Source organism: Lampetra planeri, chromosome 82 (assembly GCF_965212315.1).
Source record: "Lampetra planeri chromosome 82, kcLamPlan1.2.h2, whole genome shotgun sequence".
Taxonomy (NCBI): domain Eukaryota; kingdom Metazoa; phylum Chordata; class Hyperoartia; order Petromyzontiformes; family Petromyzontidae; genus Lampetra; species Lampetra planeri.
Window position 1 is genome coordinate 629,103 of NC_136186.1, and position 51,174 is coordinate 680,276.

At 47.3% G+C, this 51,174-nt stretch overlaps 1 protein-coding gene across 1 annotated transcript; it reads left to right on the forward strand.

The window, feature by feature from the left end:
• The first annotated feature begins 253 nt into the window (after positions 1–253).
• LOC144738376 (dual specificity tyrosine-phosphorylation-regulated kinase 2-like) lies at positions 254–33,945 on the forward strand. The gene is made up of 10 exons (XM_078621415.1): positions 254–397; positions 2,629–2,765; positions 4,186–4,332; positions 5,098–5,236; positions 6,445–6,526; positions 6,767–6,939; positions 7,400–7,460; positions 7,879–7,996; positions 9,772–9,868; positions 33,883–33,945. The coding sequence occupies exons 1-10, from the start codon at positions 254–256 to the stop codon at positions 33,943–33,945; spliced, it is 1,161 nt and encodes a 386-aa protein (XP_078477541.1).
• Positions 33,946–51,174: the final 17,229 nt, after the last annotated feature.

A 51,174-nucleotide genomic window follows, 5' to 3' on the forward strand; every position in this document is an offset into this window, starting at 1 on the left:
GCCACTGGAGCTATACACTTTTAAATAATCTAGATTGAAAACTACTTTCTTTAGAACTTTTCATGTTTAGAATAAATTTCCTTCCCCCGCGTATCCATTTGGCACCATTGCCTACGTACGGTGCAAAAGAAGTTCAACATACATACAGACATAACTGGTATTGGCCAAAACATCCCAATCCTGTAATATTTTCCTACAAATTGCTCAACTTTGGGATCACACAGATGTTGTTATTCTCATGTCTGCAGAAATCATGGCTCTCTTTGGCCCTCACTTGACCCACCGTGAGAAGCTAGAACTCGCAGCCATGCAGGAAGTGTGGTACTTTGCACTCTACAACAAATCTGAGGGATGCAACAATGATGGATACGACGACCAAGAACGAAATTACATTCTGGTGAGGCTCGCAACAAAACACTGGCTGTGGGGGCGGTCACAGGGCCCATTGGTAGCGGGGTTTGTGGCTTCTTGTCATTGCACCTGAAGTACCAACCAAGGCTATCACACACACCAATGCACTTCAGAATCAGGATTTTTTTTTTATCGCGAGTAAATCCCATTGAGCTAAGACGCTCTATTTTGAAGGGTGACTCAGCCAGCAGACATCAGAACATTCCACAATGACAGATTTAAATAAAGGATTTAAAAACAAAGATTTTTCACTATAAATCCTTTATATGCATGGCATCGGTTTTATTTTATTATTCATTTCTGTTTTTCTTGAGTAAGAGTTTCATTTTTATGACATTGGTATTTTAAATTAAATAAGAAAAAAAAAATTCCCTAAAAAGTGGAACATTTTAGAAAAAAAATTTCACGAATATAAATTGTCACGCACAACGAGTCTGTGTGCAACATGTCAGCTCGATTGGATCACGGCAAGTGGGTTAAAATACGACCGAAAGATTTGCATGGTCGTAAGCGCGCAAGCAAGCAAGCAAGTGAACTTAATATAAAGGATTAAAAAAACGTAATCATTACAGAAAATATATTAGAAAATTACATTCTCACTTAAATCTTGACTTAAAGCTTTCGTGACTGCAAGAATTAATATTTTTTGGGTCTTTCGGTAAAGTCAAGTAGATGGGTTCAAAGAAAATAACAAAAACTAAAACTACAACGTTTCATCTTCTTGGTTCTTTCGGTAAAGTCACGTAGAATGTAAACAATAAAAATAATAAAATAAAACATAATAAAAGAATTCTCAAGACGTTTCGGCTACAACGCAATCAGCCATCTTGCGTTGTAGCCGAAACGTGAGAAGAATTTTTTTATGTTTTATTTTATTATTTTTATTGTTTCCATTCTACGTAACTTTACCGAAAGAACCAAAAAGATGAATACCTGCAGTCACGAAAGCTTTAAATCGAAATACGTTTCAATCGCAACAAAATCGGTCGTCTTCAGGAAAAGGGGGGTTAGCTTCCAAAGGCAAACTGTTTATTAGGGTTTGAAATGGGCATAGCCCAAATGTCAGTAGCCAATATTAATGCAAGTGGTAGGCAGCCAACCCGACAGTTTCAGATCTGCCTTATGTTCGTGAACATAAGGCAGATCCGAAACTAGGTAGGATCTGAAACACGGTAGGACCAATACCTCAGCCGTGGCTGATCATTGTTTTAATGCGGTGGGCTCACACGAAATTTATTTCTCTAAGACGAAGGTACTTTGCAAACCCACTTGTCTATCAACAAAGATTAATTCATGAAGCCATCCATTTTTATCGACACAGACACAATTTAAACCGAGAAGATGGGTACAAACTGAGTAATCATTGGAAGGACGTTATCAACCAGTTTAAGTCATAACTGGCTATGATCTTCCCATCCTACCACCTTCTGATGATAGTCGTGCTTTATGCCCATTTCAAACTTGCGCTTTCACACTAACACAGCCACTTTGCGTGCCGACCCCTCGGTTGCGGCTATGCAATACCGTACCACGTCGTCGTCCACTCATTGACATGCAAATTTTTTCTCTGCCCCCTCCCTCTCTCCGCCCCCGCCCCCTCTCTATATTTAAGGCCTCGTCACAGAGACGATCCCTCTCTCTTTGTGCTGATACGTGTTCTCTCTCTGTGTGTCTGTGTGATGTCTGTCTGCTTATATGTCTGTCTATAGTTTTCTGGTTAGATTTTTGTTGCTATTTCTTTTATACCTGATGATGATTGCTTGTGTTGCAATCGAAACGTCGTAGTATGCTATTATTTAATTTATTATTTTATCTTTATACATGACTTTACCGAAAGAAGCAAAGAATACTAATCTGTCAATAACATGATAATTTTCACCCGGAAACCCTTTGATTGTTTTTAGTTTTTTGTTATTTTCTTTCAATCTATGTACGTGTAGAAAGGAAATTATAAAATAAAAATAAAACATAATAAAATAATTCTCACGACGTTTCGGCCACAATGCAAGCAGCCGTCCTCAGGTGAAGAACAGGTCTGTCGGGGAGACAGCGTCTGAATGAACACCACCACGCTTGGCAGCGTATATTTAAGCTGGGTTGGAGGGGGAAGATCGCCTTGACAAAGGAATTTGCATATCCCAAAGAATATACATTCTCACTTCTTAAACTTTGTGATTTTAATTATATTCACTTTAAATGATTGTACCTTTTGTGCAGTTCCGGCATGAGCACCTCCGCTATCGCTATGAGGTGCTGAAGAAGATTGGAGAAGGAAGTCAAGGCCAGGTGATCCAATGCCTTGATCACAAAAGGAACATCCTGGTGGCCATCAAGATCCTGGTGTCACCATCGAGGTAAGACTTCAGAGCCGCGCCGTCACGAGGCAGATGTTGTTGTTCAGTCCGTTGCCACGGGCAGCCGTGCGATGCAGTGATGACATTATTCTTTGGTTCTTTCGGTTAAGTGACGTATGAAGATAAAATAATAAATTAAATAATAGCATACTACGACGTTTCGATTGCAACCCAAGCAATCGTCATCAGGTATAAAAGAAATAGCAACAAAAATCTAACCAGAAAACTGTAGACAGACACACAAGCAGACCGACATCACAAAGACACACAGAGAGAGAGAACACGTATCGGCAGAAAGAAAGAGGTCGTCTCTGTGACGAGGCCTTAAATATAGAGAGGGGGCGGAGAGAGGGAGGGGGCAGAGAAAAAATTAGCATGTCAATGATAATTAGAAGATAGGCACACTAAAATTAAATAACCTAGTAAAATATCGAAATGTAATGTATTATTTTTATTATTTTATCTTTATACGTGACTTAACCGAAAGAACCATAGAATAATTCCTGCAGTCACAAAAGCTCCAAAATTAGCAGTGATGACACTCGTGCATCAAAGCGAGAAGGGGGGCCTGGGTTCGACTCCTGATTCGGGTGCCCTCCTGTATGGAGTTTGCATGTTCTACCCCTGTTCTGCATCAGTTCCTTCTGGGTTCTCAGATTTTTCCTCTCTAAAGCTTAAAATACACACACACAGTGTAAACTAATATTGGGGCAAACATCCCATTGCTGAAAGATTACCTGCACATTACGGTAATTTCTCATTTAATGCTGTAGATACATTCCTGAAAAGTTCCGCGTTCAGTAAAAAAGTATTGAGCGAAAATAATTTTCCCATAAATAATGTAATAATAATGTTTGTCGGGATACAATGCACTCATACACCTTGAGATGACGAGACCAATAACTGAGGGTATGCCGTCACGTTACTTTATCATTGCGAGTAATGTATCATTGCAGCTCAAGAAAGTAGTTTGTTGTCGACTACTCACAGATCGTGTAATAACGGGCGGGTTCCGTGCTTTAACAGGCGTGTTCTACGTTATAACGAGTGGTGTTCCGTGTTGCAATGGGCGCGTTCGTGTTATTACGGGCACATTCCGTGTTATGCGAAGTGTGCCCGAATGGAAGAGGCACATTGAAGTGAGAATGCGTTGTGTTAACATGCGTTTGCATTTAGATTTCTCAAATTACCAATCCGATTTGAATGGTTCTTCACTTTCAAATCCTATTGGGTGCCCTACGCCGGCTCCTGCTCCCTCTGTGGGAGCTCCTCACCAATGTTAGTCGAGTGTGCTACTGGAACTCCTGGTGCTGTTAGACCTGGTGAATTCATATTTAATTATTTTATTGTGAGTATAATTTGGCTCTGGATATCCCTTAAGCAAATGTAGGCTCTTCATTTGTGGACTTCCTCTGTGCAGCTCCAAGCAAGAAATATACCAGAAGATGGAGCTCCAGATAGTTCTGGAACTTCAGGGCGAGGGCAGTGATGAAGATTTCAACGTCATCAAAGTCCTGAACATATTTCATTTCAGAGGACACTACTGCATCGTCATGGAGCTGTTGAAGTATGTACTGCATGCCGCCCCCCCCCCCCTCCGCCAATAACGTGGTTAACTAACTTAACAAACTTTCGTTATTTTTTAGTAGCGACCATACCACTAATAAAAGCTTAACAAAGTAGCATTTTGATTATAAATGTGGAGGGGAAAACCAGTGGACTCACAGAAAAATCCACGTGCCCACGGGGAGAACTTGCAAACTCCAAATGTACAGGCATCACGGTCGGGATCAAACCTACGACCTCCTCCATACCAGGCGTGGGAGATGTCATCTCGCCACCGCGGCAAGCTGTTAATGTTGAGATGCCCACGCCACCACCCATGCATTGTAATCCTGTGGAGCTGCCATGTGCCACGGGTGCATTGGAGGCCACTTCTCTTTTCTCCATTAGCCCTGCGACTTTCACCAACCCACGCCTCCACTCAATCAGCAGGGTGGCTGCATGGCAGTGGTGATGCTCGTGCCTCTCGGCGAAAATCCCGAGCTTCTGTTCTGTGTTGAGTTTTTATCTTCTCCCAATGGATAACCCTCCACTACCCGGCAACAAAGCCAATGAAATCAAGTTGTCAAGTGGGCAGATATGCCAACTGATTTGGTTTATCGGCAAATTGACGACCTCAACCCACATGGAACTATAACTCTTAATATTGGTCATAAACGTACACGTGAACGTACAATATGAACATGATTATCGTTATCAGAATCAGTGCAGCATTGTAGGGGATGGTACTGATGCTGTGTTTTTGTTGCTGCTTCTGCCTCTCTCACAGGGAGAGCCTTCATGAAGTGATTAGAAATACAGGGCTCCGGCGGTTGGACATGGCGATGGTGAAAACCTACACCAGGGGTATCCTCAAGTTCTTGCGCCACATCAATTCCAGGAAAATCGTCCACGCGGACATCAAGCCAGTGAGTGGACACAGCGTTCAGCTTTAACTTTGGTGCAGAGGTGTATCTTTATTGGGGACTCGTTCCACAGAGAAAACCGGCCATGTTGGTCACAGAGTCGATATGTAAGCTCTGCCCATCTCACTGAAAGGAGGCAGGGCCATGCTCCTCTGGTGAATGTGATCTGGTATGAATTAAACTATCGTGTAGAGTCGTGTCGCTCTTGGGGACTCACCAGAGAGAAAACCGGCAACGTTGATCAGCGTTGCCCCAAACCCTGGGAGACATGAAACAGAGTAAAAAATATTTTTTTTTTAAAACGTGCGAAATGTGCATTTTGGCCTGACAACTGCTCGTTATCGAATTCCAATCTGCAAATTGAAAACGTCCAAAGACAAAGGTGCAGTGGAAAGCGTCACGGAATCCGTGCACTCTCTTGTGCGTGGCTTTTTGTCTCTAACTCGTTAACGGGCACTCATCGAGCTGTGAGCTCCATGCAGCTCTCCTGTTGGAGCAACGGCAATCGGTTGTCAATAGAGCCACCCCCCTTCACTTTGATGGTGCCTGAGAGTGCTTTGAACGTGACACGCCTCTACTCACATCTACAATTTTGACACATCTTCTTGGTTCTTTCGGTAAAGTCACGTAGAAGGGAAGTAATAAAATAATAAAAATAAAACTTAATAAAAGATAAAAAAACATAATAAAAATAAAACATAATAAAATGATCGTATTGTTTTTCGATTTAGAGCTTTCGCGACTGCAGGGATTCATCTTCTTGGTTCTTTCGGTAAAGTCACGTAGAAGGGAAGTAATAAAATAATAAAAATAAAACAATTCTCACGACGTTTCGGCCACAACGCAAGCAGCCGTCCTCAGTTGACCTGGTTTTCACCTTTTTTTTCATTATGTTTTTTATTATGTTTTATTTTTATTATTGTATTACTTCCCTTCTACGTGATGACTTTACCGAAAGAACCAAGAAGATGAATCCCTGCAGTCACGAAAACTTTAAATCGAAATTTAATTTTGACACATTTGAAAGGGGCACCGCCGAGTGACAGCTGTCAGAAAACAACGAATATTGCACTTGACTGACGCTTGTCGACAGCGCTATGCCTCATCTAGTTCCCCTGTTTAGCGTGTGTCGTGGTATGTGATTGATCCACTGCTGGCTGAATGATATCGGCATAACCTCTGAGTTTGAATTCATTCTACCCCTCCTCCAGGAAAATGTTCTCGTCAAAGACACCGTGACTGGCACCGTGAGGATCACGGACTTTGGCACGAGCTTTTTCGTGGAAAGTCAACGTGAGTGACCTCACCTGGGTGTGTGAGTGTCTGCGTGTGGGTGTCTGTATGGCTGTCTTTATGCATGGGTCTCTCTGCGTCTGTGTGAGTGTCTATATGTCAGTGTCTGTCTGAGTGTGTCTGTGTGTGAGTATCTGAGTGTCTGTACATGTGACTGTTTATGTGCATGATGATGATGCTGTTTAAGACACAGTGTGTACACACGCACATATGTTTGTTGTCCTTGTGATTTTTGTACAGCTATGAATGTTGGTGGCACCCTAGAATACTTGGCTCCGGAGCTGTTGCTGGGCTATAGCTTGACATGTGGAGTGGATATGTGGGCGCTGGGCTGCACGGTGGCGGAGTTGGCGACGGGCAGGGAATTATTCCGGTCCAACAGCCACGAAGATCACCTCCCGCGCTGCATAGAGGTATTTCCCACACGGCGTCTGTCCGCTCGTGATCCCCCTCTCTTTCTTTGGAGTCGTGGGCTATGGGGGTGGCAGGAGGGGGGGTGGCCACTTGGTGATCTGTGAATAACGGCCGTCGTATGTTGCCTGTACACGTGTGTCTTGTTTGTGTGGGGGAGCGGTAGTGTAGCGGTCAGCCTGCTGTGCTAGAAACTGAGTTTGATTTCAGCTCATGGGCAACACCAGTGACGATTGTCTGAACTGGTCCTGGGCCTCCTCTAGTTCGAGACAGCCTCAACTGAGTACCTGGTGGAGTGTGTAAAGTACCTGGGTCAATGTGGCCCGCCACTCCTGTCTCTGTGTGCCACAGTGCTGGCCCTCAACAAACGCTGCAAATTTTGCTACTCGATCTGACAGCACTTGTCCCTACAGTGTGCCGAAGCTATACGGTGACCTTTGTCTTCATGTCAACCATGTGCAGATTCTGGGGATGCCTCCAAGGTACATGGTGAATGGAGCACCCGACAGAACGCAGTTCTTTGGTGAGTTGAAGCGTGGGGTGAATGACAGACCGGATTCAGTTTTAGGGAGTGGCCTCAGGCTGTTGTTATTTTGTTTTGGAGGGGGCGTCTTTGTATTTTACATTACTTGGGTGTGTGGGTGGGTAAATGGGTGTGTGGGCAAGTGGATGGGTATGTGGGTGAGTAGGCGAGTAGGTTGGTGGGTAATTGGGCGAATGGGTGAGTGGGTGGGTGAGCGGGTCAGTGAGAGGGTGGGTGGGTGGGTAGATGAGCGGGTGGGTGAGTGGGTAAGTGGATAGGTGAGTGAGCGATTGGGTAGGTGGAAGAGTGTTTGGGTGGGTAGGTGGATGAGTGGGTTGATGAATCGGTCAGTAAGTGGGTAGATGGGCGATGTGGTGGTTGGTGACTTCGTCTCTTCCGCTGTGCATGGCTCCTGCAGACCATCGGGGGAAGATGTTCTGCCCAGGCAAGAAAAGGGTTCCGGGAAGCTTCCCACTTCACAAGGTGCTCAAAAGCGATGACCCGGAGTTTGTCGAATTCATCAGCTCCTGTTTGCGGTAAGAACCACCCACCACTCCCACCTCCTCCCCTCCCCACGAGGATTCCCCCCTCCAATTGATCGGTGAACGCTCTCCACCGATCACCAGGAAGATGTGGTGCTGAGTGGACCTGCCAATAAGCGGTACCACTGGCCCTCTGTGGAGTTAGCCCTCTGTGGAGGAGTGGGACGTCTGTCCAAGCCGCTGCTGGTCATCAGAGGACTGCCACTGCTACTGTGGCTTCCGCTGCTGCTGTGCGTTCCTGGACCTCGTGGGAGAAGGGAAGGAACATCAGAGCTCTCACCATGCCTCTCTCACCACGTGGCCGCGTGTGTCCCCCGTGCGTCTCTCAACAGATGGGATCCGAATTGTCGTATGACGCCAGCGCAGGCGCTGGCTCATAACTGACTCCGGACCGCGGCCACCAGCACCACCACGGCCAGCAAAGCCACCACCACCACCGTTGCTGCTCCTGGCAGTGTGAAGCGCTCTGGAGCTGCTGAGCGACGGTAAGCCACCATCTGCTTGTCCAGTGGTCAAGGTAGTCTATAGGGGGGTGCGGGGCCTGGGGCAAGTTACACGGTGTGGGCTTTCGAATCGTGGAGAAATCCTCCTCTTTCAGTCTTAAATAGAGCGATAAATGTGATGTCATCACTTGTGAGCCAATCCGGAGCGATAGCCTACGTGTTAAACGGAAGTATTACGTCTGACACCGTGACATCGAAGCGCAGGGCCCCCCAAAGCGCGGGGCCCGGGGTGGTCACCCCCCATACACCGTACCCAGGGGACGACTCTGCTCCTGTGTGTGTGTGTGTGTGTTTAATATCGATTTATCTTCATTGCTACTACTTCTACGCTTATTTAGCCAGCATGAGCCTCACTCAGTCTCAAGACTTTGTTTCAGGAGGGTCCTGCCAAGTTTTTTGCAGTACAGAACAAATGTACTGCTCTTACAACACTGGTGGAGATGTCCATCCAACACTGGTTGCACGGCGTGTTTGTGAGGGTTCAGTTGCCAAACCCAGAGGAATGGAAGTTACATTTTAATGTGCAATTTTATTGAAGGATCGTGTTGTCTTGGTGTGGTGTGAGGCTGTTTTTGTTGCTGTTTCGCTGCGTTGCCCAAGCTTGCATTTAGTGTTGAAAAACTGACAGGATTTTATTTACTTATGCCATTTGTATTTATACGCTTTATTTGTTTTTGTATACTTTGTACTCCTTTTGTTTTGTTTGTTATTGTAACCTGCTGACCCTGTGACTTGACTGGACATCTGTGAAAGAAGAGCTTCATAGCTCATCAGACTCCTCTTCATCCAGTTTAAATAAAGATTCTGATTCTGGAAACCCATGCAGGGGGGGGCGGGAGGGGGGGGCGGGCATGGTAGGGTGGTTGGTAGAACACACTCCACACTCCACACAGAGAAAGTGGCCCACGTATGGGACTCAAACCCAGGTCCTCTCTGGCTGTGCGTTCCAGCCAAAGAGAACGTGTAGATTCGGTTATATACGGATTTATTTTTCTATAATTGGTTTCTGGGTGAGGACAGATAATGAAGCGGCAACATCTTTCCCAAGTTCCCCTTCATCCACTAAGACACCGCCAGACTAATGCCCATTTCGTAACCAGACTCACGGTGGGCAAAGGTACGCTGCATTATTGCGGCACTGTTAATTAGCTGGGTTAATCTTCTGCGGCACACAGTTAGTCCACCCATAGACGATGGGGGGGATGGGGGGGACTGATTTCTGCTGGAGCAGGAAGTTGTAACGGTGTCGTGCGCATCTCTTCACAGAGTGGAGCCGGCACAGCGCCCATCCTCCTTGCTCGCCCAGGCCTCTAAAGAGAAGTTGAAGGTTGTGGAGGAAGAGATCATGGTGGAGGAGCTGGTGGTGCTGGAGGAAGAGGAGACTCTCGTGGAGGAGTTGGTGGTACAGGAGGAGGAGGATACTCTGGTGGAGGAGTTGTTGGTACTTGAGGAGACCCTGGTGGAGGAGTTGGTGGTACAGGAGGAGACGCTGGTGGAGGAGTTGGTGGTACAGGAGACTCTGGTGGAGGAGTTGGTGGTACTTGAGGAGACGCTGGTGGAGGAGTTGGTGGTACAGGAGACTCTGGTGGAGGAGTTGGTGGTACTTGAGGAGACCCTGGTGGAGGAGTTGGTGGTACAGGAGACCCTGGTGGAGGAGTTGGTGGTACAGGAGACCCTTGTGGAGGAGTTTGTGGTACAGGAGACTCTGGTGGAGGAGTTGGTGGTACAGGAGACCCTGGTGGAGGAGTTGGTGGTACAGGAGACCCTGGTGGAGGAGTTGGTGGTACAGGAGACCCTGGTGGAGGAGTTGGTGGTACAGGAGACCCTGGTGGAGGAGTTGGTGGTACAGGAGACGCTGGTGGAGGAGTTGGTGGTACAGCAGAAGAGGAAGCAAGGGAGCCTGGCCCGCATAGGGAGAGCCATCCGCTCACTCCTCCGACGCCTGCTGCTTTGTGGTGGCCGGTCCACTGCACAGTAGGGGTGGTAGAGGTGGTGGATTGGTGTGAACCCTGACCACTTTGACCACACTCACCACACTCACCCTGCACCCACCCACCCTGTGATACCCTCCACCCACCACCCAAACCTTGCACCCACCCAGTCCTTGATACCCCGCACCCACCACACACACCCTGCACCCACCACACACACCCTGCACCCACCACACACACCCTGCATCCACCCACCCTGTGATACCCTCCACCCACCACACACACCCTGCATCCACCACACACACCCTGAACCCACCACACACACCCTGCACCCACCACACACATCCTGCACCCACCCAGTCCGTGATACCCTCCACCCACCACACACACCCTGCACCCACCACACACACCCTGCACCCACCACCCACACCCTGCACCCACACACGCTGTGATACCCTCCACCCACCACACACATCCTGCACCCACCACCCACCCACACCCTGCACCCACCACACACACCCTGCACCCACCACACACACCCTGCACCCACCACACACACCCTGCACCCACCCACCCTGTGATACCCTGCACCCACCACACACACCCTGCACCCACCACACACACCCTGCACCCACAACACACACCCTGCACCCACCACCCACACCCTGCACCCACCACACACACCCTGCACCCACCACACACACCCTGCACCCACCACACACACCCTGCACCCACCACACACACCCTGCATCCACCCACCCTGTGATACCCTGCACCCACCACACACACCCTGCACCCACAACACACACCCTGCACCCACCACCCACACCCTGCACCCACCCACCCTGTGATACCCTCCACCCACCACACACACCCTGCACCCACCACACACACCCTGCAACCCACCACACACACCCTGCACCCACCACACACACCCTGCACCCACCACACACACCCTGCACCCACCCACCCTGTGATACCCTCCACCCACCACACACACCCTGCACCCACCCACAGCGTGATACCCACTACCCAACATACTCCACACAGAGGGTTAGTGGTTTAAGAGGGTTAGGGGTATAGGGATTTAGGGGTATAGGGGTTTAGAGGGTGATGGGTTTAGAGGGTTGGAAGTTTAGAGGGTTCGATATTTATTGGACTAAGAGTTTATGGGTTGACAGGTTTAGAGGATGATGGGTTTAAGGGTTTAGAGGGAGGGTTTTAAAGGGTAAGGGGTTTAGAGGGTTAGGTGTTTAGATGGCTATTGTTTTAGGTGTTTAGGGACTTAAATGGTTAGGGGTTTAGAGGGTTAGGGTTTTAGAAGGTTAGGGTTTAGAATATTATGGGTTAAGAGATTTAGATAGTTAGGTGTTTAGAGGTTTAGAGGCTTTATGGGTTTCGATATGTAGTGGTTTAGAGGGTTAGAAGTTTATAAGGTTATAGATTTTAGAGTTTAGGGGGTTTTTAGGGGTTTAGTTTAGGGGTTCAGAGGTTTAGGGTTTTTGGTATAGGTGCTTAGAGGGTGAGGGGTTTAGAGGGTTAGGAGTTCATTGGGTTAGGGTTTAGAAGATTATGAGTTTAGAGAGTTAGGTGTTTAAGAAGTTTAGAGAGTTTATGGGTTTTGATTGTTAGATGTTTATTGGTTTGGAGGGTTTGGATTTTAGAAGGTTATAAGTTTAGGGGTTTAGATGTTTGGGGTTTAGGAGATTTGGGTTTTCGAAGTTTAGAGGTTTTGAGGGTTAGAGATTTATAGGGTCATGAGGTTTAGGGGTTAGGAGTGTAGAGGATTTAACACCTAGACTTTCACAACTAATATTATCCATAACAAAGGTTTTTTTGGGTTAGTCTCCAACACACCGGTGTGCTAAAGGAGAAACGAATTGGCACGTTTTGTTCATGTGACGAACTTTACTAATTGGTTTTTGGTTCTTTTGGTAAAGTCACGTAGTTAGAAATAAAACAAATCACGACGTTTCGATCGCAACACACGCGGTCGTCATCAAGCAAAGGGGTCAGCCTTTGAAGGCAAACAGTTTATAAGGGTTTGGGATGGGCATAGCCCAAGTTTATCAATAGCACCAGGAGCATGGGCGGTGCACGAGTGACAATGCAGCAACAATGCCAATGCAGCAACAATGCTCATGCAGCAACAATGCTCATGCAGCAACAATGCCAATGGAGTGGGCGAGAGAGCTGCTATGGCAAGAGGTTATATTGGTAAGAAAGAGGAGAGGAGCAGGGGGGGGAGAGAGCGGGGGGATGGGGGCATGAGGGGGCGCTGCGTGAGCACTAAGGGGAGAGAGGACGTGAAGCTGGGGGGGAAGTGGGCGGGGCTGCAAGTGGGAGGCTGGGAACGCTGGGGATGCGGGGGGAAAATAACTCGAAAAAATAGACTAGTACCCGACAGATATAATGGAACAACCATGAACAATTAAGGTTTTACCTGGTTAATAACATCCTTCCAATGATTGCTCAATTTGTGTCCATCTTCTCGGTTAAAGTTATGTCTGTTTATATATCTGGATGGATTTCGATTTAAAGCTTTCGTGACTGCAGGGATTCATCTTCTTGGTTCTTTCAGTAAAGTCACGTAAAAGGGAAGTAATAAAATAATAAAAAATAAAACATAATAAAACAATTCTCACGACGTTTCGGCCACAACGCAAGCAGCCGTCCTCAGGCGAAGAATGAGACATTATCAAGCTAGGAGCTTATATAGGTGTAGCGAGGAGGAGCGCCTTAACAAAAGAATGTGCATATGAAGAGGAATTTAGCATACCAATGGGCAATGCGTAGGAGGTGGGCGGAGGGGTTTCAAAGTCCCATTATGCCCATGCATTATGCAGGATCAACAGCACCACGGGGGGGCGCAAGGAACAGCGTTAATAAAGGAAAGGAATGTTAATGATATGTAGCTGCATTTACCAAACAACCACGTAGAAAACCAAAGTAGAGACAATGGGACGAAGAGGTGTATCTTCTTTATGTATCTTTGGCAAGCCGTACAATCTTGGTGGCCTGGCTGCAGAAGGTTTCAACGAGAACTGTTTGGTCTGATCAATTAATGCGGTTGAAGCAGAAATGATGTTGTTGGTTTTGGACACGAGGCTGTTGGTGGGGTCTCTTTTTATTTTTGTATAGCTGCCATCGTTGAGTAGTTCTTGAATTTTGTTGTTGTATTCTATTTTGTCCATGATGACAGTGGCATTGCCTTTGTCAGCTGAGAGGATGAAAATGTCATCCCTCTTTTTTAATTGAGCTAATTCAAAACGCTCATCTTTGCTGATGTTGCTAGCTGGCAGAGATTAGAGTATAGTAATTATCAGTTTATATTTTAGTTTTTTATGTAGTTTTTACTTTGGTTTTCTACGTGGTTGTTTGGTAAATGCAGCTACATATCATTAACATTCCTTTCCTTTATTAACGCTGTTCCTTGCGCCCCCCCGTGGTGCTGTTGATCCTGCATAATGCATGGGCATAATGGGACTTTGAAACCCCTCCGCCCACCTCCTACGCATTGCCCATTGGTATGCTAAATTCCTCTTCATATGCACATTCTTTTGTTAAGGCGCTCCTCCTCGCTACACTTATATAAGCTCCTAGCTTGATAATGTCTCATTCTTCGCCTGAGGACGGCTGCTTGCGTTGTGGCCGAAACGTCGTGAGAATTTTTTATTATGTTTTATTTTTATTATTTTATTACTTCCCTTTTACGTGACTTTACCGAAAGAACCAAGAAGATATCTGGATGGCTTCATGAACAAACCTTTGATAGTAGCCCCAAGGTTTGCAGAGTACCTTGGTCTCGGAAGAAACAATATCATGCGAGCCCACAGCATTATAACAATGTTCAGCCACGGCAGAGGTATTGGTTCTGCCGTGTTTCAGATCTCCCTTGTGTTCGCGAACACGGTCCGAGACATGTCGTTTCGTTTCCCCAATGTAACTGCTACCGCAGGTACAAATCAGTTTGTAGACTCCAGATGGGATTAGATCACGGATTTTGTGTACTGTATTGAATTGGACCTGGATCTTGTGTTTGTTTAAGATTTTGGAAATCTTTTTGGTAACACCTGCTATGTATGGTAACGTGATGGTTTTGATTGGCTTCTCAGGGGGTTGTTTCTCCATGGTTGGAGAAACAGCTTTGCGAATAATGCGGTCCGAGTACCCATTCATCTTGAGGGCCTGGTGTACGTGTTCCAGTTCACTGGCTAGGTGGTGTTGGTCGGAAATGCAGTGGGTCCTATGGTGTAGTGTTTTGATGAGGGAATTATTCTGTGCCGGATGGTGGTGGGAATCAGGTTTCAGAAAGGAATATGTGTGGGTGGCTTTCCTATAGACAGTGTCCCAACGAGCTGTCAGGTCTCTTCTCAAACAAAACATACAGGAATGGTAGCTTACCATCCTTCTCCACTGCCATGGTGAATTTGATGGATGGGTGTATGGAATTGATGTGGTTGAGAAATTGGTTCAATGCTGGCAGGCCATGTGGCCAAATGACGAAAGTGTCATCTACATATCTCTTCCACAAGGAAGGACATAGGGTGGATGTCTGGATGGCATCTGTTTCAAATTTCTCCAGGAAAACATTCGCTCTCACTGGTGATGAGGGGGAACCCATGGGGGTACCTTCATTTTGTTTGTAGAAAGTACCATTCCAGGTGAAGTAAGTGTTGGTAAGGCAGTGCCTAACCAGATTAGGTACATCAAGATTCAGTCCATGTTGGACTAAATCTTCAATTATTGCTAAAGTGTCAGGTACAGGAACCTTGAACAACAGAGGAACTACATCAAAGCTGACGAGCAAATAATCTGGGGACAGTGAAATGCCCTTTATTAGAGAGACCAAGTGAGCTGTTACGTACTACTAAGGTAGTCTTGCCCATGAATGAAAGCAAGGTATCAGACAGAAAACGGGGTCAGTTTGTAGGTAGGTAAGTTGATAGTGGAAACGATTGGCCGAAGTGGAGTACCTTCTTAATCCATGATCTAATCCCATCTGGAGTCTACAAACTGACATGTACCTGCGGTAGCAGCTACATTGAGGAAACGAAACGACATGTCTCGGACCGTGTTCGCGAACACAAGAGAGATCTGAAACACGGCAGAACCAATACCTCTGCCGTGGCTGACCAATTTTATAATGCTGTGGGCTCGCATGATATAGTTTTTTTCAAAGGTTTGTTCATGAAGCCATTCAGATTTATAAATATAGACATAACTTCAACCGAGAAGATGGATACAAATTGAGCAATCATTGGAAGGATGTTATTAACCAGGTAAAACCTTTACTATTTATGGTTGTTCCATCATATCTGCCGGGTACTAGTCTATTTTTCCGAGTTAATTTCCCCCCTCATCCCCAGCGTTCCCAGCCTCCCACTTGCATCCCCGCCCACTCCCCCCCCCCAGGCTTCACGTCCTCTATTCCCTTAGCGCTCACGCAGCCCCATCCCCCTACCCCACTCCCCCCCCTCTCTCTCTCCCCCTTTGCTCCTCCCCCCTTTTCTTACCGATGTAGTGGTGATACGCGCTGGGTGTGTACGTCATGTGCCAGCGCGTATGTACGTGTGTGTGTGGTGATGCGCGCTGACGGGGAGGAGCAGGCGTCAGTGCGCGGGTGGGGGTAGTGCTGCTGATTGGCTGTGTGCCGGTGACGCGCTGAGAGGGAGTGATCGGGTGGCAGCGCGGTGTGATTGGTCGAGGGGTGGAAACACGCGCTGGGCGGAAACGGATCGTAGAGATAGCGCGTGGTGATTGGGTAACTGAGGAGCGGTGCCGACGTTGAGGTCCGCATCCGCTCCGTCTCCCGGGAGGAAGAGATATATAAGATGATGCACAGAGGAGTAGAGGGCAGAAGTGGAACCATCTAAGAATGAAGACGAAGGTGCAGAGATAGAGCCCGGAGAGGAGAGTAATGGAGAGTAGAGGAGAGTAAGGTATAAGTGTGTAGCCAGAGAGAGAGAACGGTCTACACGAGCTGAGTAATGTATAGTGTGTAGCCAGAGAGAGAGAACGGTCTACACGAGCTGAGTAATGTATAGTGTGTAGCCAGAGAGAGAGAACGGTCTACACGAGCTGAGTGATGTATAGTGTGTAGCCAGAGAGAGAGGAAGGTCTACACGAGCCGAGTATGCATACGGTGTAGCCAGAGAGAGAGAAAGGTCTACACGAGCCGAGTATGCATACGGTGTAGCCAGAGAGAGATGCAAAGTCTACACGAGGCGAGTGGAGAGTGTAGCAGAGGCGCAGAGTCTACACGAGACGAGAGAAGAGTGTAGCCGAGGCGCGGAGTCTACACGAGGCACAGAGAGCCAGCAGCACAGAATCTAAGAGAGTCAAGAGAAGCGTAGGGCGGAGAGAAGAGGTCACGAGTTGTACCGTTGTATGGTGACCGCATTGTGAAGAAGAGAGGCCACGCGTTGTATCGTTACAAGTCAAGATTTAATAAAAGAAGTGTGTTCCCGTCAAGGAGTTTCCTGCCGTCATTTTCCAATACTTCATCTGGCGTCAGAAGTGAAACGGGCTTCCAAGCATGGAGACAAGGAAGACCCGTAGGACCCACGGGATTGACCGCGAGGAAAACCTGGACGACTCGGGGCCGCTGGTGGCGGGGGGCGAGGAGGAAGACTTGCCCACGCTACAGGATCCGTCGACGGCGCCGGCCGAGCGACCGGGGACCGAGGCCGTGCTTCGTGAGGCGCACTCCCGACTGGCGGAGCTGCTGCTCGCCGCCGCGTCCATCTTGGCGGAGATCAGCTCGTCGGGAGGAGCGGGGACGGTGGGGGACATTTTACAAGGTCGCCCCGCAGATTACCGCCAAAACGAATGGGGGATTCCCGCCATTGCGCCTGGGCCTACTTTTGGCGGGAACGGCGAGCGCCACGTGGTGGTGGGTTCCCAAGCGCGCGCATCGACGTCATCAGCGCGCGAGGGGGTCCGCCATTTTACGTCTGCCGCTGGAGCCGCCATCTTACACACCGACGGAGAGGCGGAGAGGAACCACGAGGCGGATGACTTCATTTTTCAGCAGCGTCTGCCCACGTTGTCAGCCTTCAAGGCGGAAGGCGGAGACTGGGGCAAATTTCAGCGAAGGTTTTTGGCGCATCAAGAGATGTCAGCGTGGTCCGATGCTACGGCGCTGCGGGCGTTGCCTGCCCTGCTGGACGACGACGCGCTCGCGGCCTTCAGGTCTGCACGGAAGTCGGACCGCTCCACGCTGAAGGATGCGCTGGGTTTGTTGGCCAGGGTCTACGGACCTCCCTCGGCGTGCCGCCATCATTTCTACGCAAGACGGAAAGCGGCCACGGAGACCGCGCTGGCCTATCGCACGGCGTTGCTGGCTCTTGCTGATGCTGCGTTCCCTCGGATGGACGAGGAGGGCCAAGACGCGATGGTTTTGGAGCAGCTGCTTAAGTTGGCGCAGGACCTGGGGGTCCCTATCAACACAGCTGACGAGATTGATATTTCTTCTTTGAGAGTCGCCACGAGTATTCAAGCGCACGAGGCCCTACAACGGAAACAAGGAGTTGGTTGCAACGCTGCTGTCGTCGCAGCTCCGGGTTCGGTGGTCACCGAACCCCAAGTCGTCAGCCCACGAGAGGAGGCGTTCGCCACGGGACGACCAGGGGACTGGAGGCCGGGGGCTCGGTCGCCTCTGCGATCGGGCCGAAAGTCGGAGCAACCAAGATCTACTCCGACCCTCGTCACGTGCTATAACTGCGGCCTCCGGGGCCACGTGGCGTCCGGGTGCCGCGCTCCGCGTCAGCGCGCCATGGGTGCTCGGCTGGACGACGACCGAGATCCCAAGTCATCTCTACAATCCCCGGCAAGTCGCGGCACCTCACACGCTCGGCCTGTTTATTCGGCACACATGGGACGCCGCGTTGCGGCGGAGGAGGGCCGGTTAAGGTTCGGGGATTCGGTTCGGCGAGGGGGGTTCGGCCGGGACCAGGGAGACATTGAATGGGCGGAATTGGGGCATAGAATTGTGGCTGCTTCGGCGGGCTCGTCCGTTGTTACGGGATCTATTGATGGGGTCGAGATTAGGGTGTTAGTGGACACGGGGGCATCGGCAACTATTATATCGGACCTCATTTATGATATTCTCCCAGTCCAATGTCGTCCGCTGCTTCCAGTGGAGGTGCCATTTTACGCCGCTAATGGGGGATCGTTGGGCATTATCGGTCAGATTAGGGCGTCCATTTGCATTGGAAATATCAAATTGTCGGGACCCGTTTTCGTTTCGTCTTCTTTGGCGGTTCCGTGTCTTTTGGGCACTGATTTTTTGGCTAAAATGCCCATTAAAATTCTTATCGATCAACGATGCATTGAACTGCCATCGGGTCGCCGGATTGCATTTTTGACGAGCCCTACTGACATTCGGACGGCGTGCGCTACGATACAAGCGGTGGCGACACAGACCGTGCATGTGCCCCCGGGTTCACAGATGTTGATTCCCCTCCGGTTGCGGAAACCATGGGTGAGGGAGGCTTCGGAACAAAGTATGCTTTTGGGTCCTTCTAACAAGGCTGTCGGGGGTCTTGATTTATCGGTGGCTCACACTTTGGTGCGGGCTGACAGGGATCCGTTTGTGATGGTTTTGAACGCGGGGTCGCGGCCAGCTGTCATTCCACAGGGCACCGTGCTGGCTCACGCGGCGCGGGTCCCTGTGGATGATGGGTTGGTTGCGCAGGTGGGCTCGAGCCCCGCGCGGAACGTTGAGCCAAGGGAAGACCTTGAGTGGGTCCATTCGCTATGCGCCGCCTCGGACGATTTGTCGGCGGCGCAGTTGGGTGCGCTGCGCGAGTTGCTCATAGAATTCTCTGATGTGTTCAGTAAACATGAGTATGACATTGGGTGCACGGATTTGTTGCACCACCACATTGAAACGGGCGATGCGGCGCCGGTCAAGCTAAATCCCTTCCGACTGAGTCCCGTGGAGAAGGAACAAGTTCAGTCGGCTGTTAACGAAATGCTAGAAGCCGATATTATTTCGCCCTCCTCTAGCCCATGGGGAGCGCCTATTGTGCTGGTTAAGAAGCAGGACGGGTCCCTGCGATTCTGCGTTGATTTCCGTCGCCTGAATAAGATCTCTGTGGCTGACGCGTATCCGCTCCCCAGGATGGATGAGTCCCTCGATGCATTGTCTGGTGCGCGATATTTTTCGACTCTTGATTTGTTATCGGGGTTTTGGCAGTTGCCGCTCGACGAAGAGTCGAAACCTAAGACAGCATTTCGGACTCCAGGGGGGCTGTTCCAGTTTAACCGGTTACCCAGGGGACTTCACTCCTCTCCAGCGACGTTTCAGCGACTTATGGAGTTGGTTTTGTCGGGCTTGCAGTGGGATACATGCTTGATTTATATGGACGATGTCATTGTTTTCAGTAAAACGTTTGAAGAACACCTCCAGCGATTGAGAGGGGTGTTCTTGCGAATGCGATCGGCTAAGCTGAAATTTAAACCGGCCAAATGTCACCTCCTTCGGAAGTCGGTTAGATACTTGGGTCACATTGTCGATTCTTCGGGGATCTCCACCGATCCCGCGAAGACGGATTGTGTCGGTTCGTGGCCGACACCTACGTCCGTTTCCGACGTGCGTAGTTTCATCGGGTTTGCTTCTTATTATCGGCGGTTCGTTGAGCACTTCGCCACTATTGCAAAACCCTTGCACGCTCTAACGGCGAAGGGAGTGAAGTTCAAATGGGGACCGGAGGAGGAGGCCGCGTTTCGCTCCCTCCGGGACGCCTTGGTGGGTGCCCCACCCTTGTGTTATCCCGATTTTGCGAGTCCCTTTTTGCTGGACACGGATGCTAGCAACACGGGCATTGGGGGGGTGCAATCCCAAGTCGTTGGGGGTGTCGAAAGAGTTGTCGCCTACGGTAGTAGGGTGTTGTCTCCGGCGGAGCAGCGCTACTGCGTCACCCGTCGCGAGCTGCTTGCCATTTCTTTTTTTGTGCAGCAGTTTAGGCCATATCTCTATGGTCGTCACTTTACGGTCCGAACGGACCACGCGGCGCTACAGTATTCATTGAGGGTCGCCCAACCCTCGGGCCAGTTGTCGCGTTGGTTGGAAGTCCTCCAGGACTATCAGTTTACGACTACGTACCGTAAGGGGTTGCGACACACAAATGCCGATTGCTTGTCGCGGTTGTTGCCTTGTGATGAATGCGCGTGTTTGTCGGGATCGGCGCGCTGTAAACCGACGCTTGCGGGGGAGATGGGGGCACTGGCTGCGACAGCGGGCGCACCGATCGTGGATGATTCCACTGCCTCTCAGGGTCGGGACTCGCTGCTCTCGTTGTCGCTCAGCGAATGGGGCCGTCTCCAGATGGCGGACAGCTCGCTGCTAGCATTGCGCCGCAAGGTTGGGGGTCCCGAGGGGTACCAGGAGCGTACCGGCTCCTATGTACTTGAGCAGGGCATGTTATTGAGATGGGACAGTTTGTCCCGGCGGAACGCACTCGTGGTGCCTTCCGCTGTAAGGGGGAGGGTTGTCTTGGCGGCACACGAACGCCTCTTGCACTTGGGAGTTAACAAGACGCTTGCCCTGCTTCAGCGTGACTATTACTGGCCGGGAATGGGAAGTGATGTGGTAAATATTCTGAAGGGGTGCGTTGAGTGCGCCAGGCGTAAACCACCGCCCGTGGCAGCTAATCCACCGCTGCAATCTATTCAGGTCTCGCGTACTAACGAGCTCGTTGCACTCGATATTTTGGGACCCTTCCCAGTCACGCCGAGAGGGAATAAATATTTGTTAGTGGGGGTCGAATACTTTACCCGATGGCCTATGGCGTGGCCTCTCGCTAACCAGTCGGCAGCGGCTGTGACGGACGCCTTCGTCCAGGGCTATGTCCTGGACAAGGGGGCTCCCGAACGCCTGCTGACCGACCAAGGTAAAAAATTTTCGAGTAAATTGTTGCAAGAGGTGTGCGATCTGTTGGGTACCAAGAAGGTGCGTACCTCCCCGTACCACCCGCAGACAGACGGGATGGTGGAGAGACTCCACAAAACTTTGACTTCCATGCTGTGCCAGCAGGTGTGCGAGGCACATGTAGATTGGGACCTGCAGGTCCCGGGAGTCCTTGCCGCGTATAGAATGGCCCCCCATGCAGCTACGGGGTTTTCCCCATTCTATTTGATGTACGGTCGGGAAGCTGACCCGCCAGTGGAAACGCAACTTGGCCTGTCCGCTCCACGAACTAATTCTAAATTGGCAGAACATATTAAGTTTAATATTCACAAGCTGACAGAGGCGAGGGAGGCCGCACGGCTTAATTCGCGGGCTCGCCAAATTGCTAATGAACGGTTGCGGGCACGGAAGGTGTCCGGGCACGATTGGAAACCAGGTGACAGGGCCTGGCTGCATTGCCCTCAGGCACCCTTGGCTACGTCGCCTAAATTGTTGAGACCGTGGAGGGGACCCGTGGAGGTCGTGCGCGTTGCACGACCCCAGTGCGTTCAGATAAAGTGGGGAAAGCGCCGTTGGTACGTTCACCCCTCCCGACTGAAACCGTTCTCGCCTCCATATGGCCTCCCCTTGTGTCGTCATGGCCGAGCGTGTGACGTGACCGGCGACCCACAGGGGGAAATGTCTCTGCCTGATCCACGTGTATTTTCGCCTGATCTGCTCCCAGGTGTCTCGGATCTGACAGCTGCCGACCACCGGCGGCCGGATCGCTGCGGCGGGGCCGGCCCTTTCAGGCCCGTTCCGCGCCGTCTGGAGCAGCCGGAACCGTCGGACGGTCGTCAGTGTCCCGCCCCATACGACGGACCAGCCAGACGGACTCGCGCCAAGTCGTGCTACTTTGCGCGACCCGCCTCGTGAGGAGTCGGGGCTGTTGGTGCGCCTCGTCACTGCGTGTAGTCGCAGGGGCGCGGGGCGCGTTCGTTTTCTGGAATTTGCTTGTATTGTGTTGTTGTTGACTTTTCGTGTTCATTGTCAATTTGTACATAGTTGTTCTTGTTGTTGTTGTTCTTGTTGTTATGTTACGGGGCACACTGGGGGGTTACGGGGTTTTTTTTTGGTTGGTTGTCATCTTATCGTAGCGGTTGGTTGTTGTTAGCAGCCGGGCCGGCTGCGAGCTATGTGGGAGGGGGTGATGTAGTGGTGATACGCGCTGGGTGTGTACGTCATGTGCCAGCGCGTATGTACGTGTGTGTGTGGTGACGCGCGCTGACGGGGAGGAGCAGGCGTCAGTGCGCGGGTGGGGGTAGTGCTGCTGATTGGCTGTGTGCCGGTGACGCGCTGAGAGGGAGTGATCGGGTGGCAGCGCGGTGTGATTGGTCGAGGGGTGGAAACACGCGCTGGGCGGAAACGGATCGTAGAGATAGCGCGTGGTGATTGGGTAACTGAGGAGCGGTGCCGACGTTGAGGTCCGCATCCGCTCCGTCTCCCGGGAGGAAGAGATATATAAGATGATGCACAGAGGAGTAGAGGGCAGAAGTGGAACCATCTAAGAATGAAGACGAAGGTGCAGAGATAGAGCCCGGAGAGGAGAGTAATGGAGAGTAGAGGAGAGTAAGGTATAAGTGTGTAGCCAGAGAGAGAGAACGGTCTACACGAGCTGAGTAATGTATAGTGTGTAGCCAGAGAGAGAGAACGGTCTACACGAGCTGAGTAATGTATAGTGTGTAGCCAGAGAGAGAGAACGGTCTACACGAGCTGAGTGATGTATAGTGTGTAGCCAGAGAGAGAGGAAGGTCTACACGAGCCGAGTATGCATACGGTGTAGCCAGAGAGAGAGAAAGGTCTACACGAGCCGAGTATGCATACGGTGTAGCCAGAGAGAGATGCAAAGTCTACACGAGGCGAGTGGAGAGTGTAGCAGAGGCGCAGAGTCTACACGAGACGAGAGAAGAGTGTAGCCGAGGCGCGGAGTCTACACGAGGCACAGAGAGCCAGCAGCACAGAATCTAAGAGAGTCAAGAGAAGCGTAGGGCGGAGAGAAGAGGTCACGAGTTGTACCGTTGTATGGTGACCGCATTGTGAAGAAGAGAGGCCACGCGTTGTATCGTTACAAGTCAAGATTTAATAAAAGAAGTGTGTTCCCGTCAAGGAGTTTCCTGCCGTCATTTTCCAATACTTCACCTATATAACCTCTTGCCACGGCAGCTCTCTCACCCACTGCATTGGCATTGTTGCTGTATGGGCATTGTTTCTGCATTGGCATTGTTTCTGCATTGGCATTGCTGCTGCATTGACATTGTTGCTGCATTGGCATTGTTGCTGCATTGTTGCTGCATGGGCATTGTTTCTGCATTGGCATTGTTGCTGCATTGACATTGTTGCTGCATTGGCATTGTTGCTGCATTGACATTGTTGCTGCATTGGCATTGTTTCTGCATTGGCATTGTTGCTGCATTGACATTGTTGCTGCATTGGCATTGTTGCTGCATTGGGATTGTTGCTGCATTGGCATTGTTTCTGCATTGGCACTCGTGCACCGCCCATGCTCCTGGTGCTGTCGGTACACTTGGGCTACGCCCATCCCCAACCCTTATAAACTGTTTGCCTTTAGAGGCTGACTCCTTTGCCTGATGACGACCGCTTGTGTTGCGATCGAAACGTCGTGATTTATTTTATTTCTACCTACGTGACTTTACCGAAAGAACCAAAGAGTATGGATTCCTGCAGCCACGAAAGCTTCAAATCAAGATTCACTAATTGGCTGTCGGATGGTGGCGGGTTTAACGACACATTTATATTTACACAATCTAACCCAACAAGCCTTTATTATGGTATGAGAGGGTTAGGGTTGTAAAGGGTTATGGTTTTAGTGGTTTTGGGGTTTAGAGGGTGAGTGGTTAAGAGGAGCGGTCGTCAACCTTTTTGGTACCAGGGTCCGGTTTCGTGGAAGGTAATTTTTTCACGGACTGGAGGGGGGGGGGTCACCATTGGGTCTTTCCCCCTTTTCAAAGAAGCTCTGCAGCGATGTTTGTTTTTTACTCATTTTGGCTAGGGTTAGCTTGTGAGCTTACCAAAACTGCGCAGTGCGGGAAAGAGGCGCAGACGGAAGTGGGCGGGCCATGCGCGGACTTAAATAAGTGTCAGATTCTGACTTCTCATGAGTGTACAACCTAGATCCCTCGCATGCGCAGTTTACAGTAGGGTTCGCGCTCCTATGATAATCTAATGCCGCCGCTGATCTGACAGGAGGCAGAGCTCAGACAGTAATGCGAGTGATGAGGAGCGGCTGTAAATACAGATGAAGCTTCGCTCCCTCGCCCACCGTTCACCGACTGCTGTGCGGCCCGGTTCCTAACATGCCATGGACCGGTACCGGTCCGGGCCCAGAGGTTGGGGACCCCTGGTTTAGAGGATTGGAGTTTAGATGGGTTGGGATTTAGGTTGGGGATTTAGCGTTTTAGAAGGTTAGAGTTTATAAGGTTAGGGGTTTAGATGGTTAGGTGTTTAGAGGGTTTAGAAGGTTGGTTTTTAAAGGTTTATAAGGTTAGGGGTTGAAAGAGTTAGGGGTTTAGATGGTTCTGGGTTTAGAGGGTTAGGGGTTTACAGGGTTAGAGTTTTCAGGGTAAAGGGGTTTAGAGGGTTTGGTGTTTTGAGGGTTCGTGTTTTAGATGGTTAGGGGGTTTAGAAAGTTAGGTGTTTAGAGGTGTCGAGGGTTTATGGATTTCGATTGTTAGAGGTTTAGGAGTTTAGTCGTTTATAAGGTTATGGGTTTAGGAGTTTAGAGATTTCGGGATTTAGGTTATGGATTTGAGGATTTTCAAGGGTTAAGGGGTTAGAGGGCCAGGGATGAGAGGGTTTAACACCTACACTTAATATTATCTGTAATAAAAGGTGTTTTTTGTTAGTCTCCAACACAGCGGTGTCCTAAAGTAGAAACAAATTGGCATTTTTTGGTCACGTGATAAAATGTATTAATTGGCTGTCGGGGGGTGGCGGGTGTAATGACGCATTGACATTTACATGAACTTACCCCCAAAACCCTTTATTATGGGATTAGAGGGTTAGGTGTTTAGAGGGTTTAAAGAGTTAGATGTTAAGAGGGTTGGTATGTTAGGGTATACGGGTTTAGAGAGTTAGGGGTTTAGAAGGTTAGGTGTTTAAGAGGGTTGGGGTTTAGATGGTTTGGGATTTAGGTTAGGAATTGAGAGTTTTAGAACGTTACGGTTTTGAGGATGAGAGGGTTAAGGGTAGAGTTTTATGGTTTTGAAGGTTATGGGTTTAGAGGTTTGTAGGTTTAGAGGGTTAAGTGTTTCGAGGTTTAGCCGTGGTAAGATAAAACATTGTTTAGTTTCATTTGTATATATGTAAATAATTTGTTTACCTCTCCTGTCGTGTTTTGTATTCTATTTTTGTTGTTAAATTTTGACCCGCCTGACTGCACATCTGTGAAAAAGATATTTATTGCTCGTCCTTCAGTACAAAATAAATACTTTTTTTATTTTTAATCTCATTGGCCTCTGTACGAATCTATGGATTTCGGTGTGAGTTTTTGGGTCTCTTTGAATGTATGGATCTCTGTGTGAGGCTATGGGTCTCTGTGTGAGCCTAATAAGGTCGCTGTGTGAGTCTATGTGTGTGTGTGTTGGAGTCTATGGATGTCTGTTGGAATCTATGGGTCTCTGAGTATGGATGTTTGTGTGAGTCTTGCATGTATAATGAGCGACTTCCGCAACACGTCGTGTAGAGGGTACTTCTTTCATTCATATACGGGCACAACAGCTTATCTCTCGCAACACTGGATGTTAGCGTCTCTACGGGCTACACACACACGGTCGATCACTGAGCGTGGTTCCACCATCCGCACTCGGCCACAGCATTGGTTGACGGCGAGCTGGGGAGGGTGATGGAAGCCGCAGGAGATCTTCCACGTGGTCGGACGATGGAGAGAGATGACGGCGAGCAGCGACGCAGTCCGGACCCAAGACTCCACACACGAACCCCCGAGCCCTCCTCCGCCCCCGCTTATATCACCGCAAGCGCGGCTAGGCTCCGCCTCTGGCCACGCCCTATTGTGGAACCTTCGAGCGGGTTCCCGGAGCATCCCGGCCAGCCCCACCCATTACCTTTGGCCCAGATACCTCTCCCTTTCGGATTGGATGTTGCTACAGCGGTGCCTGTACCCGTGCTTCCCTTTTCTAACCAGCAGGTGTCATCATGTCTTTAGACATGCACAAATTGAACTTTAAAAGGGCATTGAGGGTTGCGGAATCAGAATTGAATATTAAGTTCCTGTAATGTTTTATAATGATAGACTTATTCCAGGAAAGCCACACTGAGTCATAGTAAGGTTCTGAATTGAGTGTTTATTTTAATATATTTCGCCAAATGAATGACGAGCGCTTATACAAGTGGAGGAAAACCGGAGCACCCGGAGAAACTCCACACTTACGATGGGGAAACACTGTAAACCGTATAGGTGAAGATGGCGACCATCCCACTTGCTGTACTGTCTTCTCCTGGCGAGACAGGTGATGGCACCTAGACGCCCAAGGGAAGAGGGTTTCACAACATTCACTGTGCGGGGATCCACCAACCCTCTCTACCTTCCACAGTGCCAGATTACAGGAGCGTGCCTGTAATCTAGCACTGTGCGAATGATAAGAACAATAATAATTTATAAAGTGATAACAATAATACTCATTTCTATTTGTAACGTGACAATAATTACTTGTACTTACGACATAATAATCATTTTACTTGTAACTTGATAGTAACGATAATAACTTCTACTTGTAATTTGATAACAAAAATATGTACTTGTACTTAGAATGTGACAACAACCCTATGGAACACCCAGTGATGAACAATGAACCCTATGGGAACCTTATGGGAGCCTCAGTGAGTAACACTGAACCCTAAGGGAACACCAGTAACACAGAAACCTTAAACGAGCTCCAGTGAGTAACACTGAACCCTATGGAAGTGTCAGTGAGTAACATTGAACCCGAAGGGAGCGTCAGTGACGAATTCTGAACTCTATGGAAGCTCCAGTGAGTAACACCGAACCCTATTGGAGTGTCAGTGAGTAACACTGTACCCTATATACGAGACCCAGTGAGTAACACTGAACCCTACGGGAGACCCAGTGAATACAACTGAACTCTAAAGCCACCTACTCACTCTTCTTGGTTCTTTCGGTAAAGTCACGTAGAAGGGAAGTAATAAAATAATAAAAATGAAACATAATAAAACAATTCTCACGACGTTTCGGCCACAACGCAAGCAGCCGTCCTCAGGAGAAAAACAGGTCTGTCAAGGCGACAGCGTCTGAATGACGCTGTCTTTCCGACAGACCTGTTCTTCACCTGAGGACGGCTGCTTGCGTTGTGGCCGAAACGTCGTGAGAATTGTTTTATTGTTATTACTTTTTACTTCCCTTCTACGTGACTTTACCGAAAGAACCAAGAAGATGAATCCATGCAGTCACGAAAGCTTAAAATCGAAATTTAACGCGTACAAACTATACCATCCAGATGGGTAAATAACAGCAATAGTAACACTTGTTAACTGATCGAATATAACAAATAACCTTCGTTGTCTAGACACATCAACAAGAGTCCTCAAAAATATCCATTAAAACAAAGTCACCCCGCTATAAAGCATGTACCTCTTAGTATAAGTATATCTCCATCAGCATTGCAACATTTTATAATTATTTTCACAGATAAAGCCGATAAATTGATCACAGTTTACATGCCATTGTAAATGTGCAAACTAACAACATGCACATACTTATTCAAGGAAATGCAAATAACCTAACCCTATGACTTCAATACACTTGTTAAATATGAGACCAATATTCCGAATATTGTTAATAATTCCAAGCGTTTGGAGTGGAAACAGAGAAGGAATTAGAATCGCACGCTTTTCTGTCATTAGCATAACGTTCTTCACTGTTGTGGGGCATCTAAGATTCATATCGTCAGCTTAAACTGTGAAAATAATCACAAAACCCCACTTTCCAAGTATACTACTGTTTGTATGTACATGGATCTGTACTTTTGTGTATGTCCACTTGTGTGTTTATTTTCACTCGTTGATGTGGATATGTACATGCGTGAATGTGTGTGTATAGGTATGTACAATAATTTGTGCGCACATTTGTTCCTGTAGTAGAACGCAATCCCTTTGCAGGTACACTGCTGTGTATGTACACTCGTGTGTGTATGCGCACTTGTATGCATGTGCATCTGTGTGTGTATGTATGAAGCAGTGTATATGCACATTCGTGTAAGTTTCTACAGCGCCGTGTATGTTCACTCTTGTGTGGGTGTGTGTACATGGGAGTGTATGTGTACTCGTGTATGATTGTGCAAATTGGAACAAACAAATTATTTTTATATTGTGTCGTACAAAGAATTTAGGGGCAATGTGATAGGAATGAGACTCCCCCTCGTGGTGCTAAATGAATGAAAACAGCGCCACTGAGCAGACAGAGCCCCGCCCCTACAGCTCGTGAGTGTGACGTAGTGAGTGTGACCAGCGGACTGCCACGATGCTGCCAGGTAAGGGTAAACTTGTGTGATGGAGATGCTTCACCTGAAACTCCACACGTGTTCGCTATGAACATTGTAGCAATAAGGGACGATCAGTCATCTTTAACATAGCAGGTCTTTATTGTTCTGCAAGTATATTAACGTTAAAACTCGTAGAAACACATGCACACTTGTGTGTGAATGCACACCGCTGTATATACAGTCGTGTTTGGATGCACACTCGTGTGTGTATGTCTACTCGTCCGTGTTATTTTAAAGGAAAAATATGGTAGCAATAACGTACGATCAGTCATCTTTAAAAACAGGTCTTTATTAATCTGCAAGAAAACTCACGTTAATACTCGTATCGAAATCTTTATTAATACGCATGCTCAAACAGGAAAGGAACTAGGCAAATTATTTCCCAATAGGAATTCAGCAGTTAAAAGATATTCTTAAAATCAAACACGTCAACGTCGATTTCCCCTTTGACGTCCTTTTCGACTGAAGCCATTCGTCCAAAGTATAAAATTGTTGTCATTCTGAAATCAGTGAACACTTCTGGAACTTTAAAGGAAGACATTCATCTGAACAAAATATAGAGCATTCACAACATCACTCTAAGTCCTAGAAATCACCGAAAAAAAAAATATATATATGTAAGCCTCTCCAGCCACTCCACTACATCAAGCCATCTCTCAGGATGCAACTGCATGGGGTCGAAAGAGGAATTTAGTTTAGGACTCATGACAACATTTTTACTCTTTGTTTGATGATGCCTGTGAAGTGTTGCTGACTGTGAAACTGCTTCCAACACACAGAGCAATCAAACGGTTTTGTTAAAATAATTACACTAGACATTTACACTATGAGATCTCTTTTACCAGTGGCAAAATATAATGGTAGGTTTTTACCCTTTTAACTGGTACAAAACTGACACCTTTATTCAAGGCATCATGTTTGCAATGACCACAACACAAGTAGTCAATAAAGCAAACAAAAAGAAGCAACTCTGATAAGGATAATAAGTTGCACGCCTTCTGGTGTCATCTGGCCCTACACCAATGGGGACTAGGCTCTAAAGAAAGCCGTCTCGGGTGTGGGCCAATCAACTTCAAGGACAGTGCATATTATTATCCTTATCAGAGTTGCTTCTTTTTGTTTGCTTTATTGACTACTTGTGTTGTGGTCATTGCAAACATGATGCCTTGAATAAAGGTGTCAGTTTTGTACCAGTTAAAAGGGTAAAAACCTACCATTAATTACACTAGCTTGGAGTAGTGCTGGAAATCACTGATATAATCAATTGCAACTAATACATTGATCTAACAGAGACACAAACCTGCACATTCCAGGACTTTAACAGAAGTACTCAATACTTTGATTATCCAGCCACTCCAGCAGCCATTTCTCATTATCAACCTGCATGGGGTCGAAATAAGAATTGGCGTCAGGGCTCAGTACATCCAGCCATCTAGCAGGATCCAACTGCATGGGGTCTAAAGAGGAATTGTCGTCAGGACTCATTACATCCACGCATCTCTCAGGATCCACCATGCATAGGTTCGAAAGATGGATTTTTTTCAGGACTTTTGTTTTTCACCTTTTGATTTCACTTCCCTATCATTGCGGATCTTCTCATGCTTGTTTCGGGGTGATGACCGTGTGAAGATCTGACTTCCTTGCAAATGCCTTCCCGCACACAGCGCAATTGAATGGCTTCTCGCCCGTGTGTGTTTTCTGGTGACGATGAATATGTGATTTCTGTGAAAATGACTTCCCGCAAACAGCGCAATTGAATGGCTTTTCGCCCGTGTGTGTTTTCTGGTGACGATGAAGATTTTGTTTCAGTGAAAATGCCTTCCTACACACAGAACAATTGAACGGCTTCACGCCTGTGTGTGTTTTCTGGTGACGATGACGATGTTGTTTCAGTGAAAATGCCTTCCTACACACAGAACAATTGAACGGCTTCACGCCTGTGTGTGTTTTCTGGTGACGATGAAGATGTTGTTTCAGTGAAAATGCCTTCCTACACACAGAACAATTGAACGGCTTCATGCCCGTGTGTGTTTTCTGGTGATTGCGAAGAGTTGATGAATCTGCAAATGCCTTCCTACACACAGAACAATTGAACGGCTTCATGCCCGTGTGTGTTTTCTGGTGATTGCGAAGAGTTGATGAATCTGCAAATGCCTTCCTACACACAGAAAAATTTAACGGCTTCATACCCGTGTGTGTTTTCTGGTGATTGCGAAGAGTAGATGAATCTGCAAATGCCTTCCCACACACAGAGCAATTGAACGGCTTCTCGCCCGTGTGTGTTTTCTGGTGACGGTTACGATTTGATGAATCTGCAAATGCCTTCCCACACACAGAACAATTGAACGGCTTTTCACCCGTGTGTGTGTTCTGGTGAGTGTGAAGATTTTGTTTCAGTGAAAATGTCTTCCCACACACGGAGCAATTGAACCGCTTCTTGCCAGTGTGTGCGTGCCGCTGTGGAGAGTTTTTCTGCTCCATGTGACTGATTCTTCAGAGCAGAGTAACAGTCGCGGGCGTTGTTGAGAGTTAAATGCACCCTCTAAGCTGCGTGGATGTCTGGCTCAAATCGCCAAAAAGCAACTCTCACTAACGTCTAACCGCGACACAGTAAGTCGGACTACACACGCGATTACCAGTTTATCCACTAACAAAGACACTTACTTGTGGATGCACGGCGTATCGATGTCCCTGTAACCCGTCTGAAGAGATTGCCACGAACTCTCCCGAAGCGAAGTCGCCAACCAGTCGCCAAGCAATCGTGCTCGCCAGGCTGGTCTCGTGGAAGAAGGGTTATCTGCAGAGCGGTGAGTCGAGCGTCTATCCTCAGCAAAATCCCTCTCGAAATGACTTTGAAGTTTGATTTTAAGCCCCTTATAACTTCGCTCTAGCATCAAAATCCTTTGTTCTCGACTTGGCCTATTATGGACTTTGCATTCAATTGTTAATTTTTACATTAACTATCCGCATATCTAGCAACATAATACGTATGTACATCTCACTGCATAATTGTACACTTCCGTTTGAATAAGGATGTGCATCTCCCTGCATAATTCCATGATTCGTGTTAATTTTCTAATATTCATCCCCCAATGTCCTCAAAACTGCTGCAAGTTTTGAGGACATTGGGGGATGTATGTCGCTGTTAAATCTTCTAAACCTGCAGCAGTTTACAGGACATAGCCGGGTGAATATTAGCAAATTCACAGGAAGCACTGAATTATGCATACAATTATGCAGTGAGATGCACATACATATTAAGGTTTAATAACAATGGCCAGATTAGCTAAGCTATGTTGTTTGATATGCAGTTTGTTAATGTAAAAAAATAAATTTAATGCAAGGTCCATGATAGGCCAAGACGAGAACAAAGGATTTGGATGCTAGAGGGGAGTTATAAGGAGCTTAAAATCAGACCTCAAGACCATTTGGAGAGGAATTTCACTGAGGAAAGACGCTCGACTCCTCGCTCTGCAGATTACCCTTCTGCTAGACCCAGCCTTGGCGAGCACGATTGCGTGGCGACTGGGAGAGTTTGTGGCGATCTCTTCAGACGGGTTACAGGGACATCGAAACGCCGTGCATCAACAAGTAAGTGACTTTGTTAGTGGATACACTGGTAATCGTGTGTCGTCCGACTTATGAGACGTTACTGTGTCTCGGTTAGACGGTAGTGAGAGTCACACTCACGAGCTGTAGGGGCGGGGCTCTGTCTGCTCAGTGACGCTGTTTTCATTCATTTAGCACCACGAGCGGGGAGTCTCATCCCTGTAGTTCCATGTTGAGGTGGCGCATTCCTTCCACGTTGCCCCAATATTATTTGTACGACACAAAATAAAAATAATTTGTTTGTTCCAATATGCAAAATCATACACGAGTACACATACACTCCCATGTACACACACCCACACGCGAGTGGACATACACAGCACTGTAGATACATATGCACACGGGTGCACATGCATACAAGTGCGCATACACACACGAGTGTACATACACAGCAGTTGACGTACAAAGGGATTGCGTTCTACTACACGAACAAATGTGCGAACAAATTATTGTACATACCTAAACACACACGTTCACGCATGTACATATCCACATCAACGAGTGTAAATAAACACACGAGGGGACATACACAGAAGTACAGATCCATGTACATACAAACAGTAGTATACTTAGATAGCGGGGTTTTGTGATTATTTTCACAGGTTAAGCTGACGATTTGAATCTTAGATGCCCCACAACACTGAAGTACGTTATGCTAATGACAGAAAAGCATGCGATTCTAATTCCTTCTCTGTTTCCACTCCAAACGCTTGTAATTATTAACACTGAAGAATCAGTCACATGGAGCAGATAACCTTTACACAGCGCCACACACACACGGGTGAGAAGCCATTCAATTGCTCTGTTTGTGTGAAGGCGTTTGCACGTAAAGCATATCTTCACAGTCACCAGAAAACACACACGGGCGAGAAGCCGTTCAATTGCTCTGTGTGTGGGAAGTCATTTTCACTGAAATCAACTCTTAACCGTCACCAGAAAACACACACGGGCGAGAAGCCATTCAAGTGCTCTGAGTGTGGGAAGTCATTTTCACAGAAATCAACTCTTAACAGTCACCAAAAAACACACACGGGCGAGAAGCCATTCAATTGCGCTGTGTGCGGGAAGGCATTTGCAAGGAAGTCAGATCTTCACACGGTCATCACCCCGAAACAAGCATGAGAAGATCAGCAATGATAGGGAAGTGAAATCAAAAGGTGAAATACAAAGTGCTGCAATTAGTCCTGAAAAAAATGCATCTTTCGAACCTGTGCAGGTGGATCCTGAGAGATGCGTGGATGTAATGAGTCCTGACGACAATTCCTCTTTCGACCCCATGCAGTTGGATCCTGCGAGATGGCTGGATGTACTGAGCCCTGACGCCAATTCCTTTTTTGACCCCATGCAGGTTGATAATGAGAAATGGCTGCTGGAGTGGCTGGATAATCAAAGTAATGAGTACTTCTGTTAAAGTCCTGGAATGTGCACGTTTGTGTCTCTGTTAGATCAATTTATTAGGTGCAATTGATTATATCAGTGATTTCCAGCACTACTCCAAGCTAGTGTAATTATTTCAACAAAACCGTTTGATTGTTCTGTGTGTTGGAAGCATTTTCACGGTCAGCAACACTTCAAAGGCATCATCAAGCAAAGAGTAAAAATGTTGTCATGAGTCCTGAACAAAATTCCTCTTTCGACCCCATGCAGTTGCATCCTGAGAGATGGCTTGATGTAGTGGAGTGGCTGGAGAGCCATATTCGTGTCTCTTATATATATATATATGTCGGTGATTTCTAGGACTTCAAGGGAGAGTGATGTTGTGAATGCTCTATAATGTGTTCAGATGAATGTCTTCCTTTGAAGTTCCAGAAGAGTTCACTAATTTCAGAATGACAACTATTTTATACTTCGATAGATACATAGCCTCGTCTCGTCGTTGGATCATCGGGGCTGTTAAATGTGTGCTGTTTATTGTAGAAGGTGTGTTGTCATCTTCTCACAACAATTTTATACTTTGGACGAATGGCTTCAAGCGAAAAGGACGTCAAAGGGGAAATCGACGTTTACGTGTTTGATTTTAAGAATATATTTTAACTGTTTGAGCATGCGTATTAATAAAGATTTCGATACGAGTATCAACGTGAGTTTTCTTGCAGATTAATAAAGACCTGATTTGTTTTTAAAGATGGCTGATCGTACGTTATTGCTACCATATCTTTCATAATCAACGTTTTTGGGTTTAGATCGCGTTATTTATAAATGTGTCGTAACCCTCCACCACCCGACACGGCCAATCTGTAAAAATGTGTCACGTTGACAAAAGACAAATAGTTCACTGCTTTAGCCCACCGGTGTGTTGAAGCCACAACATTTACAACATTTACAATTTGATGTGTTGTATGCGTGCGTGGGTGAAATTATTATGTTGTATATGTGGGTTATGAATATTCAGTGAAAATAATAGTAATCAAATGAAATTTGGCCAAATGTGTAATTATCCGGAAATATGTTAATTTTATGTAATTATGCACATTTAATTATGCCAATTCGAGAGGTAATTGTAGTAATTATGCGAGTGGATGTAATTATGATTATGCAAGTCGTTATGATAACCAGACCCCGCCTCGGTGACGAGGGTGGGTTATCGATCGGAATAAGGCAATTAATCGTATGCAGTTATGCAGGTGTGGTGTAAGTATGCGAGATTAACTTAGATTAACTCGGCATCGTTGTCTAGGTTCGTCTCATTCTCGCTTATCTTTAGGTCCCCGGTTCACCCCGTTATCGCTTTAACCTTTACTGAGTATGTGTTAGTGTGTTTATTAAGGTCACCAAGTTCAGATCTCAACGCAGAAGCAGATCTTATGCATAGTTCAGGAAAGAATCACACAACCACTTCTGTATTAATCAATTTATTACTAATTCAACCTCAACTATGATATAGTATGCGAACTCTCAATCCCGGAACGTCAATACGGCATCAATACAGTATCATCAACGATTGTCTGATTTCACTTTGACAACGGCACATGGATCCCGCGTAACGCGATGGTTGTTAGTGAGAGAGAGAGTCGTTAAAACATGCAAATACTATGCTAAGAAAAAACCTTAACGTTAATGAATGATTATACTTGAAAGATTATACGGCGATAAAAACACAATCAAGACAGTTATTATTCTTAAAGGCACCAATCTCAACAGATACATCGGCAGGTTATCTGACAACAGAATGGCTCGGAGTAAGGCCTGCGACGGCGCTCCTTTTCCGAAGATCGTTATCGTTATCTTATACAGAGTTTACTAATTGGGGACCAGATCACCTGATAAGGATCTGGTGGGCCACCACTCCCCACGTGAGCGTTGCTCGGCGGAAGCAGGTGCCAAGAATCAATTCGTATTGATGGATCTGTTGGGAATTTATGCGATTAAGAGTACAGCCCACTAAATATTAAAGATAAAAATTACGAATACTCTTATAAACGACGGATGGCCATCACTCGGTCTCGAGTGTTTTCTTCACAGCCACGGATGGCTTATGGGTTCGAGTGGGTTTGAGTGGTAAGAGTTGTCTTCAATAGTCAGTGTTCGGAGTCGGTTCTTTATGTCAAACAGACGCCTGGGGGTCGTGTGGTGAGGGGGCGGTGCGCGTCATACGTATTAGTCGCTCCTCTGTCGCCGTGGGGAATTGGTTGGATGCCTGTTGATACGCTGTCGTAGTTCGGAACCCGGTCGGTAGGTGGCGCCCACAGCTCGCTCGCAGCGCGCAGTGCTGGGTCGTCACCTCGTCGCCAAACCGCGACCTTCAGCTGCAGAGCGACCTTCGACTCGGCAGAGGTTGGGCTGTCGCGGCCGAGTTGAGCTGTCAAGCGGGTCTTGCCCGCCTGCAGAGGAGACGGGGAGCCGCTTGAGTCGAGCCCCGAGAGCCGTCTGAACTCGGCTGAGTCCCAGAAGCTGAAGAGTCGAGCCGACCCGTTAGTCGCAGCTCGCCCTTGAGTCGACCCGCTCGGTCGAGCTGAAGATGAGTCGAGCCGACCCGCTCGGTCGAGCTCGCTCCGGAGCCGACCCGCTGGTCGAACTCGTGATGAGTTGACTCTCCTGGTCGAACTGGTTTCCAATGCTCAGAGTCCTTTCTTTTATGCCGAAAAATCCCTTTGGGTCCTGCCCACAAGGCGGGGTTTTCTTTTGATTTACTGTGTCAGGATCTGTCCGTGTGTAGGTGTGTTCATGTGTGTGTCCGTACGTCCGTGTCCTTGTGTGCATCACCCAGGTATTTTCCGTTGTCATACTCCCTCCATAAAATCCATGAGCAAACAATCAGATGTTACAAATTGCCTCGAAGTCGTCTCTCTGTCTGGGTGCAATATTATCTCTTGTCTGGCCTTCTTCATGAACCAAAACACAGACGTTACAAATCGTCTCACAGGCGTCTCTGTCCGTGTTGCACGACCTGGAGGGAGGGGCACACTCCCTCCGATCCTCACAGCACACAAAGACATGGTTAAAAAGTTTTAAATTAACATTTGTCCCTTACCATTTCCCAGTTATGATTCTGTATGTTGCCTAAGGTGTGTCGTTTCCCATCGTGGTGCTTGACCCAAGTGGAGGTGCCTCCCCGAGCACATACACACTCCCATCCCGCGCTGCGGGGATACAAAGACGGCCGGGATCTCCCTTTCTCTCCGACCCTGGGTTTAACATCGCTCTTTTATTATGTATTTTATTTCGACCTAGTGGTGATTTATCCCGCTATCCTGGCTTTTCATAAGTTTTACTTTTGTCTTTCATGCATAGGCTTATTATTATTAATTTATTTCCGATATCTTAGGTTAAGGGGTAAGTTTCTTGATCCTAGGAATTCGTATTCCTTGGTGTCTGCATGGTTATATAAGCGGAATATAGTTGACGGTGAATAGCGTTAACATTGATGTTATGTACGATATTATGTATTGTGATGTCTTTAACTTAACTTGTTCGGCTTTACTGACATGAAGTTGTATTTCATAGCCTGGCAGTCTTTGCCTCACTCTGTCTCTGCTCGCCGGTGTTGTTGCTGTCCAGCTGACGCCGTTAACTCAAGGCCTCATTAATTTCCGTCACTCCTTGTAGGTGAGGGCGGTTGAACCTTGGAGTCAGTTCTGGTTTTTGTCTGCTTGCTTTTTCTGATGTCCCCTGACCCCGGGAGTTATTATTCCTACTTTTATGGCCTGTCGAAGCCCGACTCGCTGTTACTGGGCTGGTGTCGCTCCCGGCTTTTGCTTACGTTTGCAGTTCGCCGCGCTCTTATTGTTCATACCCTCTTCAACCTTATATCGACTATTCGCTCCTGTCTGGGTGCGATTCAATTTTGACTTAGGAAGGTTCTGATTGTCATATGCTTTGGGTCGAGTTGTATATTAAAGTATGGAAATAACATTTCATATTGACTTAATGATGGTGATGGTTCAGTAGGCGTAACTTGTGGCCTGGTTTAATTGGAGTGGGTGTGAATATCAATAACTTTAGCCTATCCTGTTGTTAAATTCCGACTTTAACGTTACTTTAATAGCAATACAGAATTATTGAGCTTTTTGACTTAACTAGGCGAACGCGAACTCCTGGTAACCTCCGCAGCCTTGTTATTCAGCTGAGTCTGCATCCTTGATATACAACGCTCTTATTCGTCTCACTGTGGCCATCCAACCTTCTGCTCTGGGAGTGTTATTCTTAATTTCAGGTCAAAGGCCCCCTCACGTTCAGCCGTGCAGGGTTGTTAATCAGCTCCCTCCCCTGTGCACACAGCGTTGCTGACCCACTTCATTTGACCACTCACCCTGGATTTAATAATTTAATTCCTTAAAACCATGCAGGATGGTTGGCTTTTTGCCTTAATTATGTCTGGCTGACTCTCCCACTGTCTCTGCCGCCAGCACGGGTGACATATGCCCGTTCATCAGGCCCCCTCCTTCCTTGAAGCAAGGTTGCAAATTCTGTCATCCCAGCCCTCCTCCAGTTCATTACTTAACAACACCTGGTGTTTTGCAGTTTGCTGTGCTTTGGGGTGTTTTCATTCATTATATATCAATGATGATAATATATAAAAATATCAAGTTTGGAAGAAGGGTTAGGATACAACATGCCGCCCTTTTAAAAATGACCAGTGGTCAAATGGCCACGGGTTATTTTAAAAAAAAATGTATACCCTTCTTCCATCATGAACCATCGATTGTCCTCAAGTTTTGCTGCTATTTCCTTACAACGCGCGCGTACGTGTCACAACTTAACATGATTATATGTGACAAGAGAGGAAAAAAAAAATTTCTAAAGGAAGGTAAAACGATAAGGAAGGGAGAAATTATTCTATTGACTACGTGTTATAGGAGATATCGTTAAAAAGATAGTTTCTACGGTTATTCTTGGGTGGCATCATCAGGCCTTGGCTCCCTTCTAGCTTGGCAAGGTACGTTAGCAGGAGCGTGAGCAGGAGGGCTGCCATTCCCTGGAAAACATGTTACCCATTATCGTAGTGTGATATGCCCATTAGTTTAGTTCCCCCCCCTTTTCCACCTTTATTCCTCATCTTGCTCCACCAGCACAGGGTACGGTTTGATTTGGTTGATGTGCACCCACTTGTATTGCTGCTCTCTTCCTGTCTTTGTGATTTTTAGCTGATATACTACTGGGGACATTTTGTCAACCACCTCGTGTGGTCCTGTCCAGGAAGGTAGGAATTTCCTGCACTTCTGTTTTCTTTTCTCGTAATTGAGGTACCACACCTGGTCTCCTAGCTGGTATTCTGCGTGGCTGGCTTTTTGGTCATAGTATGCTTTGCTCCCCTGAGCCTCTACTTGCAACTGGTCCCTGACCATAGCGAATGTGCTCTGTAGGTGACTATTGAGTCCCGTCAGGTATTCAGTTGGCGTCATTGCCGTTGGGGTCTCGTCCTCTGCTGGGACATATAACAGGTGTACTGGGAGGGTCATTAGCCTCCCTGTCATGATCTCGAAGGGTGTCCTGCCTGTAGCTCGGTTGGGTGTGGCTCGCATGGCCATCAAGACTAGGGGTAGTTTCGTATCCCAGTCGCGGCCCGTGGTAGACACATATTTCTTTAGGAGGCTCACGATGGTCCTGTTGGCTCTTTCCACCTGTCCTGAGGATTGTGGATGGTATGCGACATGTAATTGTCTTTTTACTCCCAACATCTTCCACACTTCTGTGATGACCTCGGCTGTGAAGTGGCTTCCTTTGTCTGAATCGATCGTTGACGGTAGGCCCCATCTACTGAATATTTGGTTGATCAGTAGGATAGCGGTCGTTTCCGCGGTGTTGTTGGGTGCTGGTAAACACTCTGTCCATTTAGAGAATGCACAGGTCACAGTTAGCATGTACTTGTTCCCTTTGGTTGATCGGTTGACAGGTCCTATCCAGTCGATTTGTAGGTTGGACCAAGGATAATCTGTTCCCCTCCTCTGTAGGGGTGCCCTATGCTGTGAGGTCGTTGGCTGGTACTTACAACACACGAGACAGTTGGACACATGTTTGTGTATGTCTTCCCCCATTTTTGGCCAGTAGGCCACCTGTCGCAGCATCTGTCCCGTATTCACCTCGCATCGGTGGCCGCTGCACGGTTCATTGTGGGCGTGTTGTAACATTATTTCTCGATATTGAGAGGGGACTACCCATCTAGGTCGACCGTCTTTTCGTTTGTGTATACCAGTAGCCCTTTTCGCATTGAGAACCTTTTGATTTGGCTATGCATGATCTCGAGCTCTTTATTGTCATTCAAGTTGTCAGTAGTGATTGGTTTTCCGGCTGGATCTTGGATATGATCGGCGAGTGTCTTTAGTGTTTCGTCCTCTTGTTGCATTCTGATCAGGTCTTCGGAAGGCTGGGCACTGTTCAATTGGGCTCTGGTTCCAGCTTCTGCCGGGTTCTTCCCACTTCTTGTGACCAGTCTTATCACGGCGATGTCTTGGTTCGTCGACTCTTGTTGTCCGTCTCTGTCGGTTTGGTCTTCTAGCTTCCACGGGGTGCCTTCCAGGCTTCCCACTTTTGCTATGGCATCTGCTTGGTCGTTCCCAGTTTTCTCTTGACCAGGTATCTTGGAGTGCCCTTTGACTTTCTTCCAAAATATCTTCATATCCTTGTTCTGAACCATCTTATCTATGGCCTCGAATAGTTCTCGATGGTGAATTGGTCTATTCCTATGGTTCTTCATCCCGTTTTTTTTCCATATGGGTAGGTGGTGCAGGAAGCTGTGCTGTACGTAGTTGGAATCAGTGCACACCACCATGGTCCGTATTTGGTTATCGGATGCCATTTGGACAGCGATGTGTACCCCGACCAACTCTGCATACTGGTTTGACTTTGGTCCCAGCTGAAATCCCTCTTGAATCCCTGTGAGTGGGCCAGTTTCCCAAATGACTCCTGACCCAGCGTGAAGCTTGTTCTCCTTCATCTTGGAGCATCCATCGATGTATACCACTGGTAGGTCGGCACATGTTTCCTTCCTGAAGGGCAGGTACCTGTTATCCTCCGGAGGTATCTTTCCGTCCTCTGCTTCTACGCTGTCAAAGGTACAATCATGTAAATCGGCAAGACCTTGGGCCATTGGACTTTTCTTGTTTTTTGCGTATTTCACTGTGATTGGTAGGCCTTGGAGTGTCAGTGCCCAGCTGGCTATTCGGCTGCTGGTTACGCGGCCCTCTCGAATCTTCTTACTGTTGAGGTATGCCAGGGATTCATGATTCGTTTCCAGGATGATCTTCTCTCCGTTCAACAAGTTCCGAAAATGTTGTATGGCCCAGATGTTTCCAAATATCGCCTTCTCACACTCGGAGAACTTCATCTCCACTCCCCGGAGGGCTTTGCTGGCATAGGCAATAACTCGTTTCTCTGCTTCCTGTCTCTGGTACAGTACCGAGCTGATACTATGATCTGAGTATGCGGTCTCCAGGTAGTATTCTTTCCCTTTCTCTGGGTATGCTAGGCAGGATGCCTCTGTGATCTGTCGTTTTAATTCTTTTTCTGCGGCTTCCTGTTCCTGTCCCCACTCCCATGGTTCGTCTTTTTGCAGTAGTTTGACTAAGGGTCGAACGATTCCTGCGTAGTCGTCCACGAACTGTCGAAGGTAGTTGCAAATCCCTAAGAAGCTCCGAAGGGTCGTGACTGAGGTGGGCGATTTGAGTGCGAGGAGGGCTCCAAGTCTTTTGGTTTGGGGTAACAGTCCCTCAGTGCCGACCTGGAGCCCGAGGTAGTCCACCCTTTTGCGTGCCCACTGTCCTTTTTGTATTGAAATCTTTGCGCCTGCTTCCTTTAACTGCTCGAGGGTATGCTGGAGGCTCTCGAGGTGTTCTTCCCAGGAGGAGTCCTTGACCAGTATATCGTCGACATAGACGATGGTACCTCGCTCTTTTGCGTCGTCCATTGCCTTGTGTAGGAATATGTTAAAGTCCGCAGGTGAATTTGAGTATCCAAATGGACATCGGTTCCAAGTATACTGTATTCCATTGAATGTAAATGCCAACTTGTATTGATCCGCTTCTTTCACGGGCATGGTCCAGAAGCCATTTGATAGATCCATGGTGGTGAGAATTTTTGCGCCTTTTATTTGGTTGAGATTCTGGTCGATTTCTGCCATTGGCCATCGAGATAGGGGAACCGTTTTGTTGAGTTGCCTATAGTCGATGGTGAGTCGCCACTTGCCTGTGGGTTTCAATACAGGCCAAATCGGTGAGTTGTAGGTTGAGTTGCATTCTCGAATTATATTCTTCTTGAGTAGGTTCTCCAAGGTTTCTTGGATTGATTCGTAGGCAGCCAGTGGAACCTTGTATTGTTTCACATATACCGCTGGCGCTCCTTCCAGTGTGGGAATAGATACCACGTGTAGGTCGGTTTTGCCGCAATCATAGGGGTCTTCTGAGAACAGGGAGTGGTATTTGTGGAGCAGTTGACGAAGCTCATTTCGTTGAGTGTCGTTCTCGAGGGCGTCTGCTGCTTCAATTTGTTGTTCGATTTGTTCTTCTATTATGGAGACTCCTTGTCCTGGGTCTGGGTCCAAGGCCTTCGTGGTTTCGGGCGGCTCGGTTGAAAGTTCCTTTTGCGTTACTATCGGTTGAGTTGCCTTGGCTTCATCCGAGGGTAATACGCTCTTGTCCTCGTGTTCTCCTTCATCAGTTTGCAGTTCGTCGGTTTGGCCTCCAGGGGGCGGTATATACTCCATGAGGGGACGGTCATTTGGTGATACTGACTCTAAGTCGGCTTCCTTTCGGTCTTCTCTCAGTCTGTTAGTCATTAGCTGAGTGATCCGAACTCCTGCTGGGAGCTCGTCTTCGTTCCTGGTTGTCGTTGATAGGTCGTTGAGCTCTTGTGTTATCACTTGGATTCCCGTGGAGTCTCTCATAACGTCTTCATCTTCTGAGTCCCTTTGTTGCTCCGGCATTGACTGTGCCCAAATTTGTCGGGATTCAAGGTTCATAATGGGTTTCAGGCGATTCAGTAGTTCTATCCCAATGATCAACTCTTTTCCGGGGCTCCGTACGACATATAGGGGATGGTTCATGTTGATTTTGTTGAACGTCAACTTCGTCATAACTTTGCCCAATGGTCGCATGTGGGTCCCTTCACATCCTGAGTAGGTAAGGTTACTTGGCATCATCTGTAGTGTTTCATTCTTCCTCTGGAGGGCAGTCTGGAGTTCGTCAAATAATTCTCTGGATATCATGGATATTTCTGCTCCAGTATCACAAAGGCCCTGGCTGGTCAGGGTATCTTGCAGTATTACTTCCACGTGGACTCGTCCGACTGGTCCTACGGGAATCAATTCCCCCAGATGGTACCCTTTTCCCTCTGATACCACTTCGGTGATTGCTTCGGGGCTTCTTGTCTTCCCTACGTTCACTTGGGCTACCTTTGCGCTGGGTGTGTCCTCCTCCTGTGTGGGTATAGTTGGTATTCTTCCCTTTGCTATTTGCATGGGAGTCTTCATACTCCCTAGGAGCTCTTTTTCCATCCTAATGTGGTGAGCATATCGATTCCTGTTAGCTAACGGTGGTCTATGCTCTATTGTTAGTGGAGGCGGCAGTGGGGGACGATATGGTGACTGGTTTAATGGGCGTCGGCCTCCGCGGGGTAGGTATGGCCCGTCACTCGCTCTTCCTCCTCCATAATTCCAGCCTCCGCCCTCTCCTGCATTCCATGGTGGTGGCGGCTGTGGGTGCCAGGTTCCCCTTGACTCGTCCCTCCCCCCACGTGGAACGTTGTTCAGCGTGTTGTAGACGGGTGTTGATTCTATTGGGTTAGGCGCCCTCTCCTGGGGGAATTCATGTCCACCCCGTGTGGCGCTAATATTATTCCTTGGAGATTCGCTTCCCTCCAGATCGAGGCATTCTTTATCTCTGGTGACGATGTGGGTTTTGGCTATGCTAGTGGTTTTCCGTCCGTTCACCCAGGCCGTGTGGGCCTTGCTTTCAATCTGGCGTAGGGAGGCAGTCTCGGGGTCCAACATCATTCCTACTATTCTCACTATTTCAGGTCTCAATGATTGAAAGAACATCACTTTTAAAACTGTCTTATCTCCCTGGGCATTGTCCCCGTCTCCTGCGTAATATGCTTTCTTAAGGCGTAGGAGATAATCTCGTGGGTCTTCGTCTACTCGCTGGGTCATCAACTTTGCCGCGTTCAATCCTTCGGATAGTGTGAAGTATTCCCCAAATCTCTTAACTACTGCTCGGCTCAATTGTTTAAAGTCACTCTTCACCCTATTTGGCAGGGAGGCTACCCATGGTCTGGCGGGTTCATGTAGGCTCCTTGATAATAAACATGCCTTTTCTGCTGATTTACCCAGACCCCGGATCTTAGCCTCCTGTTCTACCGTAGCTATGTAAGTGTGTATGTCCCTGTTCTTGTTATGTGGATCGAAGTAGGGAATTCTCACGAGTGCTTTGTCCATTAGTTTTAGTGTCTTACTGTTAAAAGTGTGTTGTTCGTCATCAGTGGTGTCGGTTCCTGAGGAGTGCTCACTTGAGCTACCCTTGTCTCCACTATCCCTGTTGTCATGTTTCCCGTGTCTGTGTCTCTTGTTTTCCTTATGTGGGTCTTGTGATTCGTGTTTGTGGGTTGGTGTGCGTGATCTCCTTGAGCGGTGTCTATGTGGTGAGTGTTTTTGTCCTTGACCTTCATGCTGCCTACTACGTGTGTAGTGCCTGCTAGGTGAGGTGTTGTATTTACGTTTGTCTCGTGCTTCATGGTTATCGGGATTCCTGTCTCTGTCATCTGTGGTGCGGGTGGTTTTGCGTGGGTGATTTTTACGGGTCATGCGTCCCTCTGGTGAGCTTTCTCTGTTACCCCTGTCGTGTTGATAATGTTTACGTGAGGTGCGTCTCTCTGGTGAGCTGTGTCTGTCATCTGCATCATGTCGGTCATGTTTGCGTGAGGTGTGTTCCTCTGGTGAGCTCTCTCTGTTACCCCTGTCGTGTTGATAATGTTTACGTGAGGTGCGTCTCTCTGGTGAGCTGTGTCTGTCATCTGCATCATGTCGGTCATGTTTGCGTGAGGTGTGTCTCTCTGGTGAGCGGTGTCTGTCATCTGCATCATGTCGGTCATGTTTGCGTGAGGTGTGTCTCTCTGGTGAGCTGTGTCTGTCATGTTTACGTGAGGTGCGTCTCTCTGGTGAGCTGTGTCTGTCATCTGCATCATGTCGGTCATGTTTGCGTAGCGTGCGTCTGCCTGGTGTGCTGTTTAGGTCATGTTTCCCGTCTTGCACCAGCTCCGCCCTTTTCCGCCCTATCATTACAGTGTATCCTGATGACTTAGGGTTAATTATTTGTCTCTCTCTAACGTTGGTGTGGTCGGCCTCATGTTTTCCCGTTTGTATTATTATTTCCTCTTCTCTCTCCTCGATTTGCGAGGGTGTTACTTCATCAAAATTGCTTTGCACAGTAGCCATACTCATTGTGGGATCTGGCCCTGGGCTACGTCCACGTGGCTCGGAGTGTGGTAAATTGTTACTCCCGTATGTGTTCTGTGTATCAGCGTCTGGGTGTTTCACTGGTGCATTTAGTGCGGATTCTTTCTCTCTCATGAGGGCGTGCAGACGCTCTACCTACACCATTAAGGACAGTTTCTCTTGTCTTTCCCTTTCAAATTTTTCCTCATTCCATAATCTTTCTCTGTCTGTCTGTGCGAGGAGATACGAGTCTACCCTCGCTATTTCTGCAATTTTTACGTCACGTTTGGCTTTGCCACATTTCATCACGTCCTTAAGTAGTTTCCTTCTATGGGCTTTAACATCTTCTGTATGGCACCCCTCCCATATATCTCTCTGCTCCGTCTGCTGGCTAGCAGTCCGTCCAGTACGTTTTAACACAAATTCCCGATATTGTTTTTCCATAGATTCCATCTCCTCCTCAGAGGTCCACTCTGTATCAGTGTTATGCGTTGGTGTGTCAACCTCAGAACGTTGTGGATCCTGCGCCATCTCTATTACGTAGTGTGGTTAATAGACTTAAGAGTGTATCTTAATTCTAACATCTCATGTGCGGCGTGAGTTACTCTAGAATTCCCCTTCAGCGCACATATAAACAATTGTATCACAGGATGCGTCAGTTCAACTCGAGCAAATAATTTCAGCCCAGCTGTCTTTTTATACTCTGCTACTCTGGTATTTCCTTTCAGAGCGCGTTTCGTTTGTATACCCCCGTTTATAATCACAAGGCAACGTTAGTTCACAACACTTTGATTAACACAACAGTGATTCGTTCCTGAATTCATGCACAAACTGTCTGCGAGAGATCCCGGACGAGCCCCCATTATGTTGTATATGTTGGATATGAAAATTTTGATGTGTTGTATGCGTGCGTGGGTGAAATTATTATGTTGTATATGTGGGTTATGAATATTCAGTGAAAATAATAGTAATCAAATGAAATTTGGCCAAATGTGTAATTATCCGGAAATATGTTAATTTTATGTAATTATGCACATTTAATTATGCCAATTCGAGAGGTAATTGTAGTAATTATGCGAGTGGGTGTAATTATGATGATGCAAGTCGTTATGATAACCAGACCCCGCCTCGGTGACGAGGGTGGGTTATCGATCGGAATAAGGCAATTAATCGTATGCAGTTATGCAGGTGTGGTGTAAGTATGCGAGATTAACTTAGATTAACTCGGCATCGTTGTCTAGGTTCGTCTCATTCTCGCTTATCTTTAGGTCCCCGGTTCACCCCGTTATCGCTTTAACCTTTACTGAGTATGTGTTAGTGTGTTTATTAAGGTCACCAAGTTCAGATCTCAACGCAGAAGCAGATCTTATGCATAGTTCAGGAAAGAATCACACAACCACTTCTGTATTAATCAATTTATTACTAATTCAACCTCAACTATGATATAGTATGCGAACTCTCAATCCCGGAACGTCAATACGGCATCAATACAGTATCATCAACGATTGTCTGATTTCACTTTGACAACGGCACATGGATCCCGCGTAACGCGATGGTTGTTAGTGAGAGAGAGAGTCGTTAAAACATGCAAATACTATGCTAAGAAAAAACCTTAACGTTAATGAATGATTATACTTGAAAGATTATACGGCGATAAAAACACAATCAAGACAGTTATTATTCTTAAAGGCACCAATCTCAACAGATACATCGGCAGGTTATCTGACAACAGAATGGCTCGGAGTAAGGCCTGCGACGGCGCTCCTTTTCCGAAGATCGTTATCGTTATCTTATACAGAGTTTACTAATTGGGGACCAGATCACCTGATAAGGATCTGGTGGGCCACCACTCCCCACGTGAGCGTTGCTCGGCGGAAGGAGGTGCCAAGAATCAATTCGTATTGATGGATCTGTTGGGAATTTATGCGATTAAGAGTACAGCCCACTAAATATTAAAGATAAAAATTACGAACACTCTTATAAACGACGGATGGCCATCACTCGGTCTCGAGTGTTTTCTTCACAGCCACGGATGGCTTATGGGTTCGAGTGGGTTTGAGTGGTAAGAGTTGTCTTCAATAGTCAGTGTTCGGAGTCGGTTCTTTATGTCAAACAGACGCCTGGGGGTCGTGTGGTGAGGGGGCGGTGCGCGTCATACGTATTAGTCGCTCCTCTGTCGCCGTGGGGAATTGGTTGGATGCCTGTTGATACGCTGTCGTAGTTCGGAACCCGGTCGGTAGGTGACGCCCACAGCTCGCTCGCAGCGCGCAGTGCTGGGTCGTCACCTCGTCGCCAAACCGCGACCTTCAGCTGCAGAGCGACCTTCGACTCGGCAGAGGTTGGGCTGTCGCGGCCGAGTTGAGCTGTCAAGCGGGTCTTGCCCGCCTGCAGAGGAGACGGGGAGCCGCTTGAGTCGAGCCCCGAGAGCCGTCTGAACTCGGCTGAGTCCCAGAAGCTGAAGAGTCGAGCCGACCCGTTAGTCGCAGCTCGCCCTTGAGTCGACCCGCTCGGTCGAGCTGAAGATGAGTCGAGCCGACCCGCTCGGTCGAGCTCGCTCCGGAGCCGACCCGCTGGTCGAACTCGTGATGAGTTGACTCTCCTGGTCGAACTGGTTTCCAATGCTCAGAGTCCTTTCTTTTATGCCGAAAAATCCCTTTGGGTCCTGCCCACAAGGCGGGGTTTTCTTTTGATTTACTGTGTCAGGATCTGTCCGTGTGTAGGTGTGTTCATGTGTGTGTCCGTACGTCCGTGTCCTTGTGTGCATCACCCAGGTATTTTCCGTTGTCATACTCCCTCCATAAAATCCATGAGCAAACAATCAGATGTTACAAATTGCCTCGAAGTCGTCTCTCTGTCTGGGTGCAATATTATCTCTTGTCTGGCCTTCTTCATGAACCAAAACACAGACGTTACAAATCGTCTCACAGGCGTCTCTGTCCGTGTTGCACGACCTGGAGGGAGGGGCACACTCCCTCCGATCCTCACAGCACACAAAGACATGGTTAAAAAGTTTTAAATTAACATTTGTCCCTTACCATTTCCCAGTTATGATTCTGTATGTAGCCTAAGGTGTGTCGTTTCCCATCGTGGTGCTTGACCCAAGTGGAGGTGCCTCCCCGAGCACATACACACTCCCATCCCGCGCTGCGGGGATACAAAGACGGCCGGGATCTCCCTTTCTCTCCGACCCTGGGTTTAACATCGCTCTTTTATTATGTATTTTATTTCGACCTAGTGGTGATTTATCCCGCTATCCTGGCTTTTCATAAGTTTTACTTTTGTCTTTCATGCATAGGCTTATTATTATTAATTTATTTCCGATATCTTAGGTTAAGGGGTAAGTTTCTTGATCCTAGGAATTCGTATTCCTTGGTGTCTGCATGGTTATATAAGCGGAATATAGTTGACGGTGAATAGCGTTAACATTGATGTTATGTACGATATTATGTATTGTGATGTCTTTAACTTAACTTGTTCGGCTTTACTGACATGAAGTTGTATTTCATAGCCTGGCAGTCTTTGCCTCACTCTGTCTCTGCTCGCCGGTGTTGTTGCTGTCCAGCTGACGCCGTTAACTCAAGGCCTCATTAATTTCCGTCACTCCTTGTAGGTGAGGGCGGTTGAACCTTGGAGTCAGTTCTGGTTTTTGTCTGCTTGCTTTTTCTGATGTCCCCTGACCCCGGGAGTTATTATTCCTACTTTTATGGCCTGTCGAAGCCCGACTCGCTGTTACTGGGCTGGTGTCGCTCCCGGCTTTTGCTTACGTTTGCAGTTCGCCGCGCTCTTATTGTTCATACCCTCTTCAACCTTATATCGACTATTCGCTCCTGTCTGGGTGCGATTCAATTTTGACTTAGGAAGGTTCTGATTGTCATATGCTTTGGGTCGAGTTGTATATTAAAGTATGGAAATAACATTTCATATTGACTTAATGATGGTGATGGTTCAGTAGGCGTAACTTGTGGCCTGGTTTAATTGGAGTGGGTGTGAATATCAATAACTTTAGCCTATCCTGTTGTTAAATTCCGACTTTAACGTTACTTTAATAGCAATACAGAATTATTGAGCTTTTTGACTTAACTAGGCGAACGCGAACTCCTGGTAACCTCCGCAGCCTTGTTATTCAGCTGAGTCTGCATCCTTGATATACAACGCTCTTATTCGTCTCACTGTGGCCATCCAACCTTCTGCTCTGGGAGTGTTATTCTTAATTTCAGGTCAAAGGCCCCCTCACGTTCAGCCGTGCAGGGTTGTTAATCAGCTCCCTCCCCTGTGCACACAGCGTTGCTGACCCACTTCATTTGACCACTCACCCTGGATTTAATAATTTAATTCCTTAAAACCATGCAGGATGGTTGGCTTTTTGCCTTAATTATGTCTGGCTGACTCTCCCACTGTCTCTGCCGCCTGCACGGGTGACATATGCCCGTTCATCAGGCCCCCTCCTTCCTTGAAGCAAGGTTGCAAATTCTGTCATCCCAGCCCTCCTCCAGTTCATTACTTAACAACACCTGGTGTTTTGCAGTTTGCTGTGCTTTGGGGTGTTTTCATTCATTATATATCAATGATGATAATATATAAAAATATCAAGTTTGGAAGAAGGGTTAGGATACAACATATGCAAACATGACTCCTTGTAAAAAGGTGTCAGTTTTGTTGCCAGATAGAAGGGTAAAGAACCAATTATAATATTAGGAATATTGGTCTCATATTTAACAAGTGTATTGAAGTCATAAGTTTAGTTTATTTGCATGAAGTCTTTTTCAAGTTCATACTTCCATTTGCTTGCCATTGCTACGGCACACTGGTTCGGATTTGCATGATGTTGATGTGAGGGATTAGCATGATGTTGATGTGAGAGATTAGCATGATGTTGATGTGAGAGATTAGCATGATGTTGATGTGATAGATTAGCATGATGTTGATGTGAGAGATTAGCACGATGTTGATGTGAGAGATTAGCATGATGTTGATGTGAGAGATTAGCATGATGTTGATGTGAAGGATTAGCATGATGTTGATGTTAGAGATTAGCACGATGTTGATGTGAGAGATTAGCATGATGTTGATGGAGAGATTAGCATGATGTTGATGTGAGAGATTAGCATGATGTTGATGTGATAGATTAACATGATGTTGATGTGAGAGATTAGTATGATGTTGATGTGAGAGATTAGCATGATGTTGATGTGAGAGATTAGCACGATGTTGATGTGAGAGATTAGCATGATGTTGATGTGAGAGATTAGCATGATGTTGATGTGAGGGATTAGCATGATGTTGATGTGAGGGATTAGCATGATGTTGATGTGAGGGATTAGCATGATGTTGATGTGAGGGATTAGCATGATGTTGATGTGAGGGATTAGCATGATGTTGATGTGAGAGATTAGCATGTTGATGTGAGGGATTAGCATAATGTTGATGTGAGAGATTAGCATGATGTTGATGTGATAGATTAGCATGATGTTGATGTGAGGGATTAGCATGATGTTGATGTGATAGATTAGCATGATGTTGATGTGAGGGATTAGCATGATGTTGATGTGATAGATTAGCATGATGTTGATGTGAGAGATTAGCATGATGTTGATGTGAGGGATTAGCATGATGTTGATGTGATAGATTAGCATGATGTTGATGTGAGGGATTAGCATGATGTTGATGTGATGGATTAGCATGATGTTGATGTGAGGGATTAGCATGATGTTGATGTGAGGGGTTAGCATGATGTTGATGTGAGGGATTAGCATGATGGTGATGTGAGGGGTTAGCACG

What these genes read in the sequence shown, in the direction of transcription:
- LOC144738376 (XM_078621415.1), top strand. Translation starts at nt 254, where the DNA reads ATGGCTCTCTTTGGCCCTCACTTGACCCACCGTGAGAAGCTAGAACTC. An exon ending in ATCCTGGTGTCACCATCGAG is followed by an intron (nt 2,766 to 4,185) that starts GTAAGACTTCAG and finishes TCCTCTGTGCAG; the next exon opens with CTCCAAGCAAGAAATATACC. An exon ending in ATCGTCATGGAGCTGTTGAA is followed by an intron (nt 4,333 to 5,097) that starts GTATGTACTGCA and finishes CCTCTCTCACAG; the next exon opens with GGAGAGCCTTCATGAAGTGA.